Source organism: Solanum pennellii, chromosome 1 (assembly GCF_001406875.1).
Source record: "Solanum pennellii chromosome 1, SPENNV200".
NCBI classification, from domain to species: Eukaryota; Viridiplantae; Streptophyta; class Magnoliopsida; order Solanales; family Solanaceae; genus Solanum; species Solanum pennellii.
Genome location: NC_028637.1, coordinates 73,436,336 through 73,508,424, shown reverse-complemented (window position 1 = coordinate 73,508,424; position 72,089 = coordinate 73,436,336). Strand labels below are relative to the sequence as shown.

General features: G+C 34.2%; 1 pseudogene; it reads right to left on the bottom strand.

Annotated features, from left to right (window-relative positions):
* Positions 1–34,450: 34,450 nt before the first annotated feature.
* LOC114075439 lies at positions 34,451–42,812 on the bottom strand (annotated as a pseudogene).
* Positions 42,813–72,089: the final 29,277 nt, after the last annotated feature.

Below are 72,089 nucleotides of genomic sequence, written 5' to 3'. Positions count from 1 at the left end.
TAGATTACTTTTTTACAGGTCTTAAAGTAGATGTAGGGCGTGAGTAAGAACTAGTACAATAATATGATAGCCTTACATTACATACCTAAAATAATAAGGTTCTTGAAAAATCATGAAGAAGAACTTGATTAAAATCCTTAAAACCATAGTTTTACGGTAAACGATTTAGAAAACCCTTCTTGAGATTCTTGAATTAGTTTCTTGAAATTCGAATGGCCAAGAATTGTGATTTTCATTAGTTATTATTAACTATATGAAGGAATTTTAGTTTAAAAGATTGGAATTCTTGGAGAAAAACATTCCTTGAAGAAAATTTTGAAAGAATCTTAAAAAAGATTGAAAGAATCTTGAATGGAGTCTTCTACTTTGATTTTTCCTTAGGGTTTTGTGTTAGAGTTTGAGAGAGAAGAGAATGATGGATTAAAATATGAAAATCTGATTGCTTTGACCCTTTTATTGGTCTAAAATTTTTTTACGGTGTTCTTGGAGGTAAAAAACAAAAACAACACTTTTTAATGTTTTTCCATCGGCTAATTGGTAACAGTTTTATATAAGTTACTAAAATAGTCATAATTTTTTACTCAGAAATTGGATTGATGCAAAATTGGTGGCATTGAAAGTAGATTCAAATACCTTTAATCCATAGGTTATGACTTATGTAACTCTTTATATTATAAGAGATGGTTGTTTGAAGTTGACAAGAATAGAATCTTACATCAAAACTTAATCGATAAGGAAACTTTAAGATTATGCAGAACTTATTATGAAATTAAATTTCTCATATTCATGGATAGATTCAAAAAATAAACTCATGATCGGCATGTGGGGAATGAACCCAATACTAAAGAAGGTTACATAGATCTTAGGGATCATACCCGTGGAGAAAATCCGCAACAAAACTCAAAAACCTCGATGAACGCCTTGATCCTTTTCTCTTTTTTCTTTTTTTCTCGTCAAATATTTTTCATTAGTTTTATCTTTAGTCTATAATGATGGTTTATGTTGTCTAGAATGATAAATCAATTGAAATATTTTATTAAAGTAGTAAACACTGTAAAAGTGATGGATCAAAGAAAACTCCCTTACACTCATTTATTTTATTTTATATTTTCATCTTTGTCAAGTTTAGTGCATATACAATTTACATCAACATTAACTCTATGACATAATGAATCTCTATAATATGAGTTTATCTAATATTTATTGTCTTTATTAGTATATACGATATTCCAAAAGGGATTGTGCTTGAATTTTTAACTCGATACAAGTATGTAACAAAATAGAGTATCTTATTTTTTTTTAATTCTGGAGAGCATAAGCACCAAATACAAGTATGTAATGCACCCAAAACAATGACATCAAGTGAATAATTTTCTAGATTCCAATTTTTCAGGCTTAAATTTCATATAAACTAATTTAATAAATTAGTATTTTGACCTAAGACTAACCCCTAGTCGTAACTTGGTACTTAGAGCTACAAATGACCCTAAGCTAAACCATGATTTGACATGACACTAAGAAACGCAAAAGTAACAATAGAAAATGAATGTGGATTCTAAACTGAATTAGTCTATTAAAGATCACACATCTTCAAGACGACAAGTATCTAAATAAACATTAGCTGAAGCTAAACTGACTACCTGATAGCCTCTACTAGATTAAGTTTCTAGGACAATCCCCTAGGTAACTATAATTGTCTAAAAACATAAAATGTTATATTGTAATGCAGATAGAGGTCATCATCGAATGATGAGGACTCACCAAAAGTTCTACCGAGCATATAACTACGACCTAGATACTGAACGTCCGAATCTATTTCATCAAATAATATGGGAAAAAAACTAAGCGGTCAGTATTGATACTATCTTCTCAATCTAATCNTTGACCTAAGACTAACCCCTAGTCGTAACTTGGTACTTAGAGCTACAAATGACCCTAAGCTAAATCATGATTTGACATGACACTAAGAAACGCAAAAGTAACAATAGAAAATGAATGTGGATTCTAAACTGAATTAGTCTATTAAAGATCACACATCTTCAAGACGACAAGTATCTAAATAAACATTAGTTGAAGCTAAACTGACTACCTGATAGCCTCTACTAGATTAAGTTTCTAGGACAAGCCCCTAGGTAACTATAATTGTCTAAAAACATAAAATGTTATATTGTAATGAAGATAGAGGTCATCATCGAATGATGAGGACTCACCAAAAGTTCTACCGAGCATATAACTACAACCTAGATACTGAACGTCCGAATCTATTTCATCAAATAATATGGGAAAAAAACTAAGCGGTCAGTATTGATACTATCTTCTCAATCTAATCTCCTCCTTGTAAATGTTGCCTTTCCTTTGCTCCTGAAACTACCCCTACCTGTACCTCTTCCTATGCCCCCGTCACGTCCTCTCACTACGGGCTCAGTTATATGCTATGTCACTCGAGCTTCTATCCTTGTGCCATTACATTGAGTGTAAACCATTTGCATAGAAAAGAGTGGAAGAGTTAGATAACAATTTGAATGGCCAAATACTAATTAGAATCATTTTATGGCGTGAAGTAAGAAATAAATAGTTTTTCCTAAATGCAAATACCAGGTGCTCTCATGAAACCATAAAACACATACTTGGTCATTAGAAATCCAAACTATTAGTATACCAGTGTGGTATCTCAGACATTCATAATTAGTGTACCAGCTTGGTACCTAATCCATCCATAGTTTGTGTACCATTGTGGTATTCAAGCCATCCAAAATTAGTATACCAGCGTGGTACCTGAGCAACCGCCCAATCATGCAATATCACAAGCACAATGAACGATACCATTTAAAAACCACAAGTCAGAATAACAAGTCCATTGCATGAGATTATCAATATTATGTCATTTTTTATGCCTCTTTATATATGTATTTTCTTCCACGCATATCATCAATGATAAAGAATGTAATAGACATGCATACACACATAAAACAGAAACATAAAACCATCACCTACTCCGAATCAAGTCTCTGGAAAACTCTAAAGGATCAGAGCTATCCCCTTTTGAAGTGTGTCAACTTGTTCTTCGTCTAAAACAAATAATAATAGAAACAATCAATCGCCAATGGCTTAGTAATTACCATATTATCAACGAATTCTATCCCTCGGCCAAAATGTGATCATTTTTCCTAATTTACGACTTTTTCCAATCATGTAATCATGTAAAAACTTCTCTCCAATGGAAATAACCTAGATTCTAAGGCTTAAGAATCAATGGACAAGGTTAGGAAGTGAAAATCTTATCATTATCGATCAATTACGTGGAAAAGCAAGTGCAAACTACCCAAAAATAGGGATCTTGGGGCTTCTTTTTACCTAAAATCTCGCTTCGCCTTTCTATGGAGGGCTCAACCCGCTATAACAAAACTTACCTTGATATAGAGGTATGCAAGTAACCATAGCAGGGTGCCTCCCCTATAGTGGGAGAGGTTAAAATTTAGAAACTCATAAATCCGAGAAATGTCACTTTTTTACAAACCAACCTGTTTCCTTGACATCCCAACATATCATTTCCATGCCAAGTTCAACATCGGAAGTTATAGTTAACCGAATTATATATTTTAAAGTTCTATGGACTTGTTAATGTCTTGACTATAGGAATATATTAACCAAGACTCGATGTTACACCTCACCCATTCTCAGATGGTCCTAGACCTCACATAATAAAAATTACGTTTGAGGTTTGCCAAGTAAAAAAACATTTAAATCACTATCCAAAAACGTTTTCTAGCCCATTTTTTTTAACAATTGGCCTACTCATAACGACTAGATTGGGGCATTACATCTAGTCTCATAAACTGATAAAGGATATGTAAATGTTGACAATTTGGTTCAGTATAGTCTCATTGTAATGACAATTTCTATCAATGCTAAGAGTTATTTCTAATAATATACATTTCATCATGATTTATTTGTTTAAGTCTGTCATAGATATTTTATACACCAGCAAAATGATGAATTTTACTTTTTGAGCTTACACTTTTCTATTTCATTTTTATTTCTATGTACTAGTGCATTGAAGAACTATTTTGAGTGTTTGGCCTAATTTGAGTTTAACTAATCTAAGATCAGTGCCTCTCTTTTATTCGATGTGCTTTAGACTATGAGTTCCTTGGGTGAATTATTGTTGAGTGAAATTTGGTTTGTTATGAAAAATGCTTAAATTTCCTTAATTAAATCAAGAACTGTGTTGAATTAATTTTTCTTTGCTCACTTGCTAATTTTCTTTTATTTTGTTTGCTTTGAAATACCCATCTTTGAGTCCCCCAAAAATTTTGTCTCCTTTGTTTGCATTTTAATGTTGTACCTCCAAAGCCCAAATTTATCTTACTCAAGTTCTAAAATGTAAGTTTATTAAAGAGAAAGGAAAGCCGATATATAGGTCTTAGATGTAAAAAATGGGTTGTATACACTTCATAAATTTCCAATATACAAGAGATACATGGTGATATACATCAGTATACAATGAACGTATACATTGTATATACAGGATTGGGCCAAAAGCCCAAAATGTAGGTGACCAAAAAACATAGACTATGGACAAAAACTAAGTATTGGGGCAAATATCTCAAAATTTATTTAAATTTTGGGCAGAAAACCTAAGTTTATAATTTTGTATTTTGGGTAGCATAATTTCTTTGTTTTATTAGTTAGTTGTTTCTAAATGTAGTTTAGACTAATTTAATTAAGTCCCTATATATGAACTATTTCTTTTAGGAAAAATTAGTAATTAAGTCATAATATCTAATATAATTAGTAAATAATAACACTTTAAATATTTATTTGAAATAGAAGAATGACAATATTTTTAAAAAACAATATGTATTCAAATTTTACCATTTAAAATTAATTTTATTTATGGAAAGAGTTCTACATTGGACCCAATTATATTACCAATAACCATTTAAAGGAAAAAAAATTAAACCAATGCACATTAACCTTTTTTGAACTCCGTGGATTTTTCTTCTCACTTTTTATGTTTCTTCCCCACCTTTCACGTTTCAAATTTATCTTTCTTCAAGGTGATAGCTGTTCTTCAAGAAATCTTCTTTATCGTCAAACAAAATTTATTTATTAATTCAAGGACATTTCTCGATTGGTAAGGTAATTTACATTATCCATTTTGATTTGATGTTTAAATCACAGATTCTATATATTACAAATTTCCAGCCAAAATTTCAATTTTTTATGTGATTTTGTTTAGCTATTCACCAAATAGTCATGATTTTCATTTTTTTTTTGTGATTTTCTATTAACTTTTCAGTTTTTGTAGAATCTAGAAATTCATTGTATGTTTGTTTTATTTGATATTTAATACATCCTATTTTTTGATAATTTTGAAATGCAAATTATCAAAAATTTTATTTTCATATTTGAGATTTAGTACATTGTAGTAACCTACATTAGCACACATACATAATATATTGTTTGATTTTTTCTTATATATTCATATTTAATAATTTTGAATTTTGGTTATAGGGTTACAAATGCATAAGTAAATACGGATACAAATTTGGTTTTGATGATAAAAAATAGGAAAAAAAAAGTAGTGAAGAAGAATAAGAAGAAAGACAAAGTCAAAGAAGAAGGTTGCGAAATTGTTTTCATACAATAATTGTCTTCATATCAATTTTTATTTGTCAATTGATTTACTTTTACTCATCATTTATATTTTTATTTGAAAACTTTGTATTTCCTTTTTTAGTTATTAGTAATTCAAATAGTTATATAATGTGTTTGTCACAATTCTATATATTATGATTGAATACATAATATAAGAAGGGAAATGAAAAATTATTGGTATTCATTTTTATTTTGAAATACAAAATCATACTGAGATATACAATCTGATATTTGAAATACAAACTTAGTAAGACATATTTTATATTTTATTTGACTAAAGCAATATAATTTTATGAATACATAATATATAAAATTGTGACGAATACTATCACAAGAAGGGGAATACAAAATTACTGGTACTTATTCTGTGTTTGATATTCAAAATGATATTGAAATACAACCTGATATTTAAAGTACATATTGATCCAAAAAATACTTTCTGCAAATTTAAAGTGAAATAATAATATAACAAAAGTGGATGTTGAAATATAAATACAATATTCTTTGTATTATGTATTCATCGCAACTCATTTTTCAATATCATTTCGATTTACAACTAATTTGTATTAATATTTTGGTATATACTTCACAATTGTATTTATTTTTGTACTTGAACTAGAATGCCAAAGAGTTGTATTCATCAAAACGACACCAATAATTTTTGTATTTTAAATTAGTTATACATATCATTAGGTATTCAATTACATTTCGGATGAACACATATTTCAAAGAAGTTCAAACATTTAAATATCCAAAACAGAGAGCATTAGAAATTTTACAACATTTCCACTCATATAAGATAGTATAAAATACACAATCACTGTTTTCAAAAAAAAATTGAAATTCATAAGAACAAAGAAAAAAATGCTAGAAAGAAAAATGACAACATATGCTCTTTCAAAACGTAACTGATGTTAAATTTTAAAAAAATATTTACCTTTTTTGAAATTTTCTGTTCCATGATTTTCTCTATTCTTATTAATTATTTGTATTATTTCAAAGTAATTAAAATAAAATAAATACATAACTCAAACCTTAACAAATTAAAATATTGACATTTTAAATAAATATTAAAATTATTGCTAAGGAGTCCCATAAAAAGCTAAAATATTGCCTTGACATAAATGTGTCTTTGATAGATTGTACTTATATGATTATATGTGTTGGCTTAGGTAGGTTATATATTTTTTTCCTTGTGTCCTTAAGGTGATGCATTGCACCAAGTATCACTAAAGGGTTACTTGGGAAGTTAATGAACAAAATAGAAGATGATTCACTGTTAAGGGAAAAAGAACTTACTGTGATGTGCCTTAAAAATTCAATAAATTCTATATGTGATCTTATGTGATGTATGGTCTTTGAATATGTTTATATGAAGTATATGAATGATATAGATGCTATGGTATAAAGGTTTTCTAAAGATTTACTCAAAAAGGCATGAATTGTGGTTTCAAGAAAATGTCCCTTTTAAATGCATGTTTTTGCATGGTTGTCATACTTAGTGCATTCTTGTACTAATCACATTCTTCTCTACTTTTTACACAAAGTGTAGGTTATGGATGCTTAAAGGATGTCTTCGATTGAGGAGCTTGATATATGATTCCCAAGCTCAAGGAAAGGGGTTCTTAAGTTTCAAGGATTCCCTACTCATGTCTTAATGTAAAATGTTTAAAGATTGTATTGTTATGTCTTATATTTTAAAGGTCATGTCCCTAATGCATTCTAAAGTTGTTGAGTCTAAGATGGCAAAGAGATTTAGGGTCTAAATATGTATTATGATTTATATTTTATATATTTAGGAAGTGATGTTTCTAGCATATGATGTGCTATGAAAAGTTTTAAATTTTCCACTAAATTTACTATGTCGATGCGATGAATGATAAATATGGACTTGTATAAGACATACAAGAGGTCAAGTACGCCATGTTACTTCTAGGGGGTGTTTTCCGATTTTTACAAACGTGGTATCAGAGCACAAGGTTTTTAAATGTGGTTTAGGGTCCAAGAAGCCTCATATTGCCACGTCTAGTAGAGTCTTGTATCATTGGTAGTGAGTCGTGACTCATCAAATGGTACGACAAGCTATAGGACGATAGAGTTTCCCTAGTCCATCATTCTCATATCGTTCTATATAAGTTAACTCTGTAAGATCTCTCTCTTAAGTGTTCTTGTCCGGTTGTCTTTTAGATATGATTGCTTGGATGAGATTGTTTTTTATGCTTGAGGGAGAAAATGTGAGTTAAATGCTTATCTTGTTTTATGGTTTGAACGAGTATGTGTGAAGGTGAATTTTGGCATATTTTGATGATGTGATGCCAATACTGGCTATATATGAAGTTTATGTGAATATAGCATGTTATGTTGAAAAATGTATGTCATGATATAGTTAAAGCATGCTAGAAGTTATTATGATTGATATGAGTTTCTTTTAGAATATTGTGTTACTATATGGTTTTGCATGATGGTAGTCTTATGATATGATTTGAACTTGAAAATCTTAGTGACTACATATGTAAGCATGCTACCCTAAGATTTTGGTACTTAAAGGTGTTCAATGTTTACTTTTGTATACATGTGGTCCTTGATAAGTTGCCTAGTATTGATTGTAGTCTTTTATATTGACTTGATCCTAGGTGTGATGATAGTATGCTTGCCTTGGTAAAGTTGTATCTCATATTGTCATGCTTTTCCCATCAATTGCCTAAATGTTGCATTATAGTAAGCTGCCTAGAATTGAGTGTAGTACTCTTATCTATGTAGGGTGATGATGTGGGTTTAATTGACCTAGAAGTTACCTTACTGTAATGTTGAAAGAAAAGAAAGAGTCCTTATGACTAAGTATGCTTGTTGTTTCCCCTAAGGATGTATGACTTTGGTATCTATAGTATTGTATGAAAACCTTATGTAGTTAAATGGTATGACCTAACTTGATAAATGGAGATAAATTGCCTAGATGATAAGGTTTAGAATACCTTGGTGTTCGTATGATAACTTCATGTAATTCCTTTTAAAGTGGTAATCACTTGTAAGTGATGAAAAAAGAAGGTTGTTAAGTTAAGAACCTCTTAATGTTGGGTTAAGTTGCTATTAATTGGGTTTACCCTAAGTGGGGGATGGTGATGGAGTAGTAAGAATGTAGATATTTTCTACCTTGTCCTTCTATTCTTACTTGAACTTGAATCTATTGATTTTTTAGTAAGCTTGTTCATGAATAAGAATTTTGAATAAAGTATGAATTACTTGACCTTATATGTTTGATATGCATTGATTGACATTACCTTAAAGATATTGTACAGATTCCAAAGTGCATGAATGAAAATTTTTGATAAAATCCATGATTTCTTATGTTAAATTGCATCTTGATATGCTAGTTGTGCATTTGATTTCATGAGATAAGATAAGAAACATGGTAATAGTCACTTGTGAGGTGAATGTTTAGTCTTATAATGAAAAGTTGAGTCTCTTTAAAAATGAAATATGTTGAGTCTCTTGAAAAATATGTGACTTTTATGATTTGGAATGCATAATTGTAGGCTCATTCTTGAAAAGTGAAAGCATGTTTAGCTAAGTGCTCATGTGTGTGCCTATGATTTGTGTAATTCTTCCCAAATGAAGCTTACTGTGAAGGTGAGTACTATGTTAGAAATTGAAATTTTGTTAAATTACTTCCTAATTTATTGTGATGTACTTGGTGTGACTTACCACTTAGACTTCACTATGAAGGAAACATGAGCATGCCTTGGTTTAAAAGTTGAGAATTTCTCATTTTTAGAGGAAATTGACCTTGTACTTTGCTTAGGTGTGAACTCATGATACATGTAAGTGTGTTGAGGAGAAGGAAATTCCTCCATGGACACCACTAAGCATGGTATGGTTGAGTATGACCTTCATGGCACTAGGTCTAACTAATAATGATCTTTGTTGATTCAATTAACTCAAGTCTATGTGCATTGAAGTATGAGTGCCTAAGTTGCTTCTTGAGTGTTGTTGAAATCTTCCTAAGTGTGACTTAAAGAATAGTTGCAAAATGATCTCTTTATGAATTGAAGTGTAATGACCATGTTATGATTAGGAGAAGCATGTTCCTCCTATGAATATGATAAGAGCCTATATGTTTGATGAATTAAAGAGTGAGTGAGTAATGGTTTTGCTTGCTTGTGTGCATTGAGTGCTAAAATGATTTGATGATGTTATAAATGTTATGAACTGCTCTATGATTCATTGAAATCCTTGTTGTGATTAAAGAGCCCTAAGTGTCTTTCGAGGACGAATATTCCCAAATGGGGGATATTGTAAGACCCCAAAATGAGTTAGGGTTTCTAGATCCTAACATGGTTTTCTTCAGGTTATAAGGTCCTAAAATGACTTATAATATGGTTTAGAGGCAGTGTGTAAAGTTTAAGGTGATTTGGCAGTCGAACTTCAAGGGATGACTAAAACGTTCGACGACTAGTCACCTATGTACCTCATATGTCTATACGTGTTTATATATTGTATTTGATGAGATCAATAAGTTTTTAAATGAGTTATAATGATTTTTAAAGATTGTATATGGAGTTTCGATAAGTTTGGAGGTCAAACGACCAAGAACGTCCAAGGCGTTCGAAAGATAGCCCTTAAGACGCTCAATGTGTGTTTTGATGGGGCCAAGCCTGTTTGGACTAGTTGCAGGTGTTTTTTTTTGTTGAAAATTATGTGGAAGGTCTAAAAGTATTTAAGGTTCGTATTTACATTGGAAACGTACGGGTATGACTTCTAAAGGGCCCCACAAGAAGGACCCTAGGCTGGTCGAGACACTGCCGTGGCAGTGTCAATCGACGAACCAAACGACGACCAGCTAGTCAACCAACGGCCCGTTGGTGAGGTATCTTCGATGGAAAATTATCTGGGGCAGGTATCAACCAAAAATTTGGCTAAGGACCAATCGACGGAAGCCAAAGGACGGCCAGTCAATTAACCAACGGCCAGTCGATGGGTCCGTTGATGGTGGCCTGTAGCTACTGTCTAGCGGACTGTTTTATTTAAGGTCCACGTCATAACCTGACTACAATAGGTTTATTTAGATACTTTTGGGTGTATATAAGTCATCAAACACGTGAAGAACCCATTCAAAATCTTTTCGCACGAATTGAACCTTTCCCTCCAAAAATATTCTCCCTAGAAACCACCATTGTTGGTAAAGCTCAAAAACTGTTTAATCCTTGGATTTCCATGGATGAATCATCAAGTTTTAGTGGTTTTCAACTAGAAAAAGGTATGGTTATCCTTCATCTCTAAGTAAACTTTCACTTGGAGGGTTAATCTCAATGTTTTCACAGAAAGTTTCATGATCAAACCTCTTCTTCTTCAATCTAGCCATGGGTTCTTTGTAAAAATGTTTCTAATGGATAAATCATAAGGAATTGATGTTAATGTATTGGTTTGAACGTGATTTTACTCCAATTGCATGATGAACCCATGCTCATTCCTTAAATTGATTTAGCCGTGCATGGGCTTTGTGATCATGGCTTGTTAATGGTTGAATAGTGATTTTCTTACGTTGAATTGTCTACATATACTGTAATTTACATTAATTGATTGTGTATTGATGAGGAAGGATCCATGAGGATCAATGTATGAAGAATTCAACATGACTAGTATATGATCTATGTATTCACTATAAGGTTGGTTTTATGTCGATTGTTGTAAGAACTTGGATTACGTTAGGTTGCTTGTAGCCACTGTTTTAGGTTACATAATGATTGAATTATAAATAGGAATCTCGTATGATCAAAGTAAAGAATGATTTGGCATGAATTTATCTAGTTCTTTTAGTCTATGAATTGATAATGATATGTAGGTGATGTGATCTATGCTCTAATATGAATAAAGTATGAATAAGACTTGATTTCCTATCTTGTTAGCTACTGCCTAGCATGTACTTTATTTGTAAAATATTATTCATGATTAATACTTTGGGAAAATTAGTATGATGGCCTATTCTCTCTACTCTACATTAAATTGATAGTTTAATGCCAACGATAGTAGCTTGATCTTGAAGTGCTTTAAGCATGATTTCGTTATGACTAAGTGTATGATATCTACTGCCTTCGATTGATATTATTGATGAAATATGATGTATAATCCATGTAAGTGAAACTGGTTGATGGTCTATGTCCTTCTACATTCTAGCATGTTACTGATATGTTGTACTAGTTTGTAGCATGGCCTTTTGGTAGCTTATGCTTAACTTCATGTATGATTATTGTACCTTAAGATACTTCCCTATACTTGATTTATTGATAAAATAGTAGTAATGGTCCATGATAACCAAAGGCTAAAGGATTGGTAAGAATTCCTCTACTCTTCTGCTTCTCTATTTCTTTATAGTAATGTTGATGAAGCCTTGTATGGCATTGTGTGGTAAGGTCCACTTATGGTGGCGGTGTTTACTTTATTGTCATTAAATATGTGTTGATTAAGGCCTTGAAGGCAAATTGATGAATATATGAACATGTGCTTTTGATGATACTATGAAAAGATTATGCCTACTTTCCTATTCTAGTTGTGATTTAGGTTGCATGGCTATTGTATAAGCATGAGTATATCCATTTTAGGGTAAAGTAAAGGTGCTTCCATTGATGAGTTAAAATGGTTAATGATCCCTTACATATGTACCCCTATGTGAATGCATGAATAACACAAGTTAGGAGTCTTAAGTGTAATATAAAGTTGACTTGTCCCCTATGCTTTTGTATGTCATGTGGCTTATGCTTGAAAGAGTATTATGGTCTAAGAGGGTGGCTGCCTCAATGTTTTTTTGATAGCCATAATGATCATGCTGACCAATGTACACACACACTCACTTTACATGCATCTTACAAGTAGTATAAGCCATGGTGTCTACATTAAAGGTAGTTCTCATATTCACTAGTGTCTACTACTATGCATGCTAAGATGATGTCTATGATGTGAAGTATATGATATCATGAAGTATGAATGTGCAAAGTGTCTGATATGAAAAGATTGCTCATATAGGTACACATATAGACTTATGCATTGATATATGAACATGTGTGGCTTTATATGTCATGTGAAAGGTTTGCTCACATATAAATACACACACACACATAGTGATGATCTAGTTATAGAGGTACATTGAAAGGTATTCCCAAGAATACTCTAAACTAGATAGGTGCTTGGATATGCTATAAGCATATGAGGAATGAATATTCTAAGCCTATGTTTTATAAAAAAATATAATAAAGGCTTTTCAATAAAGGGAACTTAGCTTAGCACCGAGTGAAATTGACATTGAGAGGTGTTGATTTCCCTTGGAGGAAGATTCACCATTTGTTCTTTATAGAGTGTTGACTTCCCTTAGAGGAACACTCACCTATGGATCCACATGAAGTTATGATTTCTCTTTGAGGAAGACTCACCCATGTTTTCTCATTAGAGGAAGCCCCAATTGCCCAATGGCATGTAGAGGTATTATACCTATCTCTTAGTTCCATAACCATGCGTGCCACATAGGATCTGGAAAAGTGAATTCACTTAGGATGCTAGGATGTATGTTAATGTTATACTTTGGCTCAGTAGGAACACCTTCCATTGGTTTAAGGCTTTACAACACCGAAATCCATGTTTAGCACCCATGGTCTTAGTGTCAGTTAAGACGATATTTTTCCTAAGGTAAAATGGACAATGGAAGTAAATGAATAGGATCTTAACTATGAGGACTTAAGGTAAGTTACTTAGTATAGTTGGAAGTAATGAACCCATCTAGACATTGCACAAGTAGCTCCTTAGAAAGTCCTAGAAAGGTGACATAATGTTTATGATTATGTTTATGTCCATATGCATGACTTTATAGTATTGGCCTACTTGTTATGAAGATGTGCATGTTATGAATCTACATGATGTGATCTTATCCTTATATGCACTATGCTAGTCTAAATGACTATTTGATGAAGGTCTTGTATTAACATTTACTTGTTGATGTATGAATTGAATGTTAAGGTTTGTGGTCCCATTACGGGTTTACTAAGAATGTTTGGGGTTATGGGGATCTATATGTTCATTTCAGTAGTAGACTAAGATTATGCTCATGAACAAGGTCTAATAATGATGAATATGCAAAGAAGTAAATATATGTGTGGTTGATGTAGCTTACTGTAATGTTCCCAAACCTTTGACCTAAATGTGTCTTTGATAGATTGTACTTATATGATGATATGTGGTGGCTTAGGTAGGTTATATCTATGTTTCCTTGTGTCCTTAAGGTGATTCATTGCACCAAGTACCACCAAAGGGTTAATTGGGAAGTTAATGAACAAAAGAGAAGATGGTTCACTGTTAAGGGAAAAAGAACTTACTATAATGTGCGTTAAAAAAGCAATAAATTCTGTATGTGATCTTATGTGATGTTTGACCTTTGAATATGTTTATATGAAGTATGTACATGATATAAATGCTATGGTATAAAGGTTTTATAAAGTTTTACTCAATAAGGCATGAAGTGTGATTTTAAGAAAATGTCTCTTGCATGATTGTCATACTTAGTGCATTCTTGTACTAATCCCATTCTTCTCTACTTTTTACACAAAGTGTAGGTTATGGATGCTTAAAGTATTTCTATGATTCAGGTGCTTGATATGTGATTACCAATCTCATGGTAAGGGGTGCTTAAGTTCCAAGGATTCCTTATTCATGTCTTAATGTAAAATGTTTAAAGATTGTATAGTTATGACTTATGTTTTAAGGGTCGTGTCCCTAATTTATTCTAAAGTTGTTGAGTCTAGGATGGAAAATATACTTAGGGTCTAAAAATGTATCATGACTTATATTTCATGTATATACGAAGTGATGTTTCTATCATATGATGTGCTATGAAAAGTTTTAAATTTTCCACTAAATTTACTATGTCGATGCAATGAATGATAACTATGAGCTTGTATAAGACCTCCGAGAGTTCAAGTACGTCATGTTACCTCTAGGGGGTGCTACCCGGTTCTGACACATGTACAAGGTTCACATTATAAGAAAGTAATTAAAAACACGACAAAATACTTGACAAAATAGACTCACAAAATAAAAATAATAAATAAAGAATGTGTCTTCCCTTTCTCTCTTTTTTGTTATTTGATTCACATAGAATTTAACAAAAAAAGAATATTGACCCACTTTCTAAGTATTGATATGATAAGTGAATCTCACTTAAGTTCCTTTTCCAGCAATCTGTGATGTCACGACCCAGATCTTTGTAATTGGCGCCCACACTAGCTCCGGTGGGAGAACCACCACTACAACTCAGACTAAGAACCTAAACCAAAACTAAGACAATTAAGTTACAGAAGCAAGTTAATTAACTACATAGATACAGAAATTAAATACCTAGAATCTGAAAGTTAATGTAACAAAACATCTAAAAATATCCATATATTTAACAAGAAGGGATACATCCCAAAACTAATAAACTATTCAACTATCTAGAACAAATGTCTAAGTCCAGAAATGGACATAGACGAAAGAGAATCCCATGGCAGCCCAAAAGAATCCGCTCACCTTTGAATTCGAAACAACGATCATTGATCTTCTAAGTGAGGTCTGTCAATAGTCGCGTAAAGATGCCCTGTACTCTACAAAAATAAGAGCAAGTATAGTATCACTACACAACCACAGTGTAATGGTAGGATCACGCAGATATCCCATTAGTTTAACACAAACAAGTCAAACTACATTATAATCACATTCATGTATTTCAACACATACAACAATATCAACATGAAGAATCAACAACACGTTTCACATTTATCATGACTTCATTAGTCCTCTCACGATATCCAAACCCAAAAAATTAGCTTGTCAAAATGTGGCAATCCGATCCTATATTTATGTTGGAACGTGGCAATCTTATCCAATATTATTCTGGAACGTGGTAATCCAATCCAAAGTTGTATCAGAATGTGACAATTTGATCCCATTCACACACCACAATCGCAAACACAAGTACATCATCAACATCATACATTTAAGTCATGATTTCATGGAAATGATATTTCATCTATCTCACTTAATACAAAGGTGATCAATATTGCAATATTCATATCTATACAAGTATCATAATGAAACAAGAATAAGCATACATCACACAAACATGGAATCACAACCATCACCTACCTCAAAATTAACTTGAGACCCTAAGAAACTTAATCCTTACCACTTTATTTGGTCTACAAACAATTAATATAAAAGGAGAATCAATAAAAAATTGCTAATTATCCAAAACTATGACAATTCTATGAACTCAAGATCAAAACCATGATCTCAACCAACTAATTTAGGGTTTTCTCCACGATAGAATCCATAACAAAACCCTTCCTAATCAATATTGACCCATTTCACTACATTCTATGGATCGAAAAATGGATTCAAGGAATGAAAAGCTTGCCTTTAGCCTCAAGAAAGGTGAAAACGAGTAGAAAACGCATAGGGGTCGTTACCTATCTAAAAAGGTCAAAAAGTTCATAATGAGGCCATTTACGGATTTATTAACGAATTTAATTCGCGTCTTGCCTACCGCAGTGACACCCATCCTTCCAAAGACACAAAACACGGTGTCATAGCGGGATTTCCAAAATAGTGAGCAAATTAAAGGATTCCCAAATCCCCATTTTATAACACACCTCTGACCCACGACGCATAGAAAATACCCCTTAAGCTAAGATCCATTCCCATAGTTCTAGACGTCTGAGTTTGATTCCATAAAGTCTTTCCGATTCCTTAGAGAGTTATCTTACTATTCATGGAATCAATAAGATAAATGGTTCACCCGATTTCTACCAGGTTTATCTACACTCTGAGGACTCTGATTTCATACAAATCTGGGATAGGTTTGGAAATTCCAAGATACTACAAAAAAGTTTTCCGGCCTAAAATTTTCCCCCGTTGGCTTTTCTATAACGACAGAAATCGATCATTACAATAGACATCAATTTACCCATCACTCATCCCCGAGTGATAAACTTTGGAAAAATATGCTAAGAGAAGAAAGATGTACTACGTGCTTCAATGAACAATTGAGGATAAATAGCTTTCTCAACTGGAAGATGCTTCCATTTAATTTTCACGATCTTAATATCTTTGGTCCTCAAATTACATACATCACGATCAAGAATAGCATCGGTTCTTCCTCATATAAAGGTCACTGTCTAGAATAATTGAGTCTCACTTGACGATATAATCTTCGTCACCATGATATCTCTTAACCATAGACACATTTAATACTAGATGAACATTAGCGGGTAGAGCCAATCTATATGCGACCGGTACCTACACATTCAATAACCTCAAAGGGACCAATATATTGCGTACTTAACTTACCCTTCTTAGAAAATCCCATCAGCCTTTCATGAGTGATACCTTAAGAAGAAAGTTCTCTCTAGTCTAAAATTCCATGTCCCTTACCTTATGATCCACATACTTCATTTGTCTACTCTAGGCTGCTAAAAGCTTAGATTGAATACCCCTAAACTTATCTTGAGCATCCTTCACTAAATCAACCTCCAAAGTTTTCACATTTCCAGCCTTGAACCAACCATTGGGTGATCTACATACCCTCCAATACAATGCCTCAAATGGTGTCATATCAATGTTGGAGTGATAACAATTATTATAAGAGAATTCAGACAAGGGTAAGAAGTTATTCCAATATCCTCCAAAATCAATCACACATGCTCTAAACATGTCTTCTAACACTTGAATAGTCCTCCTAGATTGTCCATTCGTCTTTGGATGAAAAGTTGTATTAAAAGTGAGTTGGGTGCCCAATTCATGCAATTTTCTCCAAAACTTCGAAGTAAATTAGGTACCACGATGTGAAATGATAGAAAGGGTCACTCCATACAGCCTCACTGTATATTTCACATACACCTTAGCGAATTGTTCAGCACAGTCACAACCGGCAAACAATCCTTAGATGTAACCGGTGTCTTCTTCCTTGAAAAGGACTTAGACTAGCCCTTAACATACACCTTAGCTAATTGTTAAGCACAGCCACATACACCTTTGCTTCGACTTCTCATTTATATCATACAAAGTTTACATTATTTCTGGTTTAGAAACACAGTCAAATCCATTAAAGTAGTCTAATATTGTCTCACACATAACCATCTACTAGAGAGTTACGAAATTTGGGACATAGACCATACACTACTACAATATGCCTCATATAGGCTTACAACAAAGTCTTAAAAGAGAAGGAAAGAACAATTGTATTATACATAGTTAATGCTAATAAATCGAGAAAAGTGGCATCATCCTCGGACATGAGGACTCACCAACAACTTGGGAAAAGTATCCAAGTCTTCCTCGCAAATGCCCTTGAAAGCTCTTCAATGGCCCAAACCTACATAATTGTAGAAATATAAAAAATATGGGTTTGTACAAACCACTTGTATAAGTATGAAAACATATGCAATTAAAACCTTTGAAGACATGCACAAAAGGGACCTTTTCTCTAAAAACATGCTAAGTCATTTGGAAAGCCTTTATGCACATTCAAAAGAATATAAAAGTCAATGATCATAAAAATAATAAGACATGTTAATATTCATATACAATAACAAGATCATGATAAAGTCAAATCAACCTTTCATATTCGAGATTTCATATCATTAAAGCGTACAAGACCCTTACTCACAATCTCATCCCAAGCCTACAAGTGCAATGCTTATGTGAAGCCTCATAACCTCACATAATCGAGTAAACTAGAGAAGAAACCGTAAGTAAGGCCTTTACTTCATATAACATAACATCATGTGTAGTCATCATCATACTTAGCAATTTAGACTAATATCATGTTCATCAAATGAAGGCAACATCATATAAGAGAAACATCATATCAAACCAACATTATACATTTCATTATAACATAAGTGCATAAGAACTCTTCCTAGGAATCCCCTCAAGGACAAATTGTGCAATGCATAGGTAAAGTCCCATACCCTTACCTACACTAAGTAGTACCCTTTGAGTCACCCTAGTTACTGTCCATCTTTATTACTTTCATTCATTCATTTTACTTTCGGGAACATTGGCTATAACCGATAATAGACCATGTGAGTTAAACATGGAATCAGGTGTCATGAAACCCTACAGCGAAAGAAGGTATTCAACTTGACAAGGTAGAACCATACATTAATATAGCATTCTAGGTGGATCCACTGGATAGTCTTCCTATGGGGGCACATAGTTAACGAACTAGGAGATTTGGTAGAAACCCTTTTATGCACACTTGCAATGTAGTCTCCATCTCATGAGAACAATAGTGAACCTACCTTCCCTCTTGGGAAGGGACACCTCTCATGTCTAGTTCGCTTTGTGCTATGCTAAAGTCCCCTTTTGAAGTCTCTTTGGGTCTTTGTTAATCATCAATTTATTAATATAGGCCATATGATACTTACCCCTTGTATAATCATATCATTACCTCATTAGGTATACGATAAGAACATCCTTTCATCACTAAACCATCATATTGTGAGAAATACATCATATCATAATCAAATTAATAAGAAGCACAAGAGAATTCCTTTGAACCCTCCATAACCTTACTGCATCATGATCTCACACTCAACATAACCATATCCTAATCAAACTTTCATATATTTATCATTTACTCTTCAATTGAATAACAACAAACATGTTTCTTGCTTTACTTTCTTTCTACCATAGGTATAGAACCAATGACGAATTTGTATTGTCACACAGTATATTTGATCATGGCCACATCCTTTATTGGCAAGAATTACTTCTTTCTTTTTTCCCTTTCGGTAGTTCATAATAAAATATACTATAATATTGTATAAATGCACATGACCATCGACCGTTCATGTCAAATAAAATTCATTTATTTCTTTCAAACCTCCCGTAGAGATGAGATGTGGCATACATAATTTTTTTAAAAACCTTCCATAGAGGTGAGTTGTGGCATATATCCAACCCACAATGATTGTATCACATTTTGACCCATTCTCTTATAGAATGATCGAGCATTCACGATACTCATTACAAGTCACATTCTCTTCAAGGAATTGACTAATCATTTATATGTAATTCATAAATTTTAATTATAAGCACATTGTCATAGATTTTAATGTTACAACCCCAAAAAAATGGATATACTAAGTGATGCTTAATGTGTCAAGCATGCCTATGATTAGACTAGGGTTCACACAGATTGATGCGCGAGAATTAGACCCGGAACCCTTGCTACAGCCAAGCCAACTAACTTGGGGAGTTATTTGATCTTGGAAAGGTTGGGTCCAACCATGTAGGGCTCTCGAATACGAAGATTTACTCGAAGGAGTCTTTACGGACTTAAAAAAAGGAAACCTAAGGTTTGGAGGGTCTAGGGGTAAAATGGTCTTTTTCCAGGATAAGGGTAATATCGTAATTACCCTAAATATATAATTATTTAGTTAATTAATAAGGGCAATGAATTAATGTGATTTTTATTTAAGATATTAAATTAATGTAATTAATTAATAATTATTATTCCTTAGATGATTTAAAATAAAATAAAAAACAGATTTTTATTAAATAAATAAAACCCTATTGACTAAGTCCGAAAACTAGACTCCTAAACCTCCTGTAACTCAAACTTTCTCTCACGTTTATCTCTCCATTCACACGCTCAATCTTTCTTCCTCTTTCATAAAAAATTCTCTGACAAACTAAGATACAAAAGCAAAAAGATAAACCAAGTTGTTCACACTTGAAGAACTCACACGAAATCACAAGAAAACAAACGTTAATCGCACACTAGGCTAAGGGAGGTTGTCATTCGAGTGGTGTTGACATTGAGGAGGCTTAGACGTGTTCTTGGGAGGATTTTTTGGGCAGAAAGTCAAGGGTTTAACTTCAAAAATGTATGGGTTTTCTTATCTCTTGGTCCCTTCCCAAGGTTCATATTATTCATTCGAAAACTATGATTGTTTCCCCTTTTGTATGCCCCTGTCACTAGCTCCCAATGAATCATAAGTTGGGTATGATTGCTGGTAGGTTTAGATGTATGTTATGTTTTCGTGATGAATATGATTATGTTTGTGTACTTGAAATCGTATGAAATAAAACCATGCATTCGAAATTATGTGCAATTGTGTGTGTGTGTGTGTGCAAGTATGTTACTGTAAATGAGGTTCTTGGGTTAAGGCTTCAAATTTGATAATGTTTTGGTTGTCATTTTACGTGTATAAGATTATGCAAATCGTGATGTTCAGTAAAATGGAAGTGTGGCTGATTTGAGTATTAATATTTTGGCTAAAAGAATATATGGAAATGCACCCCAAAAAGTGTTAAATGATCTATGAACTTCCCTAAGATTTCAAGTGAAAATGTTGGTGAAAATAAGCTTAAAAAATGACTAAATCCAGAAACTTACAAGTTTGGTTTAGGCTAAATAATGATGAATAAATCTGGAAATTTATTTGAATTTAAAGGGATGAGGCCACCGGTACACTGTCTTAAAATCACAAAAAATCACAAAAAGGGAAATGGGGTCAAGGGGAATCAATATGAGGTATGCTGGCTGAAATGTAGAGTACAAAACTTAATAAAATAAAATGGGAGGCATGGGAATCGAACCCACGACCTCCATGCAGCAAGTGAAGTGAAAGAAAAGTAAAAGACAGGAAGTGTGAGGCGTGGGAATCGAACCCACGACCTCAAGGCTGGAAGGGAGAATGGGCGAAATAAATAGGAAAATAAAGTAAGACTGTGGGGGCTCGATCCCACAACCTCACATCCTACGCATAACTAAGGCATATTTTAAATAAAAATAAATTAAGTAGGCTGTGGGGGTTCGAACCCACGACCTCCCAAATTCCCAGCGAAATAAAGAGTAAAATAAAAAGTCTTTTGGGGGTTGCTCCCACAACCTTTTGGTCTAGGCAAATTGGAAAACACAATTTTAGAGGAAAAATAAAAAGGGTTGTGGGGGGTTTTGATCCGACAACCCTTCGGCCAAATAAGAGGAGAATCCAAGGAGAAAAATAAAGATAGAATGGTGATGTTGGGGCTCGATCTAGGGTCCCAATGTCATGAAGACTAAAAATAAATTCAAGAAAAAATGTAAGTATTGTCCAAAGTTTCGAACTTGGTTTCCCTTGCCCAAATTTCCGTATTGATACATAAATCATACGTGAATTTAATGTTCAAGAATAATGCCACCTACTTAGATCAGAATCGAGATCTTGGCATACATACAAGATATATAAGTCTTGTACTACATAAATTTAGGAAGATATGAGTCACTTAAAAAACTATGAATCAAGCCTCATGGCTTGTATGTATAGACCCATAAGTCTAGCATACGATTAAAAATAAGTGAACCTAAGATGTCTGTAATGAAATGATCTAGAAAGGTTAAGTACGAGTGTAAGATACACTAAATGGCCAAGTGCATTGTCATATGACGAAATGAACAATGAAATGATGAAATGAACAATGAAATGATGAAACCCTAGAAGGGCTAAGTAAGAGTGTGAAACACACTAATTGTCCAAGTGCATTGGCATATGATGAAATCAACATTCACGTAAGAAGGGGTGAGTAATTATGAAGAGAAAATGTGCTAATGTTAATGATTGTGGTGACAACATGATATGAGGCTAATGTAAAAGATGGGAGCAATCTCAAATGACCTAAGTAAATCTTACCAAAACGTACTCACCTATGAGAGTGTAAAGTTAATGAAGACACCAGTCTCTATGAACACTCTAATGAAAGTATTGAGATTAACATACTTAATCCTAATGATGAGATGAGAAATCATCCATTGAGATATGTTTTGCTCATATTAGAAGCCAGCTTCCATGATGTATGAGTTTAATGAAATGGAACTTTATACTGAGCAGCGATAGACTAACTATGAGCGGTGATACCTTCTTTCAGGAAGGGCGGAGGTTCACGTAACTCTCATGAGATGAGACTGTCCGGCATGCCGGGTATGGGTCTCCTTATATCTCCTAGTCTTTGAACCTATACTGCCAATATAGGGATCTAACAGGGTTCAATTCCCATGTACTCTAGCATGTTTTGAGTCACTTTTGCCGGTGATTCCACCTCTTTTCAGTGTGGGGGAGACCCTGGATTTCATGATGCTCACATGATCTATGTCGGTTAAAGTTTAAGTTCCCAATGGATAAATGAGGCCAGCCTCAAATGATGCGCATAATGAAATGAACGATACCAAAGGTGTTAGGATATGATAATCAAGAGGTGAGCCAGACTAAAGTAATGACACTAGGTTATTCTTGATCATTGCACAACAAACCCGATGAAAGTCTTAAGCTATATCTTAGGTATAGCTTGTATTCACACTAGCCTATGAACGAAATAAAATGAAGTACGTATGCATGAATGAAGCAGACTCTATGTTTGCTAATGAAGACTCCCTAGTTGAGGTCCCATATGTTGAGCCCTTATTTTGGAAAGTCTTAATGTCAAGTCCATAATTCCAAGGTATCATGGCATATGAATGAGTGTTATTAAAGATGTTATGTGCTATATGTTATATGATATGTGTTATCTGTAAGATGTTATGTGTTGTGTGAAATATGATAAATATGATGATGCATGTTACTCTAATGGCATGACTTTCCTAATCCAAATTTGGAAAGCTCACTGACTTTTCTAATCCAAATTTGGAAAGTTCACTAACTTTCCTAATTTCAATTTGGCAAGTCCATTGACTTGACTTTCCATAATCATGTTGTTAGGAAAGAGCTATCCTTTCTAATGCATGTTGTTGGTGTGTGCTTGCATATACCCATACTTAGTACAACTGTGTACTAATTCCATAAAAATCTATATTTTTAGGTGCAGGCACAGGTTAACGCTAGAGCTTACAGGTTGACGTAGCACGTATCTGTACATGGAGCTTTCATCTGGACATGGTACGCCCTCATGCTTTCGAGGCTGTCTACTGTTATTATCTAGCTTAGATGTAGGCTTTAGCTAGTGGAGCATGTTCCACTAGTGTTTCATTTCCCATTTCATTTCAGACTTTGTATTGGTGTCATTTTGGCAAGTACACATTTAATGTAGTTATGAACCATTTCTTTCATTTAATGATCTTAATGTTATATGTTTGATGATGAATAATTATACATGTAATAGAATGTTTAGTAAGCATGTTAGGAAACAAGAAATTTCAAATTGTCCGCTAAAATTAATCTAGAGTAAGGAAAAATGACGTATGTAGGCTTGTATGCGACCTCTGAGAGGTCAACGACGCCGGTCTGCTCTGGGGTCTGGACTCCGATCGTGACATTTAAATTCATCATATTTCCATGACACACCTCAACATCACTTTGAAATAAAAAATACACCACCACTTCATATACATTTATTTTGTTGGAGGATTTATTAAACTTATCAAATATTGGGTCGACAAGATTGCAAGCCCAATGACGTTTCATACCATTTTGATAATAAAAATTACCTTCAAATTTTGAAGGACTCTTTGGAGAACCCATAGTGTTCTTCATTTAGCCATATTGATGACTGTTATAATTTTTGTTCATCCACGCCCTTATTCATACATTCAATCACTTGTCATTTTTCAAACTTATTATTCACTGCAACCACATTCGTATGATAGAATGAAGAAGGTAGGCGAATTTCAAACTTATCATATACTGCTACCATATTCATTTTAGGGAATGGAGCAAATTCATAAGACGAATCTCAAGATTTTCATTAAAAATATATTATTTTTGCCTTAATCATCATTTTACCACCACTATGGCGCATTGAGACTCAAACTCAATGTCTTATCCGTACAAGGCACATTAGGCCATAATTCCATGGGACTTCAACCCAATACATTATTATCACGGTTCAAAACTCAAATTGATGTCTTACCCTCTCGGTGCGATAGATTTTGAATCTATCGTCTTATCCTCAAATATTTTTCATTATGTGCATCTAGACTTAACTTGATGTCTTACCCTTTTACTACGATGAAACTTGAATCCATCGTCTTACCCTTCTTCCATATAAGAAATTTTGTATAGCATGTCATATTCAACAAATAGTAGTATATGCCCGATTTTATGCATATAATACATTTATTCTCTTAACGAGATCAACCAAAACATGAGTTAAAGAAAAACTAAAACTCAATCTCAATTGGCTAGAGTCTCGTGCTGATAACGTGTTACAAAATCAAGCTCATAGCAATATAAGTATAAAGAGAAGAAGACAAGATCTAGAGATGAAGAATAGAATTTTTCTTCTATTCAAGTGTCGATTGAAAATGGTGAGTGATACCCTATTTATAGTGTTAAGTTCTCACTCACACAGGTCACCATAATAAATGACCAATTAATACGTACAAGTTATCTGCAAAGGTTCATGTCACCTTGGAAATGTAGATACATGATAAAATAAGTTCATGAAGATAACAAATGGAAAATACACTATTCAATGGTTTATAACAAACAGAATGTTTTAAATTTTTTTTTGAAGATAACATGCCACCAAAAAAAGGAAAAAAAAAAACATAGCGTAAAAATAAAACCAAAAGTAATTAAAAAAAGAGGATGTAAAAAAAAAAACAGAACTTATAAGAAAAAAGCATAAAAAATATATATGTAAAAAATAAAATTAGAAGAAAATAGAACAGAAAAATATAAAATATAAAATATAAAATATATAAAATAAAAAGTGCAAAGAAAGGATAAGGAAAAAAAACGTGCAGAAAAAGAGAAAAAAAAATCTTTCTAATAATTGTCCTAATCTACTTAGAATTTCTTGCTAATATTTATATTAAATTAACATAAAAACTTATCTCCTATTTTTGATCTAATTAAAAAAACAATTCTAAAACTACCCAAACTTTACAATACAGATTTTCAGTTTTCAATTAATGGACACACACAAAAAAAATGAAGACAATTTTAAATACATTAAAAATGAAAAAGAAATTTTAAATAGGTTTAAATTAAATGAGAGAATAAAAGTCAATAGCATTTTTTATTATTAAGTTAAATAATAGAATATCCAAAAATTAAGTCAAGTCATACTAAAGTCAATAGCGACAGTGTTAGAATCATGTGACTCGAGGGGTGCCTAACATCTTCTCCTAGGTCAACAAAATTTCTACTTTCAAATTTCTAGTTCGCAGAACAATAAAAATATAGTCAAATTTCCTTTTGATTAGGAATCTAAATATGGTGACTTGGAACACCAAAATTAAATTTCAAGTGGTGACTCTGAATGATAAAATTATCTCTTTTAAAAATGTTTCTTTAATTGGAAAAACTATTTTTCTTTCTATACATTTAATTAAAATCTTTGAAGAAATATAGGGGCGTGACATAATTGTTTAATTTTAGATGGATAAATCAATTTAATTTCTTAACTATTTTGAAATGAAATCATATCATCCTAACAAGGATGAAATTGTCACGACTCAAACATTCGTGAGTGGCACAAACACTAATCAACCTTTTGGGAGAACCAAAGACTAACCCGAACCAATAAACATTGTTTTGAATAAAACCAACTCTTAGCATAAAAATATACAAAACCGTTAAGTCACTAGAGAATTGAATCCTCATAAACTAAATTAGATAATTAAAACAATTGTGACGCGGAAATTAGCCCAAGAACTCAAAATCATCATACCAAAACTCTAAAGAGTTAAACTTGAGATGCAACCTCCAAACTAAACATCAACTAAAACCTGTATTTCTATGCCTGAATAAATGGATAAGAAGATGTAGAAGAATCCATGGTAGCCTGAGAGATGAAGCTCACCCTTGGACTAGAAATTAGATATCTCTCAACAGAGGTCTCGAAATAACCGTTGGAAGAGGTCTTGTATTCAACATGAAAAAAACATGGATACAGTATACAGATGATAGAGTACTAGTGGGATCACATGGACTGACCAATTTATGGATGTAAATGGTCACTACAATATAGTAACATAGAACAATGTATAACATAACAATAATTATCAACCACATAAACTCTGAGTCACTGTCATGAAACAACAACACTTGGGGTCAAATAACGTATAAATGCATGTCGCACATGATCACAATGCAAATATCGGGTCCTATCAAGGAACTAAAAATCACATACATGGAACTCTCATGGAACCCGAACTCTGGTTGTTAGTGTACCGACATGGTACACGAGCATACATAGTTAATTTACCAATATGGTAACCGAGTCATTCCTAGTTAGTGTACCAATGTTGTTCCCAAGTCAACCAGTAAACACAAACATTCATTAACAACCACATAACATAATGAACAAGGCCAATTGAAAACCACAACTTTATTAAATGAGGTTATAACCTATATGATGTCATTTCATATGTCTCCCTACCATGAATTAAAAAAACAATAATAATAAATAGACGACATGCATTCATACATAGTTAGAAACATTGTGATGAACCAAAAGATGTGTTTGATGACATTCTTTTTGTCCCAACAAGACAAGAAAACCAAAAACCAAAGATAACGATAAAAAATGGAAGTATCGAAAGAATAAAGTATATCACCCTAATGTAATGTAAGAATCATAATAAACTAAACTAAACTATAAAACCTTAGACTGAACAATAGGAAAATAGTGTATCTCACAGCAGGACATATACCGTGAATAAGACCATGACGCATCACCTTCATTGTGGCTCACACCGAACAACAAGATGGAGGACCACGAACCCTACAAGGTCCATGGAAATCCACACGAGCTGTCAGGTTGGCACTGAAAACAAATAAAACAGCCCAAGGACTTGTGAGCAACCACAGACCACTAGACTATCCGTAAAACCCCACGAGGGACATTAAGTTGCCTTTGAAAAATGACCCAGTACCACCCCAACTATTATGAGGAACCACGGTTTCCCATATGACTTCTGGTTCTTCATAAAGTTTGTGAATGGGCCCGTGAAAGAGGACTATAATCTTTTAAGTCAGGGTCATTTTTTTCTTTTCCCTCATAAGTTATGCGGCTAAACTGTGTTATTTTATGCCTAAATTACATTTGTTTAATCACTTTAAGCCTTATAATCTTGTTAAAAATAACCTAGAACCCTCATTTTCCTAATATCATCTAACTTAAAAAAAAAAGGTTACAAAGAGACGATAATTTCTGCCAAGAACAAGCGAGGTTTTCCTCAATTTCAGCCCCAAAATCCAAAGAATTTATGTGTAGTTTTCATGAGCAGGTACGTTGGATTTCACTTTTGGGTTTCTTTGACTTATAAGGTCCCTAGAACTAAGTTAGTTATTTCATTTCTTATAAACTTTTGAGACCTACGGTTTCCATATTTCGAAGATTTGTATTAATTTTAGCTGATATAGTTTCCATTACCCAGATAAAATGTTTGTTGGGTGAATTAGTATAGTTACATGAATAGACTCCAGAACCCTAGCTTGTGTAAATTTATCAAACATCATGAATTGTACTTTAAAGGAAAATAAGACAAATCTTTCCTTTAAATTCGAATGCCAAATCTTTAGTATATATGTTGCATTCTCAGTTCCAATATTAGTACTTCGAGATACTCATTATTTCACTCCATTTTAGCTTCTCGTATTCAATTAGGAATAGACTTAAAATCGAGTTGGATTAGGGTTCAAGTACCCTTTATTCTCAAAACTACGTGCCGACGTAGGTTCATAAGTTGTATCTTTTGGGCATTAGTTTAAGTGATCATGCCATAGTCAACCCTATACCCCTAACAAGGTATATTGGGATCTCTCAATTGGGCGTCTAGATTAAAATCGAAATTTACCTCACATGGTTTATATTGGTTAACCAGACCTCCCACAGTCAGACTGTTATTGCATTTACATATTTTTAGCATTTACATAATTATACATTTTAGCATGTTATCTTTATGATTAGTACTTGGTCGTTGCATCTAGCTTAGTTTAATTTTGCTTCAAAAGAATTTATTTCTTTGTCCAGATCACTCTTACTCCAACTCCCAATTTGAATTCATCAAATTTAGTGATGATTTCTCATACTTCAAGGAAAATAGACATTTTTTACTTTTCAGTCTATATTTTATTTTTCAGTCTTGCTACTGTTAGCTAGGGGCATGTCCTAGAAACTCAATTCATTTAGATGCTTTTGAGAGAGTGGTAGTAGATTGAACTTGAGTTGGTAAGTGTTGTCTTTGTCATAACAAATATATTACGATATCTTATATAGTTAAACTAGTCGGGTTTTCCCCATTCAAAATTTCCACTATTTTTAGCTTCCGCATAGTATATGATTTACTTACATATTTTTTTAGTATGTCTTTTATCTGCCAGACTCAAGGTTAGCTTAGGGTCACTCATAATCACAGGTCCTGTTTTACATCGAAAGGGTAGCCGTGGGATGTGGCAAACTTCGTATGTGAGAATCAGGTTCAACAGTCTTAGGGTGTGTGAGGTACGCATTAATCACAACTTATTGCATGGGTGTGTAGCGCACCACAACAATAAGAAAGAGGTTACTCGGTGTTGTAAGAATATTTCTCTTCTTTTTAGATTATGACTCCTCGTAGAACTAATACATAATATGCTAACGCAGTTCGTCCAGTCCTGAACCATGAAATTACAAATGCAGAATTCTAGGATGCGATCTATATTTGGTCTCAAACGTAGCCAACAAAAACAATTAGTAGACATTAGTTTCAAGAAATCCTACTGGTTGATTAGCTACAACCATAGTTTGAGAGTTTGTGCTTATGAATCCTCCTAAATTTCTAGGGTCGCAGGTAGGAAGAACCACATAACTTTATTAATGAGGTCAAGAAGATTCTTTTTGTAATGTAAGTGACATGTACTGATAGGGTGGATTTGGCATCCTACCATCTTAAGGATTGGCTCATATCTTTTTCACATAATGGAAAGATAACTAGGGTACTGATGCAGCTCCTGTGACATAAGACTGCTTTGCTTGAGCTTTTTTTGATAGGTTCTTCCCGAGAGTGTTTAGAGAGGATAAGTACCAATAAGGCTAGGACGGGTAACTATGAGTACTCTTAACAGAGACCGGGTAGTGGAAATTGCTCAAAATTTCAGCAGAGGTCTACAACTTGAACACATTCATAATCTAGAACTCTGTCTCACATGTTTAAACATGATCTAAAAGGGGGGAAAGGAGAATATTAGACTCTAAGTCACAACGGAGTGCTTCGCGTAACCAAACTTTCCCAAATTGTCAAAAGTAGAGTAAGAATCATCCAAGAGCGAGTCATGCAGGCAGAGATGGGTTCTTTAGGTATGGTTAGTCAGGTCATAGGTTGAAGGATTTCTCTTCTTCAAGTCAAAGACATGGAGGTAACATGTCTCTGTCTACAACTTCAGCAGCTTCAACGGGTCGCCCTAGTCAGCAAGGTGCTTAATTTAGTAGAGATGGTGTTTAGTTCCATAACATATTGTATGCTCTTAAAGCTTGCGAGGAAAGAGATGATTCTCCTAATGTTATCACTGGTTTGTTGCAAGTTATCCATTTAGAAAATTTTATGCACTGTTACATCCACATGCTACACTTTACTTTTTAACTCCTTATATAGAATTAAAATTTTATGTCAGTCCAGAAACTATCTCAGAATCCTTCTCAGTCTCTACTCTAGGTTGTGACCCTGTTATAGCTAGACAGGTTTACAAAAATTGCACTGTCATGTTTCATAGAAAGTCACCTCATAAAAACCTTGTAGAGAACTAGGATTTCAATTTTAGATTCTGAATGAGACAGTCGATTATAGAACTAGGATTTCAATTTTAGATTCTGAATGAGACAGTCTAAGAAAGGAAGGATAGTAAATAATTTCCTGTAGGTCATGTTATCTATTACCTTAATGTTATGAAAATGATTTCTAATGGGTATATCTATTATCTTATTAATGTTATGGTTTAATACTTTGAAACCCTAACTCTTGAGTCAGCCGTAGGCATAAATGATTTCCAGAAGTGTTTCCAGAAGTGTTTTCAAATGATCTTCTCGGTGTCCCGAAAGGGTAATCAACATTAAAATAGATCTCTTTCCGTATACCAAGCCTATTTTGATACCTCCATACAGAATGGATCAATCTAAGCTAAATAAATTGAAAGAATAGTATAAATAATTTTTATATAAGGCCTTCATCAGACCCATCATCTCTCCAAGTGGTGCTCTAATATTGTTCGTAAAAAATAAAAGAACGATTCTCTCAAAATGTGCATTGCTTATAGTCATACGAACAAAGTCAAGATGAATAAATAGTATCTCATCCTAGGGAGCTAGTTTATTTTCTAATATAGACCTCAGATTCGGCTATAATCATAGAGTCTGAGATAATAAAATCCTAAAGACAACCTTCAGTCCACGATATGGTCAATATGAGTTTGTATTTATGTCTTTACGACTAATTAATGCTCTGCACGCAACTTTCATAGACTTAATGAATAGGGTGTTCAAACACTATTTGGACTTTTTCATCATCGTCTCTATCAATGATATCCCCATTTATTATTGGAGTAAGGAAGATCATGTGACTTATCTAAGAGTTGTTCAACAAATTCTCAAAGATTGCCAACTATTTTCTAAGTTTATCAAATGTGAATTTTGATAATAGTTTGTATCCTTCCTTGGTCATGTGGTATCTTGCAAAGGGATCCGAGTGGGTTCTCACAAAAATGAGGCAGTACGACATTATATCAGACCCACTACTCCGACTAATATTAGAAGTTTCTGGGATTTGGCTGGTTAATACTAGAGGTTTGTTGAAGGATTTTCATCCATAGCTTCCCCATTAACAAAGTTGAATTAGAAGAAGGTGAAGTTTTAGTGGTCAAATGAGCATGAGAAAAACTTCTCATAATTGAAGATCATGTTGACTACAAGTATTTTCTTGAATCTACAAAATAGGTTAAACGCGATTATGGTTTCTTGTGATGCACTAAGGTCGGCTAGGTTATTTGTTGATGTTGTAAGGTAAGGTCATAGCTTATTCTGGAGAACTTAAGGTCTACAAGAATAAAAACCCAACTCATGACTTGAACTTGAAGCAATATTGTTATCCCCAATCATTTGGACACACTACTTGTTTGGTGTTAATGTTGATATGTTAACATATCATAAGACCCTCCAGTATTTGTTCACCTAGAAACGTTTTATCTTCATCAGAGGAGATGTACTGAATTCCTCAAAGACTATGACATGTATAAGTTCTATCATTCGAGTAAGTATAACATAATGGTTGACAACCTCAGCAAACTATCAATGGGTAGTCTAGCGCATATTGAGGAAGAGAAGAAAGAACTAGGCAAAGATGTTCACTCGTGTGATAGTTCAAAATGTATCAAAATATTCATTGGTACAGGAGGTTAAGTTAAAACTGAATATTGATCCTATATTACTTTAGTTGAAAGGTTCAGTTTATCAGCAAAGAGTTATGGTTTTCTCGAAAGGGGAGATTGTGTGCTTTGTTACTAAGGTCACTTATTTGTTCCTAATGTGGGTGATTTGAGGAAGAAAATCCTTACAGAAGCACATAACTCCACGTATTATATTTATCAAAGTTACATTAAGATGTATTATAATCACTAAGAAGTCTTTTGATGCAACAACATAAAGAGAAACATCATAAGTTTTATGGTTAAGTGCCCTAACTGTCAAAAAGTCCAAGTAGAACATAAAAAGCGAGTAGGTGTAACACAAGATATTAACATTCCTACATCAAAGAGGGAAGTGATAAACATGGATTTTGTTATGGGTTCACCTCGTACTCGCAAAAATATGACTCGACTTTTGTGATAGTGGACAAAGTCATTAGCTCAACTCACTTCTTGGTTGTCAAGACTATAGATTCATCTGAGGATTTTACCAGACTTTAAATCAGCGAGATGCTAAGGTTGCATGGGGTTCGCTTTTCTATCATCTCATATAGGGGGTCCTCCATTTACCTCTCCTTTCTGGAAATCGCTTCAAAAAAGTCTTGGTAGTCAAGTAAATCTCAGTACAACATTTCAACCCCAGATGGATGATCAAGCGTAATGTACCATACAGACCTTAGATGACATGTCGAGAGTATTCATTTTAGATTAAAGAGAATTCGGGATGATCACCTACCTCTTAGAGAATTCACCTTTTATAATAACTTTTATTCCAGTAGTCAAATGCACAATTATGAGGCATTGAATGGGCGTAGATACAAGTCCTTTGTTTGTTCATTCAAAGTAGGAGAAACAACTTTATTAAGGCCACATTTGGACATGAGGATATGGAGAATGTTCATCTTATCAAAGATAGACTAAAGCCAAGTCAGAGTCATCAGAAGTGCTATACACATATAAGGAGAAGGGACTTAGTTTTAAATCGATGATTGGTTTTCTAAAATTTTCACCCTTGAAGAGAGGTAATGATATTTTGTAAGAAACGGAAGACCAGTCCCAAGTATGTAGGTCCTTAGCGAATCATGAAAAGGGTTGGTAATGTTTCTTATGAGTTATAGCTACCAGCAAAATTAGCAGTTTTTCACCCACTCTTTCACATTCCCTTATTGAAGGACCGCGTGGGTGATCCAGCTTCGATAATACCTTTGGGTTGTGTGGGTGATCCAACTTCGATAATACCTTTAGAGAGTGTTGTTGTGAAGGATAGTCTCACCTTTGAAGAGGTTCTAGTTGAAATTATTGGACATCTGGTTCGTAGGTTTAAAAATAAGGAAGTCACTTCTATAAAGTTTTGTGGAAGAGTCAATCCATAGAGAGATACTTGGGAAGCTGAAGTAGCCATGATTGAAAGTATTTATAACATCTACGAAAAATGATAGGTTAAACTAGAGCTTAACTGTATGACTAAAAATCATAAAAAAATGACTCCTTGAATGTTAATAAGTCATTTAGTGTTGATAAGGGGTCAAAGTGAGGCTAAGACAAAAGGCAAGTGCCAAGGCAAAGGGGTCAAGCCAAGGCAAAAGGCCAAGAGTTCCACTAGCAAAGAGCACAGTGCCTCACCTTGTCACGACCCGAGAGTACCGGCGAGTCGTAACTAGGTGTACTTGACCAGGAAGCTGTTTCATTTAAGCCTCTCAACATTCATTCATCACATAGTCAATAAAAATAGAGAGAAATTTAAACTTTCCTCAGTAAATTGAATAATAGAAAACTCTTTTATAAAACGAAGAAATACTACGTCTCACCATAGCCATCTTAGACACCAAATCAATTTCACGAGGACACGACCCTTTACAATTGAAATAAACTACTAAGAGTCTATTACATAAAATATAAACATAAGAATTTATTTTCCTTCGAATCCATGAGGACGTATCACGTCTTGGAGAATGGAGATGTAAGTTTTCAAATAGAGAATCCACCTAGAACTTTCTACTTACACTTTGTAGTAAAAACATGAAGAATATGGTATTAGCCCATACTACCTCTTCATTTCACACCTAAGTGTTCCTCAAGGCTACGTTTAGAAAAAAAACATTTCTTTTTCAACTAACATGTTAAGTAACTCAGTTCATCAATATAGGAGAAACATACATCTCATTACAGACTCAATAAGTCGATATTCATTATTAGCTTTATTTAGAGGACCTTCACATTAGTCATGAAGACTAAGGGAAATCACTCAAGAACCTTCAAAACCTACTCGTGCCATGTGTAGATAACATCCAATACTACTACCTACACGTTGTACTACCTATCAAGTAACTAGCTCATATATGGAAGCAGGAAAGAGCTGTCTCACTCTTGAATCTAGTCTCGATCAAAGATCCCTTTGATAAGGTTTGTCAGTAAACGCCTAAAGATGCCCTGTATTGAACATAAAAAGAGCAAGTGCAGTATCATTACACGAAACGATGGTGTGCTAGAATGATCACGCGGCTACTCCTGTATCATAATACAATAAAGTCATTACAACACAATAACCCCATACATAATTTTTTAATTAAATCATCATCTTAGGAGAAACATACAATTCCCCAACAACCACGGGCAAATATATATGTAATAATCACAAGTGGTTATTGCATGGAACCCACACCCAAAAGGAACATGACATCCGATCCAATAAACATGTGTCGAAATGTGACACTCAGTCCAATATATGTGGGAAAATGTGAAACCCAATTAAAAATATGTGTTTGAACATGACACCCATCAAATATATGTGTCCAAATGTGACACCCGGTCTAATCAGAACAACCATATTCACAATCACATTAATATGAGAAGTTCACATAGTCACTGTCAAAGAATAGGCTCATGGCATATAATTAATCACACATAATCATTTCATATGATTTGATTTTTATTTCCCTATTTACATACATGCATGCTACAATAATACGATGAACAATCATATATAACACAACAAGAAGTCCAACCATAACCTACCTCAAAATCAAGCCTGATTACTGCTAAGACACTTGAGTCTTCCTTTTCCAAAATCATTCAGCTTGTTCTTGGTCTATTAACAAGTAATAAACTTAAGAATCAGTAAAATGGGCCTAATTTACCTGTATTATAAATGTATCAACCCAAGCCTAAAACCATGATCCTAATATTCAAATAAGAATTTTATCACCATTAATCATAAGGCCAAAATCCTCCGCAAATTATAATTAACGAGGATTAGGAGAGTAATTAACTTACCTTTAGCAAGAGAAATTGTGAAAATATAAGAAGAAATATCTTGGATTGTCCCCTAGCTCTCAAGATTTTTTTTTCATAAAATAACAACTTTGGGGGTTTCATTAATTTAATTCGTGACTAGCCCGCCAAGGTGGGCTCTATCCCACCATAGCGGCCAAACCCTGGTGACATTAATCCCTCCTCATGAGTGGATTTATACATAACCTCACGATTTCAATTCCAAGATCTCATTTCACAACACACCTTCAAAGCAGGAAGTTCTATAACTACCCAGTCACGCCAAGATCAGTTTCAGAAATTTTAGTCGCCCAAATTTTATTATGTAAAGCCGTAAAGTCTCCTTACCGCCTTAGATATGAACTCACGTGATTAAACTCCCAATTAAATCCCTCTTCCATTACTAGATTGTTCTAGACCTCACTTGACTCACATTTGATCAAAGTCTGTCCTAGGCTAGAAATTTCTAAGTTAATACTCAAAATTTTTCTATCAAAAGTATCTTCCCCATTGACTTTTCCATAACGACAGGAATGGGTCATGACACACATAAGAAATAAACTGACCTCTAGTCATAGAATACCCTACCCACCTTCAATTCTAGTTATTCATCCAATATCAACAACATTAATGAAAACATGTCATAATAATCAATCTAAACAAATAAGTATTTTAGCATGTAGAATTGTGTGACTCTAAATTAAAATGGATAGTCTATTTTTCTTAAACAATTATCTTGATATCGAACCATTGGTGTTTAATTAATAACTCAACAAGGCCATTTTACGTTTGTACATGAGCTACAACGTATTCAATTTTTATCTATTTAATAGGGAATAATCTTTTAAACATGGGATGAAAGCTTCACAACGTTATCGAGGCTAATAAAGTATATTTTATTGCAAGACTATACTTATAATCTTCATATTTATCCCAATAATATTTCAAGAGATACACTGCAATATGACAATAGCCATACATGCGACCATCTAGGAGAAGCACCAATTAAGATCATAAAGTGTTTAAATGATCTACAACGTGGATAAATAAGTCCGCAAAAGACCGCATGTACATTATAAAAATGTAGGGGGCTCAATCACAACTATTATTGGTGATATTCTCAAAATTAACTTGTGCTGTTAACAAATAAGAAAATTCAAAATTTCAAAGAATCTTCACGTTATGAATGTCCAATTGATTTTCTTATAATCCATCTCAATATTTTAAATTAAGGATGTCATACACAATAATTCCAAACTACAAAAGTATTGGGATTAGTAAATATTTTATTTAATATAAAATGTGCCTCAGTTACACTAATATTTGTACAATACAAGCTAGAAGCTAAAGAAAGGGACTTATATATAAAACGTGCTTTCTCATATACATTCATGGAGATACGAAAATAGCAAGATTCATTTCTTCCATTTTCTTGATATAATAATCATTTTTATGAATATCATTGAAAAATAATAAGTTTCTCCGAAACATTGGAGAAAATATAATATTATCTATGATGACTTTATCTCTCCTAGGCAAAAACAAAATAGTTTTTCTGAATACCTCTATCATATTACTAAAATATCAAAAATTATGGTACGCTGATAATTTGTTATTAAAGAATAAGAGGAAGAAGAAGAGGAAAAAGAGGAGGAAGAAAAGGAGGAGAAAGAAGTTCAATCAAAATTTAAACAAATTTTATTATCTTTTATTGTGCTAATATGAACAATACTATTAGGACCAAAATAGTATAATGAGCTTTTTGACACCAATTCTTATTCGTAAAAATGGTAACATCAAACTTTAAATATAATGCATATTACAAAGTCTGAATTCAATAGTTTTCATAAATAACCTAAGAAAGATATCTTTCAAAAATATTTAGTTTAATAACTAACATAATAATAATTATTCTAGGAAAGATTTCATTGTGTGCCTCGGGTATGAGCTCAAAATCCCAAAGGTAAAGAAAAGATTGTATTGGAGGACTTAATGTAGGATCTCCTGAGTTGACAAGTGTTATATCATCTCCCAAGATCACTTGTTGATGCCCATATAAATTTTCATTTCCTCTTTTTCTCATTTTTCTGGCCATAAAAAGATTATAAAATAATAAAACAAAATCAAAGATAATGAGCGTGAAAACAACAACAATAATACCAATATATATAGTAATAACTTACCAATATTGGAAGGGATGTCACATTGATATAAGTAGTTAGCTTCTCTCTAATTCTTAATGTATACCCCATTATAAGATTTAGTACAAATTCCAACTACATAATTTTTTACAATTTTCGCGCACAAGTGATTTACGTCTTGGTGTCACCTGCAAATTAAATCATTAATGATAGTGTAGAAAAGAGTCAATATCATTATGTATTCTAATATAATAATTTTGAGCTAACCTGAGATGTTTCTTCATTTTCTCTTGATTTCTTTGCTATTTCAGGAACTTTCCCATATACAACAAATTTATACACTTCTATCAAAGATCGAAACTTTTTATTTGTCTCCAAATGAAGGTAGACCTGTTGGTCAATAATTATTAAATGCTTATCAGAAACACATCAAAGAAAATATGCATAATCATTTTTGTTGGCAGGGAATCATGCAAATTGTTCAAACGGAAACTTACATAATCTGTTATAAAGCCACCTGGAGGAGAAATATTATTGATGATTCAATTTTGCCTTCTTTGTTCAAATGTATGAGTATGCATGTAGTGCATATTTTTTGGTACAATATCATTCTGCAATCAAAACAATATGTATGGAATTTATCCAATATCAAATTATTCAATATAAATTCTCAAAAGGTAATTATGTATACAAAGTGGGGAGTATCAAAATTTTGTGATCAAGTGGTACACAAGATATTGGAGCATCAGTATTTGATATTCTAAAAGATCAACACAATACGATGAAGTGTGTTTATTCTACTTCTATCTAAAAGGATAGCTCGCACACACACACACACACACACACACACACACACACACACACACACACACACACACACATATATATATATATATATATGTATGTACATATCTATATACATGCATATATATATACATCTATACATCCATATATATATTCTCTAGTAGAAAATATGAAATTAATTAAAGTTGTAATAGAATATCAAAGATAAAGAAATAGTTATTTTTCCATAAGTCTTATGATTTCACTAACAAGTGCAATGAATTTCTGGAAAAGCTCAAATTTCATAGAAACTTTTGTAGCATCTTCACATAAAATTTTCTTTAATTTTCTATTCTTGTAAAGTTATTACTGTTTCAATGTTCACACAAACTAATTTATATTTTAATATATTTATCTATAACATATTTTAGGAGAGTAATAATAGTAAGTCAAGTGCTCTATGTTAGTTCAAAGTTTGTTCAATTTTCATCAGATTTACCATGTTTAGCTAGTAAGAGTTTAGACATGCGATTTTCTCTTGTAATTTTAAATCATTAGATCAAAATAAACATTTGGATAAGTGATTTCATCTTGTGATTTTAAATTATGGGATGAAATCGCAAATCCTCCAAAAAACTCTATTTGAGGATTTTAGATTATTCAAATACAAATATTGACCCACAAATTTATATTTCATATATATAAAAAATAATGATACAACTAAAGAATTTTTTGCGAGGATACAAATGGACTAATGAAATATTTTCAAAACGTGAACATAATGATATTTTTACTAATTATATTGACCACGGTCAATTTTATTAAAGAGTACTTGAACAAAATTAAGTTTTACTACAACTCATTTTTAATGTTACCTCTTCGTTGAACAAAATTAAACTTTGAACAATAAATATTGTATTTTTTTAGAATAACTTTTTTATAGTGTATTGTTCTTTTATGTTTTGTCCTGAACTTTTGCTTATTTGGTATGATTGTAAAAATAAAGAATTGGGATACATTTGACAATTTTCGTAACATAAGAAAGTTTTATATTTATGAGCCAAAAAATACAATTTAAAAACCAAATTTCATGTAGAGACAAAGCTTGAACTTGATTTCATATCATCATTTCATCTCACATGGTTGTTTATTAATCTAATATTTATTGTATGGGTATAAAGGGGTCAAAAGACTTCCATATTTGGTGAGTTTAATTAAGGATATATGTTTTATTTCCTTCGTAACCACACGGATTTTGAACCGAGATCATAAAATAGTAATTTTTTTAAGTAATATATGGTTTGAATTTGAAAAAAAATATTTTTATAATTTTGATATTTGAAAACAAATTCAATCTCAAAAATTTAACATTCTTCATGCATCATAGACATTAATTCTATAATAAATGTTCATTGTGTTATGAATTTTTTCTTGGTATATTTTAGGATACTCATAATCCCTTTTGGTTTAGAAAACCTATTGTCCAAATAGATTTGGAACTGAATATATTTTCCTTCTTGGATTTGGAGAACCTTTTCCTTATAGGTTTAGGACAACTAGAATTTATATATAGAGATACACTTGGGGATTATAAAGCATGATACACGACACAATGTAGTCCTAAAAGCTTGAGAAAATTGTAAGGAAACATTTCTTCTTTTCTTTCATAGTGGAAAACTCATTTGCTTTCTTCTTAGAGGATTAGGCCTGGTTGAACTTTATTAAATCCTTATATTATTTTTTGTTCTCTGTTATTTGTTTGTGATTGTGTGCTAGTTGTCCTCGATATTCTCATAAAAATAATTAATGTTATATGGATTAAGATTATCTTGAAAAACTTATCATTGTTTACATAAATTTAGGACATAACTAAGAAATGACACAATTGGAGAATAGAACTTAGGCTTATTAAATAACCTTAAAAAGTATTATTTAAAATATTATTAGTCATATACTAGACGAGTCCGTAAATGTGATTCATCTAGTTCCTTATTTTAATGAAAATAGTGTCCTCGATTGTTTATTTTATCTTGATATCTTATAGAACACCTAAGTTTCACGTATTTGTGAATTTGGTAGAAGCATGGACACTTGGGCGCAAAATGGAAGAAAAACGGAGAAAAAGAGTTGAAGATGCAAAGGTTTGCACGCTTTGTGATTGTCGAATAGCAAAGTTTCACCTTATGTTACAACAAGTGAGCCCTTAAGGAAGTAGATCAAAAGGAGGAAAAAGAGAAATTGGGGATTTGCTTATCAGTTCCGCGAAGCAGAAGATTATCGACTATCGATTATGAACACAAAGACAAGGACGACATCGTTCAACCGGCGATGAACTGAACGAAAGGCGATTCGCCGAATCATTCGAAGAATCACGACTAACTACGCTGAAAAGATTCGCAAGCACAATTATGAAGTCTATAAATACTGAACTCTTTTATTATTTAGATAAAGAAAATTAGAGTGTAAAACAATTTTTCACTTGATAGTTAATTTTAGAAATTTTGTCTTATGTTTTCTCTCAAGTATGGAGAGGGTTTTGTGGAAGCTTGAGAACAGAAGTTCTTCTTTAAATTTTGGAAGTGGGTCTTCTCCATTTACCTTTATTTTCTACTTTTAATGTTAAATCAATTATACCCACTTGATTTCTTTATTGTTTTAAGTATATTTGATTATTGCTTGAAGTGTTTCTAAAAAACCCCATTCTTGGGGTGTCATTTAGTAATTATGGGTTGATTAATTTATTGGGTCCTTCTTGCTTGTAGCATAGATTGCATTTTAATGGTGATTTCACCTAGTGGTTGTCATTTAACCTAATGGGTTTGTAATTACAAAACCACCCATGTATTTTTGGCTTACTCGATAGAGAGGTCGTGAAACTAAGACCAGTAGACTGATGACCAAAGTAGTGGGTCGACATGAGGTTCAGCGCGAGACGGTGAACCCTAGTCCCATATTCAAGCACTCCCGTCGAAAGAGAGAGGGTGGATTAGGCGTAGGCTAGATAGTTTAGACGAGTAGGTATCCGAGAGGAACCCACTTGATATGGAGTAAGTTTTCCGAGAGGGAACTTGTTTTCACTTAAAGCTTAGCCTAGTCACCATTGTCTTGCTAAATTAGCTACCGAAAGAATACACCTACAACTTTTATCTTCACATATAGCAATCACACCCCAAGATCTCTATCCCATACTTTATTTTCCATTAATTTTTTGCTATTCCACTACTTGTGACAAAACCCCTAATCAATATTTTACAGTTTGGTGTCACAAATTAGATTTGTTTGTTTTAGTATTCCAAAATGTCTTAATTTATCATTATTTAGAAAGGAACTCTAAGTAGCTACTACTTTCACTACCACTCCATTGGGACACTACTCTAACCCTTGGTTGGGTTACTATACTAGTTTCAATTCGTAGACACTTAGACTATATCCTAGTGTCATTGATCACGAGCTAAAGATAAAAGTAAAAATAAATCATCAAAGAATCAATTCTCAATGTGTTGCATTTTATATGGAATACTTTGTTAAATCGGTTTAAAAAGTTAATATATGTCCTGAATTTGCAAATGTTTAATTAGACTATTTACCGTTTACCATGTTGGTTTACCTTATTTGGCAAAATATTCATAAATGTACTATTATATTTAAAACTTCATATTTTTTAGGATGATTTTGAAACATAAATATTAAAACCTTCCCATATTTGTTTTTAGTGAAACTAGATCACATAAATTGAAACGAAAAGAGTACATATTTAACATATTGTTAGATGTATGACTTATTTAAATAATGTTGTTGGAATACAAGTCATATGTTTTAGATATAGAAAAGAATATTGTTCTTTATTTCATCACACAATTAACATTAAAAGTTACTCAAGAATCCATCAAAATATTTTTGTACATGACTTTAAAGAAAATAAACTAAAAACTATATAATTGGAGAAACTTTTAAAAAGCTTACCTCTAAAACATCGACTATTGATTCATCATGTGTGATAAAATATATTGGATATTCCATTAATATTGCATCCTTATCATCACCATCTTTACGTTGCTTATCCATATTCTAAAAGACAATTTGAAAAAATTAGTTAGATATTTAGTAAAACAAAAAACTGTGTAAAATAATGAAAGGTTTTCTAAAAGAGATAAAAATTGCTCACTTGCTACTCATTTGTGTGGATATATCAAGTAACATTTTAAGAAGATAATCTAATTAAGATATAGAACACCTAATATATAAAATAAAAAGATGAATTTTCATCAATTTTATCCACTTTGTAAGAAGATACGTGATGATCGTGGTCATGCATGTCTTAAGATTACTAAAATAGTGATGAATAGTTTCATCCTATTGGAACATGTACCTCGTCTGCTGCTTTGGCTACAATTCCTAATCTACCTAGTAATCCTAAGGAAAGGGCTAGCTTACTTAGTCTAGAGTTCATCAAAATATTTTTGTGCAAATGTGAAAAGGACCAAAACTAACACCTTGTAATTGATTTTCTAAAGCTCACCTCAACAACATCAACTTGTGATTTTTGAGGTTCAAGTAAAGATATGGGAACTTCCATCATGTTGCATCATGATCACCAACTTTGTCCTTCTTATCAGTATCCAAGTTGCAAATATGAAAAAGTTAGTTAAAACCTTTGTAAATTAAAACTAGTATGAAGTGATGAAGAAGGTTTTAAAAATAGATGTGAACTACTCACTTACTATGTTTCTCACAATATTTTAAGAACGTAATCAAAGTGATACAATACTGGAAAAAAAAAGCTTAAGAAAAAGGGTGTATTCATCAATAGTATATATTATGTAACAAGATCAATGATGATTTTGATCATTTGAGATAGTTTTGGTCATGTCATAGGTTGAGATTATGGAAAATAGAGGTATTAAATATATAACGAAGAAGGTTTTCTATGAGAACTTATCATTTTTGACATAATGCATATTTAATTGATGATATTGCACAACACAGAAAAATATGTATATATGTGATAACTACTAGTTAGTATAAATATTTATGTCTCATATGTTTGCATTAATAAAGATATAACATTAATCCTTCATATATAAACTATTAAATCTTAATGTTTTTAGGTTTGAACCTAAATAATTAAGTACTTTTTTTTATGATGCAACAATTTATTGGGTCTTGATAACTATAAATGATTAGAAAACAAAATCTCATATAATTAACATGTCTATTAAAAAAAATCTAAAAATAATATAGATCATTAATTCAATTCATTCACTACTAACGCCATACTCCATCTTTATCAATCATCATCATCATTGTCCATTCCCAACTATTACCATCAATACCCCACAACTACCATCATCAATTACCACCACTTTCAATCACTACAATCAACAAAAAAACTTAACATCAAATATTTAACTTCTTTTAATTTGTATGAGTATCTATATATTTTTGTCGTGGAATGATTAAATTATTTTAGCTCTAGAGAAGAACATTCTTTTTCTTTCATAACACAACTAGGTAATTTGTCCACGCTTCGCGCAGTCATAAATAATAATTGTATTAAACTTGCAAATATTTTTTTTTTACTAATATCACATAACCCAAGAGCTCTAATGCATGAATTATTCACGAAATAATAAATTATTGGTTCTTTACTCAACATTAAAAGGAAAATAAAGAAGAAAAATAAGAATGTATATACAAAGGTATTTCGTGATAAAATGAAATATTTAAATTGCATAGATTATACAATTGTGACATATATCATAGAATAAAATTTAAAAAATTATTAACATATTAAAAAGACAAATTATGCTTGAACATGAAAACAATTATAACTTTTGAACTTGCATAATGAGTTTCTTCAATTGATAAGTGAGAAATTTCATATCTATGTAAAAATAGATAATAGGTAAGATTAAACATAGTAATTTCAAGTTAGTGAATTTAATATAGAATATAAAAACATGTATTCTTGGAACTGAGTACAATAATATTTTTTGCACAACAAATTTACATATTGTATGTGTATATGTTCAAAATAATCGGAGACAATAACTTTGCAGAAATATAAAAAAATAGAGTTTAAAACATGTAATCAAAAACAATAATTGATATCATATGCATACATTAATGATGTCAAAAAAATATACCAAGATATTAAATATAGAATGACATAGAAAGGAAAATCGTGTCCACTGAATACACAGTGTCCCCTTAAGAAAACTATTCCCCTCCAAATATCAGAAGTTTAAAGAATTACATCTTCTCGGGATGGAATGATTTTATTCACCGACTTATTGATACAAAACCAGAGGTGTCAGTAAGTCACTCAAGAGAAGCAAAACACACAAATATTTAATTTTAGAGAAGTAGAAGAAGATAAGAATTTTTGTTGTTTTAAAATGATAGGAAATCCCTCTATTTATGGGCAACATAAGGTAGTGCGAATAAATGTTTATTGTCCCTTATCAAAGATGTTAGAACTACTTGAAAAAGTTACAACCCTTCAGAAAGTTCACAACCTTTCTAAAAGTCACAACTTTTCATAAAGTTGCAACTCTTCAATAAAGTCGCAACTTTTCATAAGAATCACAACTTTTGAAAGAAGTCGCAACTTTTGAATGAAGTCGCACCTCTCATTAAAGTCACAACTCTGCATAAAAGTCACAATTTTTTATTCGCAACACTTCATTAAAGTCACAACTTTTCATAAAAGTAACATATTTTCATGAAAGTGAAAGGATAGTTTTGGAAATAAATAAATATAAAAGAAAATTCTTGCTTGTGGTGGCGCCACGTAGGCTGGTCTAGGGTTCTCTTTTATATACATATATGATTATCATAAAAAAGTTTTTTAAATATCAATCAAAAAATATTGTATATTGCTTTTAAGGAAAAATTAAGGACCTATAAGTAGACATGTTTTTTCAAAAGCTTACCTATAAATCATCCATTAACATTGCATCTTCGTCCCCACAAACTTTGTGTTGGTTATTCATATTCTAGTAGAAAATTAATAACAAGTAAAAAGATATTCTGTAAGATGGAAATAGAAAAGGGTTTTCTAAAAGAAAAAAGATAAAAACTTCAAGCGTGCTAGTAAATGATATTTATGTGTCAAGTAATATCCTAAGAACTTAATCAAAGTGCTAGAATACCCACACATAAAAGTCAAAATAAAAGATGCTTGTCCATATATTAATATATTCAGTAAAAAGAATACTTATTGTTGTGGTCATGAAGCTCAAACAATTTACCAAGTACATTGGATGTGTGATGAAAAAAAATAGATTTAATCAAACTTTCTTTCGAAAAACATATGGACTATTGGTGTTCCCATGAGACTCAGTTGGTATTTTTCATGATAATCTAGTGATTTTTTGTGCATGATGACCATGATACGAATTATTGATGATTTGATACTTGTTATTAATGAACTCAAACTGTTGGACTGTGATTATGGAAACCTATGAATTATCCTTGTAAAACTGTTAAGTTATACTAATTTCAGTGCAAGTTTTAGTTGAGGAGGTTAAGTTGGGATGAAATGACAACTCGTATTCTAGCTTAGTTTTACCTTGTTTAGTAGGTTGGTTGTTGAGTAATATGTTGTATGGTAGTCACTCGTTTATTCTACACTTTTGCAGGTTCCGATCCTAAACCACTGTGCTCTTCTTCTTCATCTATTTTCAAGGCTTTCAATGAATTTTGAGAGGTAATTGCTTCTCATCGCGGTATCCACTCTTGTTCCTAATTTTATGGTTTATTTTATTTGAGATACAAAGATATTCAAAATTAAAATAATCCTTCGATTTAATATTTTATACATTAGTGGCTTGTACACGTGACGATCAGGTTTTGGGGTTATACTGAAATGACTAAGATGTAGTTTCTAAAAGAAGATCTAAAAATTTTATTTTTGTTTGACGGGTATGACTCCTAATTTAAGAAGATTTAGGTGTTGCAATATATACTAAATTATTAATTTTTTTAGTTTACCTGCTAGTGGCATAAATAGAATGATATTTAAGAAGTGCCTGAGGAAATACAAATAGTGATTTCCATTCTAAAACTTTGGAGGTAATAATAGAGGTATACAATGATGTCTACATGAGGATTTTTCGTAAGTATACTACTTTAATGTGTAATTATTAAGTAAGTAATATTTTTATTTTTTTAGTGGGCATTCGTGCACTTCACATGTAATGACCGGGTTTCGTCGTAATTGAAAAATAAATGGTGGAAAATTTGAGCTGAAAAACTTTGTCATAGAATCTTGAAATTTCCAACCTACGGAAAAAATAGAAGTCCTCAAAGTGTAGAGAAATATGGTAGCAATTGGGTGAACCATTTATGATTTAAATTGCATTAGTAGTTAAATAACTCGCTTAGGAATTCGTACGACTATGTGAAATTGAATTTGAAAGTCTAGAACTTTGTGAATTGATTTGTTGTGAAATAATGATTGGGAAATCCTTTAATTTACTCATTGATTTCCTAAATTGGTTAGTTGGGCTCATTAGTGTGATCTAGGGTTCATAGAATTATTATAGTTTCAAGTAATTACCTATTATTTGTTGATTCATATATTATATTGATTGTTTGTAGAGAAAGAACAAGCAGAACGAATCCAAAAAGGGAAGAATCAAGTTTCTTAAGGTTTCAAGCTTGTTTCGAGATAGTAATGGTTATGATCCTATGCGTGTGTGATGTACGCTTGTTCTTTCTTCATTATGATACTTGTATAAGTATGAATGCTACAATATTGATCACCTTTGTTATAATGAGATAGATGAACTATCATTTCCATGAAATCATAACTTAAATGTATGATCTTGATGATGTACTTGAATTTGTGATTGTGGTGTGTGAATGAGATCGGCCATGCTTCGACATAACTTTGGATAGGATTTCCACCTTTTGGCATAATATTTGATCAAATTGCCATGTTCTAGTATAAATATGGGATAGGATTGTTACGTTTCGACAAGTTAACTAGTTTTGTTTCGTTTCGCGATAGGACCAATGATGTAATGATAGATGGGAAATGTGTTGTTGATTCTTCATGTTACTATTTTTATATATCTTGAAATATATTCATATGATTTTAATGTTATTTGACTTGTTTATGTTACACTAGTGGGGTAGCCGCATAATTTTATCAGAACACTGTGGTTGTAGACTGATACTGCCCTTGCTCTTATTTTTGTTGAGTACAATGCATCTTCACGCGAATATTGACATACCTCGCACAGAAGATTAGTGATCGATGCTTCGAATTCAAGGGTGTCTTTCGGGCTGCCATGGGATTCTCGGTCGTCTATGTCCACAACTTTTGGATATAGACATTTGTTCTAAATAGTTGAATAGTTTGTTAGTTTGAGGAAATATCTCTTCTTGTTAGATTTATGGATCATGTTAGATGTTTTGGTACATTGACTTTCATATTCTAGGTAGTTACATTCCGCATTTGTTTAGCTAATTAACTTGTTTCCGTAACTTAATTGACTTAGTTTTGGTTTAATTGCTTAGTTTAAGTTGAAGTAGTAGTTCTCCCACCAGAGGGTTAGCGTGGGTACCGATTACGACGGTCTAGTTCGTGATAAATTTGGTATCACAGACTAAGTTTGTTGATATTAATGTACCAAAATAAGTCTAATAAAGTCTTGCGAAACTGTAGGAGAACACCTTTAATTTTCTTCGAGAAGCTATTGAACTTTAGGAAATCTCTATATTTTTCTCTTGTCTCTTTTCGTTCTATAACTTGGTTCGGTATTTAGGTGATACATATTAGTATCTAACCTCCTTCACTTTTCAGTCCACAGATGGTTAATTCATGGTTCAACGGTGTTCGTCCCGCAGTTCCTGTCAATGCTCTGGCTGAGGAACCTCTAGAGATAGACCGCAGTCGAGGCAGGGGTAGAGGAAGAGTTAGGGGTAGCGGCCGTGAGAGAGTGGAGACTACTGGGAATGAGGTACCAATTCAAAATATTCATATAAATGAGATCCCACCAGTGCATATTGTAGAAATAGAGGAGGATATTGAGGTTAAAGATGTTAAGAAGAATGGACAAGAGAAAAAGATGCTGATAGAGACTATGGTTGTTTCCCCCATCGATATGGTGTTAGCTTAACACATTATGGCATAGTTAAAAGGGTTGGCTGGTCTTGGAGTGATTCCACCAACTCAAGTTCAAGCTAATCCTCCTGTTGCTAGCACTGTACCTAAGACTGGTGGAAATGTAAGTTCTGATGCTTTCTTCTGTCCTTTATTGGGTTCCGTTATGATCAGTATGGAGCATGACATGTTGACTATGTTCTTGAAGCTTAAGCCTCCGATATTTTTGGGTTCTGAAACTGAAGATGCTTAAAAGTTTATCTTAGATTGTTATGAGAGGCTGCATAAATTAGATATTGTTCACTAACATGGGGTTGAATTTATGTCCTTCCAACTTCAGGGTGCAACCAAGAAACGGTGGAGAGCTTATATGGAGTGCAAATCTTCTACTTTACCTCCACTCACTTGGACCTAGTTTCATGATTTATTCTTGGAAAAATATGTACCAAGAACATTGAGGAATCGCAAGAAGGATGAGTTCATGGCCTTAGAGCAAGGTGGTATGTTTGTGGATTCATATGAGGCCAAGTTCCATCCTTTATCTAGATATGTTATACAAATGGTGACTACACAGGAAGAGAGGTTCCGATTGTTTATTTACGGATTGAATTTTAAGTTGCAATCATTATTTGTTCATATGAATTCTGTATGGAGGAGCTTCATTTAAGTGACTATGTTATGAAAGTACAGGGGTGAGACGAGATGGTCAGGATAAGAAAGCCAACAATTCTGAAAATTTAAAGGGCTCCTATTCTAAAGGATCTGGTAGGCCAACGTTTGCAGCCAAGATAATTCAGTTCTCTATACCCTCCTCTACAGATAACTATTTGGGAACCCCATTTCATAATTTTCAAGAGATCCAGTAGTCGTGCCTTCAACGAGTAAGAAACGACCCTTTGATCGTACTTGTTATAACTGTCGAGAACTTGGACATATTAGGAGAGATTACTCCAATCTGCGTGTGCTAGACTCCACAAAACATCCATCTAGAGCTATGGTGCCTGTGGGAATGGTAATAATAGTAGAGGACGGACACAAGGTGGGCAACGAGGTAATCAACGAGACCGTGGAGGTAGAGAAAATTGTGGTAGAGGCAGAGGTAACATGAAACCAGACAGGGAATTAGCTCATCAAGATGATAGGGATCATTTTTATGCTTAATGAATAAGGTAAAGGCATCTGACACGGTGATCACAGGTACTATTCTTGTATGTGACCTGATGACTGATGTGTTGTTTGATTCGAGTTCTACTTATTCTTATGCATCCATGAGATTTGCTTCCAAGTTTGATATGATTTGTGAAGTACTTGATGCCCCTATTCATTTTTCTACCCCAGTTGGAGAGTCAATCATAGTTACTCATATTTATTATGCTTTCCCTATTTTTTATGGGATATTAGAGACGTTGGTTGATTTGGTGATTTTGGATATGATTACCTTTGGCATAATCTTAGGCATTACTTGGTGTCTTTAACATTTTGAAAATCCAAGACTTTTCGTAGAGCCTAACATAGGTGTCTTGAGGTTTAGACATTGTTTTAGGACTATAATAATTAATAGAGGTCAGTTAGGAGTCATAGAAACCAAAACGTCCATGACTTTTTGAAATTTGGTTCAAGAATATACTAGCATGCCTTAACATATTTGACTAGCTTTTAGGAATCAGAAATTCATGAAATTAGATGGGAGGGTTTTCAACATGTGTTTAAGATGATTCGTGGTCAAAACGTCCAGGTAAGACTCCCCAAGGACCAACTAAGAACCCTTGAGGAGGACACTTGCAAGTTGGAGTCAACACTGCCTAGGCAGTGGGCAGCCACGAGAGGGCCATGCCTGTTCGTGTGTGGAACGACAGGGCGTTGATGCCAACCGTCGTCCCACACTTAGACAAAATATTGGAAGCCCTCAGATGAACAGTCTATGACCGAGACGATGATTGTATAGCACGGGAGGCACAGTGCCCGTCGACTCACAGACAGACCGTCGATTGGAGTACCGTCTGTGAGGGTCAAAAGTTCCTGCACATTTTTAATTAAGTTAATTAAAATAATTAAGGGGTATAGGGTTTTTTAGGGATTAAAGGAAGGTTAATTAACTAATTTAACCCCCCATATAAATACCCCAACTCTCATTGATCTAAACATAACTCACAAAATAAACTCTCTTCCTTCTCTCTTCTTTCTCTCTCTATTTGAAGACACCATTGAAGACAAGCTAGAGGGATTTTTTGGGGCTAGAAATGGATGATTTCACCATCAAATCTTCATCAAACGTTGAGGATATGATATCTAATTCACCTTTGAGACTCTTTCCTCAAAGGGTTTCTTCAAAATAGATTTCAAAAGTGGGGTTTTCAAGTGGGTTTCACTCAATTACGAATTTGATGTTATGAATTGATTTGTTTATGTTTTATTTAGGGTATAATGGATATATTAACATGTATTTTAACTTGATTATAGTAATTGGTTATGGTTTGACCTAAATTGAAGAGTACGATCCTTAACCTTTAACCCTAAGTTTGTGTTTGATGTAAATTTGGTTGTGATTTATTCAATTGTCTTGATTATGGGTTAAATCACTATAAGATGATGCCGTTACAATAATCATTAACAAATTGGAGTGAATTGTAGTCTTTCATGCTAGTCTTCACAAAATGATCTAAGTTAGAAGGTGAAATAACCTAGGCATCTTAATTTAAGCTATGATCTAGTATTGAATTGTGCAATAGTATTTGTTCTAGCCTTGTTATCATGTTGGATATTTAATTATGATGTTGAACATATAAACTGGATTGAATTGAGGTTTTATGGTAAGGCCTAAATGATGAACTATGAGGAAGACTTTGTAAGTCTTAGAATCTCTATCTTTACTTCCAATTGTGATTAATTGTGGTCAAGTCATGATGTTATATTGGAGTATGCCTTGTATTAGGAAATTGAAACGTCTTGACTATGTTGTGAGGTTTATTAAGGTGTATGTGATATAAGGATGGTGATGACTATCAATGTGCCTTATTATGCTATGAAATGCTAATGTGTTAACCTTACTCATATGAATTGTGATTAAAGGACATATACTAATACAATTCTTATTGAGCTATTGACGATGATGATTATACAAGGGGTAGATCCTATGACCTAAACTATGTTATGATTGATAATTAAAGGCGTAAAGACATTTCAAAAGGGTACTCTAGCTTAGCACTGAGTGAACTAGATTGAGGAGTCTCCCTTCCCACAGAGGGAAGATGAGATCACTAAAGTACTCTTGTGATTGGAGACTACAATGCATGGAGAATAAAGAGGGTCCCAACTATATCTCCTAGTTCTTGAACTATATTGCCCCCATAGGAATACTAGCTAGTGGATCCACGTAGTTGCTATGTTTATGTTTTGGTACTACCTTAGCAAGTTGACCGCCTTCTTTCGGTGTAGGGTTTTATGAATCGTATTCCACACTAGCTCATTTGGTCTATGTAGGTTAGGGAAAGATGTTCCCAAAAGGTAAAATGAATTAAAGAATTGAACTCTAACTAGGATAACCTAAGAGGTCTAGCTTAGTCTAGGTACGGCTATGAGACTCTACCTAAGCATTGCACTAGTTAGCCTTGAGAGGAGTCTTAGTAGGATATTCTAATATATGTTTATGTTATGATTATATATGATATGTATGTGATGAACTTGCATATTGTTGATACTATATGTTGATTACTTCATTTATGAGTATGCGATGGATTATATTGTTAAAGTAAGATGAAATATATATATATAAATATTATATTATGTGAACATGGACATTGGTTATTGTTTCTTGTTGAGGTTACTTGATTGAGTAAGGTTATGGGTATTTGTTTGGTCATTGCACTTGTTGGCTTGATAAGGATTCATGAGTAGATGTCTCGCTTATTATGATATGATTAACTCTTATTCATGGTTGTGATGTTATTCCTTGATGATTGGGCTGTAGTAAATCTTGGGTTCAAGTATGTTGGGATACATATTACTTTTTTGAGTTAGTAAGCGTGTTCATCGATTGGTATGACTTGTTTGATTATGCATGAGACGTTTAAAAGGGTAAAATGGAATGTTTTGACTAAATGTCCCTTTAAAGCATGTTTTGTTCTTATATGTGCATATGGTCTCATACTTAGTACGTGCGGAGTACTAACTCCATTTTTTGTCCTTTTCCCAAACATTTTAGGTTCTGGACATTGAAGGCTCATTTGACATGACTTAAAGAAGGCTTGGATATTCTCTATTATCCAAGTGGGCAGGTCCTCACTTTTCGAGGGCGATGCCAATATCTTGCTTGTGAAGTTGCTTGTTTTCTAAGACTTTTATGTTCATTCCACTTTCGTTTGAGTACGACTTGTATAAGCCTATATGAAGCTTCTTTACATTTGATGTAGGCTATTCCCAAATTGTTGTGATCGTTTAGATGGAATGAGATGAACAATCTTTGAGACTATATTTTTATCATATATATATCTATGTGCAATAAAAGTAAAAGGCTATGTAACCTTTATGAAGGGTCTATGTATACTCGATACGACTATATTACATGTAGGTAGAGGTCTATGTAAACCTCCAAGTAGATGTAATGGAAAGTTTTAATTTTCCCGCAAATTTCAACTTATGAATTTAATGATATGAGACTAAGAGACTAGTCTTAGTCCTTAAAGAGGACGACAATGCCGGTTACGTCTACGGTATCCGAGCATGAGGTTGAATATCATTTATTTATGTATCTCTATCTACCACGTATATAATTGTGAAGCGCGCCACACTTATGAATAGGAACCTATGTGATGCCTAGGAATTGCTCTCTTTCTTGGAAATCCTATATCATGCCATTAGAGTATACTTATGGTGTGCCTTTTCATTTAATCCTATTGTTGTGGTTATAGGAAAAATGAACACCTGAAGGAATGCGGCTCGGAGACTTGAAGAGGAAATTGCCAATGCGGGAGCTCCTCCCCGTGGCAGACAAATTCCTCCACTTGAAAAAAAATGCTAATATAGAGCAAGCACCAGCTATCCTCCTTCTTTGACGGATGAAAATATAAGGACCGCTCTTATTCAAATGGCCCAAGCTATCACCACTAAAGCACAAGAGGCCACGTCTCAAGGCCAAGCTGTGACGGCCCAAGCAAATCGGGAGGTTGTACCCCGTCCTCATCAACAAGCCACTACTATGTCTTCCCGTCTAAGGGACTTCACTCGAATGAACCCTCCTACTTTCTACGGGTCTAAGGTTGAGGAAGACCCCCAAGAATTCATCGATGAGGTATATAAGATACTTTTGGCTATGAGATTTTCCACAAGTGTAAAGGCCGAGTTGGCCACTTATCATCTTAAGGACGTGGCTCAAGCATGGTTTGTGCAATGGAGATATAATAGGTCTTTTAGAGGTGGTCCATTGACTTGGGTGATTTTCAACATAGTTTTTCTAGATCGGTTCTTTTCTAGGGAGATGAAGGAGGCTAAAGTGATGGAGTTCATCAACCTTCGCCAAGGAGGTATGAGTGTTCATTAATACTCTTTCAAATTCACTAAGTTGTCTAAATATTCTCCTTATTTGGTTTCCAATCGTAGAGATGCAATGTTCCACGTTGTGACGGGAGTGTCGAATGATTTGCATTAGGAGTGTCATTTGGCTATGCTACACGACAACATGAACATTTCTCGTCTTATAGTTCATGCCAAGTATGTAGAAGAGGCGAGGGCTAGGAGGAAGAATAATGATGCTAAGAGGGCAAGATCTTTTGGTGGAGGTTCTTCAAAGAATAGGCTTAAGATACAAGACAAGCCTAGATTTAAGAAGCGAGTTTCAAGTCAAGTCCCTTCCAAGTTCCCAAAAGCTGGTGGTGATAGGGTGTCTAACCCTAAATTCAAGAAGGGAAAAGGAACTAATTCACCAACTGAGAAGCCAACTTGTGGAAAGTGTGGCAAGAAGCACTATGGTGATTGCCTTAAGGGGACAGATAATTGTTTTTGTTGTGGTAAGAGTGGGCACAAGGTTAGGGATTGCCCTAATGTGAGAAGTCAAGACAGGGGTAGTGGTCAAGCTCAAGCAAGTGGTTCTAAAGAGGCACCAAAGAAGAACCACTTCTATGCTCTCCGCTCTAGGGGTGAGCAAGAGACTTCTCCGGTGACTGATAAGTTGGAAGTCTTCTCTATTGATGTATATGCCTTACCTGACTCGACGCTACTTTATCCTTTGTTACTCCTCTAATATCCAAAAAGTTTGATATTTTACCCGATATTTTGCATGAACCTTTTATAGTATCTACTCAGGTGGGTGAGCCGGTTGTTGCAAAAAGAGTATATAAAAATTGTCCTATAATGTTGCCGAATAGAGTTTCTTATGTTGAACTAGTAGAACTTGATATGCTTTATTTTGATGTTATATTAGGTATGGATTGGTTGCATGCTTGCTTTGCTTCTATTGATTGTAGGACAAGGGTGGTGAAGTTTAATTTTCCAAATGAACACGTTGTAGAGTGGAAGGGGGGAAACTCTATTCCTAGAGGTCGTATCATCTCTTGTTTAAAATCATGAAAAATAATCTCTAAAGGTTGTTTATACCATATTATAAGAGTCCAAGATCTAGACTCCGAAATTCCTCCCATTGAGTCAGTCCCCGAAGTGAGTGAATTTCCGAAGATTTTTCCTAATGACCTTCCCGGTATTCCTCCCAAACGGGAAATTGATTTTGGTATCAATTTGCTACTGGACACAAATTCCATTTCAATTCCTCCTTATCGGATTGCTCCGGCCTAATTGAAAGAGTTGAAGGCCTAACTCAAAAATTACTAAACAAAGGCTTCATGTGACCTAGTATTTCCCCATGGGGTGCTCTAGTTTTGTTTGTGAAGAATAAGGATGGGTCCTTAAGAATGTGTATTGACTACCACCAACTCAATAAAGTCACCATTAAGAATAAGTATCCTCTTCCTCGGATTGATGACTTGGTCGATAACTCCAAGGGGCGAGCTACTTTTGAAAAATTGACTTGAGATCGGGGTATCACCAACTTAGGGTAAGAGGAGAGGATGTAGAAAAGACGGCCTTTCAAACTAGATATGGGCACTATGAGTTCTTGGTAATGTCTTTCAGTCTCACTAATGCTCTGGCAGCATTTATGGACCTAATGAATAGAGTGTTTCGAAATTACTTAGATTCACTTATCATTGTCTTCATTGACGATATCTTGGTATATTCGAAGAATGAGGGTGATTATATGGTTTATTTGAGGGTGGTATCGCAAACCCTTAGAGAACATCAATTATTTTCCAAATATAGCAAGTGTGAGTTTTGGTTGAGGTCGTGACATTTCTTGGTCATATCATCTCTAGTGAAGGAGTTGAGATTGATCAAAGAAAAATGAAGGGGGTCAAAAATTGGCCTAGAACTTTGACTCCAACAGATATTAGGCATTTCTTGGGTTTAACAGGTGATTATCGAAGGTTCGTGGATGTTTTTGCGTCCATTGCGTCTCCTTTAACTACTTTGACCCAAAAGAGTAAGAAATTTGAGTGGTTGGAGGCATGTGAGAAAAGTTTCCAATTGTTGAAGGATAGACTTACTTTCGCTCCTCTGTTGACCTTACCGGAGGGTACAAAGGGGTTTGTTGTGTATTGTGATGCATGATGTGTGAGTTTAGGGTGTGTTCTTATGCAACATGGGAAGGTGATAGACTATGCTTCTAGGAAACTTAAGGTACATGAGAGAAACTATCCCACTCATGACCTTGAGTTAGTGACCGTGGTGTTTGCCTTGAAGATATGGAGCCATTATTTGTACAGTGTGCATGTTGACGTCTTTACCAACCATAAGAGTCTCCAATACATGTTTACCCAAAAGGAGTTGAATCTCCTGCAAAGAAGGTGGTTAGAGTTGTTGAAAGATTATGACATAAGTGTCCTCTATCACACCGGTAAGGCTAATGCGGTTGCGGATTCTCTAAGTCGTATGAATATGGATAGTGTATCCCACATTGATGAAGCCAAGAAAGACTTGTGAGGGATGTACATAGGTTGGCTAGGTTGGGGGTAAGATTAGAAGATTCTTCGGATGGTGGTTTCTTGGTCCATGATAACTCCGAGTCATTGGTCGTTGAGGTGGAGTCCAAGAAACGCCTTGACAAATCATTAATGGAGTTTAAGTAAACAGTCCTCGGTAAGATTAATGAGGCATTTTCCCTAGGGGGATGGTATTTTAAGGTGCCAAGGGAGATTACGTGTTCCCAAGGTAGATGGGTTAAGGGACCGGATCCTTGAAGAATCCCATTGGTCCCGCTAATCAATACATCTGGGTTCGACAAAAATGTACAATGACCTTAGGGAAATTTATTGGTGGGAAGGTATGAATAAGGACATAGCGGAGTTTGTCTCTAAGTTTCCAAATTGCCAACAAGTAAAAGCCGAACATCAAAAGTCGGGTGGCTTACAACAAGAGATCCAAATTCCTACTTTGAAGTGGGAAGATATTAATATGGATTTTGTAGTGGGTTTACCTCGGACTCAAAGGTCATATAATCCTATATGGGTGGTTGTGGATAGGTTGACTAAGTCCTCTCGCTTTATTCCCATCAAGTCTACTTATTCGGCGCAAGATAATACTAGGATCTTCATAGATGAGATTGTGTGTCGGCATGGTATTCTGTTATCCATCATATTGGATTGGGGTACACAATTCACATCTAGGTTTTGGAGGTCATTCCGAAAACGGTTGGGTACTAAGGTGAAGTTGAGTATCGATTTTCATCCCCAAACGGATGGTCAAGCGGAACGCACTATCAAAACCCTTGAGGATATGCTTAGGGATTGCATTATTGATTTTTAAGGGAATTGGGATAAACATTTTCCTGGTGGAGTTTGCTTAAAAATATAGTTTTAATTCATCTATTTCCATGGCTCCCTATGAATCCTTGTATGGTAGTAGGTGTAGGTCTCCTATTGGATGGTTTGAAGTGGGTGAGCCTTCGCTTTTTGGTCTCGATTTGGTTTATAAGACTTTAAAAAGGTTCATATCATAAGGAGACGGTTGCAAACGGCCAATAGTCGGCAAAAGTCTTATGCCGATTATAGGAGAAGGGATTTGGAGTTTGAAAAAGGTGATAAGGTGTACTTGAAAATTTCACCAATGTAAGGGGTGGTAGATTTTGCAAGAAAGAGAAGATGATTCCTCGTTATCTGGGTCCTATGAAATTTTGCAAAGGGTTGGTAAGGTTGCCTATGAATTGAAACTTCCTAGTGAATTGACTTCGGTTCATCTGGTTTTCCATGTGTCTATGTTGAAAAAGTGTATTGGTGATCCTGAGTCAATTCTTCCTATTGAGGGCCTTGGTTTCAAGGATAACCTCTCTTATGAGGAAGTTCCGGTTCAAATTCTTGATAGGCAAGTCAAGAAGTTAAGAAATAAAGAAGTGATTTCCGTAAAGGTGTTATGGAGGAATCACCTAGTTGAGAGTGCATCATCGGAGGCCGAGGCCGACATGAAGTCCCGTTACCCTCATCTTTTTTATAATTAAGGTTACTAATTCTTTTTAATAACATAAATATGACTAGGAATTAAAGTTTCATGATTTTTGGTGAAGTTTTGCAAAAATGTGCATTTTGAGTTGCATTACAGTGGAGTAGTACATTGGAACTTGAATTTTTTTTTGGTTTGTTTGAGTTATGTTGTGGATTTTGACATGGTGAGTCTTAGCGAAAAGTTATGTGACCTATTGATAAGTTGAACTTTGTTCTCATGTAATGTATATTGAGCTCATGTATGTTGTGAGGACAAAATGTCTCATGATGACGTATTTGAGCCTTATGTGTGGTAATAGGAGTTTTGAAATAGACTTGTAGAAATGATATGATTTATGTTGATTTGATATTGTTGATTGGTTGGGCTACTAGTCTTGAATCTTTTCATTCCTTCAAAGGAATTTAGTGTCATTCAAAGACAAATATTCCTAAGGGGGGGGGGGATAATGTAACATTTTGAAAATCAAAGACTTGTCGTAGAGCCTAACATAGGTGTCTTGAGGTCTAGAAACTGTTTTAGGACTATAATAATGAATATAGGTCATTTAGGAGGATAAGAAACCAAAACGCCCAAAAACGTCCATGACGTTTGGAAATATGGTTCAAGGACATAATAGCGTGCCTCAACTTCTTTGACTAGCTCTTGGAGTCAAAAATTCATGAAATTAGGTGGGACGGTGTTCAACATGTGTTTAAGATGATTCGTGGTCGAAATGTTCGGGTACGACTCCCCTAGGATCAACCAAGGGCCCTTCTGGAGGACCCTTGCACGTTGGTGTCAACACTGCCTAGGCAATGTGCAACCACGAGAGGACAACGACGGTCCGTATGCGGAACGATGGCGAATCGATGCCAATCGTCATCCCACACTTATCCAAAATGTGTCAAAACCTCAGATGCACAGTCTCTGACAGAGACGAGGGTTGTGCAGCACGGAAGGCACAGTGCCCGTCGACTCACAGACGGACCGTCGATCGGGGTTCCGTTTGTGAGGGTCAAAAGTTCCTGCACGTTTTAAATTAAGTTCATTACAATATTAAGGGATCTAGGGGTTATTTAGGGATTAAAGGAAGGTTAATTAACTAATTTAACCCCTCATATAAAGACCCCAACCCCCATTAATCTAAAAATAACTCACAAAATAAACTCTATTCCTTCTCTCTTCTTTCTCTCTCTATTTAAAGACACCATTGAAGACAAGCTAGGGGGAGGTTTCGGGGGCTGTAAAGGGAAAATTTCACAATCAAATATTCATCAAACGTTGAGGTATGAGATCAAATTTACATTTGAGACTCTTTCCTCAAAAGGTTCCTTCAAAATGAATTTCAACAGTTGGGTATTCAAGTGGGTTTCACTCAATTTCGAATTTGATGTTATGAACTGACTTTTTTATGTTTCCTTTAGGGTATAATGGATATATTAACATGTATTTTAACTTTATTATGTTAATTGGTGATGGTTTGACCTAAATTGAAGAGTGTGATCCTTAACCTTTAACCCTAAGTTTGATCTTGATGTAAATTGGATTGTGATTGATTCAATTGTCTTGATTATGGGTTAAATCACCATTTAATGATGCCGTTACAACAATCATTTACAACTTAGAGTGAATTGTAGTCTTTAATGCTAGTCTTGAGAAGATGATCTAGGTTAGAAGGTGAATTGACCTAGGCATCTTATTTTAAACTACGATCTAGTATTAAATTGTGCTATAGTGTTTATTCTAGTCTTGTTATCATGTTGTATATTGAATTATGATGTTGAACATTGGATTAAATTGAGGTTTTATGGTGAGGCCTAGAGGATGAACTATGAGGAAGACTTGGTAAGTCTTAGAATCTCTATCTTTAATTCCAATTGTGATTAATTGTGTTAAGTCATGATGTTATATTGGAGTATGCCTTGTATTACGATTGATAGGATGGTACGATGTTGAATTCAAATGTCTTGACTATGTTGCGAGATTGATTAAGGTGTATGTGATATAAGGATGGTGATGACTATCAATGTGCCTTATTATGCTATGAAATGCTAATGTGTAACCTAACTCATATGAATTGTGATGAAAGGACTTATACTCATACAATTCGTACTGATTATATTGATGATGATAATACCTATGACCTAAACTACGTTATGATTGATAATTAAAGGCTTAAAGATATTTCAAAAGGAGACTCTAGCTTAGCACCAAGTGAACTAGATTTAGGAGTGTCTCTTCCCACATAGGGAAGCTAGGAGCACTAAAGTACTCTTGAGATTGGAGACTACAATGCGTGGAGCATAAAGAGGTTGCCAACTATATCTCCTAGTTCTTGAACTATGTTGCCCCCATAGGAATACTAGATAGTCGATCCATGTAGTTGCAATGTTTTATGTTTTGGCGCTACCTTAGCAAGTTGAACGCCTTCTTTTGGTGTAGGGTTTTATGGCACCAGATTCCACACTAGCTCATGTGGTCTATGTCGGTTAGGGCAAGATTTTCCCAAAAGGTAAAATAAATTAAAGAATTGAATTCTAACTAGGATAACCTAAGGGGTCTAGCTTAGTCTAGGTAGGGGTATGGGACTCTACCTATGCATTGCACTAGTTAGCCTTGAAGGGCGTCGTTGGAGGATGTTCTTAAATATTTTTATGTTATGATTATATATGATATGTAAATGATGAACTTGCATATTGTTAATACTGTATTTTTATTACTTCACTTATGAGTATGTGATGGATTATATTGTTAAAGTAAGATGAGATATATATCTAAATGTTATATTATGTGGAGTTGGACATTGGTTATTGTTTCTTGTTGAGGTTACTTGATTGAGTAAGGTTATGGGGATTTGCTTGGTCATTGCACTTGTTGACTTGATAAGGTTTCATGAGTATATTTCTCACTTATTATGATATGATTAACTCTTATTCATACGTGTGATGTTATTCCTTGATGATAGGGTTGTGGTAAATCATGGGTTCAAGTATGTTGGGATAAATATTACTTGTTTGAGTTACTAAGCATGTTTGGTTGATTGGTATGACTTGTTTGGTATTATGCATGAGACTTTTAAAAGGGTAAAATGGCATGTTTTGACTGAATGTCCCTTTTATAGCATGTTTTGTTCTTATATGTGCATATGGTCTCATACTTAGTACGTGTGGAGTACTAACCCCATTTTTTTCCCTTTTCCCAAACATGTTAGGTTCTGGTCGTTGAAGGCTCATTTGTGATGACTTGAAGAAGGCTTGGATATTCTCTATCATCCAAGTGCGTAGGTCCTCACTTTCCGAGGGCGATGCCAATATCTTTCTTATGAAGTTGCTTTGTTTTTCTAAGACTTTTCTATTCATTCCACTTTCATTTGAGGACTTATATAAGCCTATATGAGGCTTCCTTACATTTGATGTAGGGCTATGCCCAAATTGGTATGATCGTTTAGATGGTATGAATTGAGACTATCTTTCTATCTTATATATATGTATGTGCAATAAGAGTAGAAGGCTATGTAACCTTCCTATACGAAGGATTTATGTATACTCCATACGGCTGTATTACGTGTATGTAGAGGTCTATGTAAACCTCCAAGTTGATGTAATGAAAAGTTTTAATTTTTCCGCAAATTTCAACCTATGAATGTAATGACATGAGAGTAAGAGGCTAGTCTTAGTCCTTTAAGAGGACGCCAACGCCGGTTACATCTAGGGGGTAAACCCTTATGTGACATTGTCCCCCTATTATGTTATGCTTCGTCGTATTACTAATTTATAACTTAAGAAATTCTGGGAAGGTAAAAATTAGAGTGTGACGGGGTGTACAAGACTAAGAAAGCTAAAACTATATCCTCTATTTGGGCTGGTAAATTAATAGAGCAGGGTTGTTTAGCCTATTTGTCTCATATTAGAGATGCTGAGATTGAGGCTCAATCTATTGAGTCAATTCATGTGGTGTCCAAATTAACTGAAGTGTTTCCTAATGACAATCTTGGTATACCTCCGGATAGAGATATAATTTTTTGCATATATTTAGAGCTGGGTAGGCGCCCATCTCTATTCCTCCATATCACATGGCTCTGGCAAAATTAAGAGAACTTAAGGCTCAAATCCAAAAGCTTCTTAATAAGATACTTATTCGCCCTAATGCTTCCCAATGGGGTGCTCTAGTTTTGTTTGTTAAGAAAAAGGATGGTAACATGAGAATGTGAATAGATTAGCGGCAATTAAATAGTGGTACTATTTGGAACAGGTATTCCTTGCTCCAAATGAATGACCCCTTTGACCAATTGGAAGGGGCAACATTTTTCTCTAAGATATATCTAAGATTTGGTTACCATCAATTGTCAATTAGGCCTGAGGATGTGCCCCAGATGGCGTTTAGAACTCTTTATGGGCATTATGAGTTTTTTTTATGTCGTTTGGAATGACTAATATACCTACATCATCATGACTTTGATGCATGGGGTGTTCAAACCATTTTTTGATTCATTGGTGATAGTATTTATTGATGATATTTTGTTATAAGAAGTGAAAAAGAGTATGCCAACCATCTTCATACTTATTTGGGTGTTCTTGTGAAGCAAAAGTTGTATGCTAAATTTTCTAAGTTTGAATTTTGATTGAAATCGGTTGCAATTTTGGAAAATGTAGTTTCAAGGGAAGGTGTAATGGTATATCCTCAAAATATTGAGGCGCTTAAGAATTGGGTTCGGCCTAGTTTTGTGACAGAAGTTAGGACTTTTGTGAGCCTCGCTAGCTATAATCGTCGATTTGTTAAGAATTTTGCCTCCATTTTTACTCACTTGACTAATTTTACTAAGAAGAAGATGTCATTTCAATGCAGTGAAAATTGTGTTGAGAGATTTGAAAAGCTCAAGATTTTGTTGACCACCACACTCATTTTAGCATTACCAGTTGAAGGTATATATTTTATCGTTTACTGTGATGCTTCATATTCTAGTTTAGGTGTTGTGTTTATGCAGAGTAAGAATGTTATAGCTTATGAATCGCGTCAATTGAAGGTGCATGATAAGAATTACACAACACATGATTTATACTGGCAGCGTTAGTTTTTGCTCTTAAGATTTGGCAACATTACCTCTCTGCTTTAAGTGTGAAGTGCTTACCGGTCATCGTACTTTGCAACATGTGATCACTAAAAAGGATCTGAATTTGAGATAGAGAATATGAATGGAGTTAACAAGTATTATGATGTGACCATCCAATACCATTGGGGTAAGGCCAATATGGTGGCAGATGCCTTGAGTCAAAAAATGGTAAGTATAGGTATCTTTGCTTATTTGAGTGCAACCAATGGACCTTTTGCCAAAGAAATTCGCACCTTAGAGTCCAACTACATGCAGTTGTGCATCTATGAAACAGGCAAAGTGTTAGCTAGTATTTAATTTAAGGGTTCCATATTCATTGAGGAGATCAAGGACAAATAATTTGAGGATGAAAATTTGAACGAACTCAAAGAGAAGCTGGGAATAGTAAGACACAAGAGGCCCCTCTTGATGCAGATGGTGTACTTAGTCTAAAAGGGAGAATTTTTGTTCCTCAAGTTGATAACTTATTTCAAAAATTGTGGGAAGAATCTCATAGTTCACGATATTCTATTCATCCGGGTGTGACAAAGATATATAGAGATCTGAAGAAATTTTATTGGTGGTCAGGTATGAAAAAAGACATTGTGGAGTTTGTCGCTAAGTGTCAAATTTGCCAACAATTGAATATCAGCTTCAAAGGCTGCTAGTTTTCTTCAAAGAATGTTAAATCCGGAATAGAAGTGGGAAATAGTAGCCATGGACTTTGTTGTTGGTGTTCGTCAATCTTTGGGGAAGTTTGATTCTAATTGGGTAGTGATTGATAGATTGACTAAGTTAGTCAATTTTATTCCGGCAAGGATTGACTATAGTACTTGTTACACTCCGAAAGTTTTATGGCTTAGTGTAGAGCCTTACCTGAAAAAATAATCCTTAAAAAGTGTTTCTAAGATTAAAAAGGTAATAAACTCAATTAGGAAGGGTAAGAGTCAAAACATCAATAAACAACCACGACGTCCGAAGACTAGTGAAACTGAGATAGTGTGCCTTGGTGTGTTTCAAGGGGTTTAAAGAGTCGGATTGAAGTCAAAATTCGTGAAAGATTTGAAATACATGTTATAGTGTGTTTAGGGTCGAAACTTCCGGTAGTGAATCCCCAAGGACCACCCTAAGGGTCCTTGAGGAGGACCCTACATTTGACCCTTAAAAATGCCTTTTGGCAATGTGCTGCAACCACGAGGACAAACGATGAGCCGTCGTTTGAACAATGCTCTATCGTTTGGTGTCGTTGGTTGATACTTAGTCTCAACACCAAAAGGCTCCCAAAATAAACATTGAACTAAACAAAGTTGACAAGTATGGTCCGTGGTTTGGTCTATGCGCGGTAGACAGGGTTACGTCGTTTATAACCCTACTTCACTGCCCAAATTCGATTAAGCTAAGTGAAATTAGTGAATTAATTAATTAGTGATTAAGAGGTGGTAAATAGTTAGTTGCATACTATAAAAGGATTATAACGTCTTAAACTAACCTAACACCTTATAATTTCTCAAACCCAATTAGCTCTCAGTTTTCTCTACTTTCTCTCTCTATCCCTAAGACCCCCCATTGAAGACCAAAGTTTCATTAGAGATTCAAGATAAAAGTTTTATTCAACTATCCTTCAAGGATTAACAAGGTAGGGAAGCTATTCACTCTTGTGATCCCTTTCCCAAGAGGCTCTTCAAAGATTTGATTTCAAAGATGTCTAAAATTATGGTTTTCATCCAATTTCGTGGGTTGTCTTTAAAATTGGTTTAATATGATATTGAATTGAATAATATTGATATATTATGATTTTTTATTGTAGATTGTTTTAGTTCTTTATTCTTTGACCTAGTTTCTCTAAAGTGTCATGAATGACCCTTTTTCCCTAACCCTAACTATGAATTAGGTTAATAGATGATTAGAGATGTTGGAATTGAATGTGTTATTGATTAAATAACTATTATATGATGACGATGATTGGATTATTAGATAAATGTTGCGGAATTGAGGGTAAGATCTTGAAGGAGATTCTTGGAAACCATAGGTAAGACTTCAAAGATCATGACTATCCTATTATGTTGGTGTTGGCCTATACTTGATGTTGTTATTCAATTGAAGAGTAAATGATGATGCTATGAATGTATGATTAGGCTATGATTATGTTGAGTGTGAGATCATGATTAAGTAAGGTTATGGAGGGTTGAAAGGAATTCTTTTCTACTTCTTATTAATGTGATTATGATATGATGTATTTCTCACATTGTGATGGTTTAGTGATGAAAAGATGTTCTTATCCTAGAACTAATGAGATAATGATTTGATTATACAAGGGGTTAGTCTCCTATTACCTATATTAAGAATTGATGATTGACAAAGACTTAAAGAGACTTCAAAAAAGCACTTAAGCTTAGAACTGAACAAACTAGATATGAGAGGTGTCCCTTCCAAAGATCTGAAGAGGGAAGGTAGGTTCACTATTGTTCTCATGACATGGAGACTACAGTGCAAGTGTGCATAAAAGGGTTTCTTGCAAATCTACTAGTTACTTAACCATGTGCTTCCATAGGAAGAGTAGCTAACGGATCCACCTAAAATACTATGTTCATGTATGGTTCACGATATATCGGTGTATGGTTTCATGACACTAGATTTAATGTTAATATCACATGGCCTATTGTTGGTTATGACGAATGTTTCCAAAAGTAAAATGAATGAATGAAATTAATAAATATGGACACAAACTAGGGAGACTCAAAGCATACTTCTTAGTGTAGGTAAGGGTATGAGACTTTACCTATGCATTGCACAAGTTGGCCTTGAGGGGAGTCCTAGTAGGAGTTCGTGTTCACTTATGTTATAATGAAATGTATAATGTTGCTCTTATATGATGTTGGTTTCATTTGATGATCATGATATTGGTCTAAATTGCTAGGTTTAATTATGACTGCACATAATGTTGTGTTATATGAAGTAAAGGAATTACTTATGGTTTCTTCTCTAGTTTACTTGATTCTATGGGGTTATGGAGCTTCACATGAGCATTGCACTTGTAGGCTTGGTATGGGATTGTGAGTAAGGGTCGCGTATGCTTTAATGATATGAACTTTAGAATATGAAAGGTTGATATGACTTTATGATGATATTGTTCTTGTATATGAATATGAACATGTCTTACTGTTGTTATGATCATTGGCTTGTATATGCTTATGAATTTTCATAATGGCTTACCAAATGACTTAGAATGTTTTTAAAGAAAAGGTCCCTTTTGTGCATGTTTTTAAAGGTTTCAATTGTATATGTTTCCATACTTGGTACAAATGGTTTGTACTAACCCATATTCTTTATACTTCTACAGTTATGTAGATTCGGGCCATTGAAGAGCTTTCAAGGCCATTTACATTTACAAGGAAGACTTGGGATACTTTTCCCAAGTTATTGGTGATTCCTCAAGTCCGAGGATGATGCCACTTTTCTAGCTTTATTTGTATTGACTATGTCTAAGACAATTGTTCTTTCCCTATATTTTAAGACATTGTTGTAAGCCTATTTGAGGCATATTATAATAGTGTAAGGGCTATGTCCCAATCTTTATAATTCTCTAGTAAATGGTTATATGTGAGACAATATTAGACTACTTTAATGGATTTGACTATGTTACTAAACGAGCAATCTATGTAAACTTCATATGAGATAAATGGGATGTCTAAGTATACTTCTTATGCAAAAGTTTTTAGTTTTCCGCATTTTCTCTCCTATGATATGCCATGATGTATGCTAAGGGTTAGTCTAAGTCTTCTTCGAAGATGAAGACGCCGATTACATCTAGGGGGTTCTCCCCGGTCGTGATAAACTTTGTATTAGAGCATGAGATTGAGTAACCTTAGGATTGATGTCTCACTAGGCCACGTCTATGTAGACTCTTGTTCATAATTGTGAAGTGTGCTACACTTATGAATGAGAAGATATGTGATGCTTAGGAACTTCAAATAATCTTGGTATTCCTATGTCATGCCTCAAAAGTCTTAACTCTATGTGTCCTTTTCATTTAACCATTTTATTGAAGTTATAGGCTATGACTACTATAAGGGTAGGTGCAAGAAGGGTTGAAGAAGATATTGCTAATGCGAGAGCTCCTCCCCAAGACAACCAAGATCCTCCACAAGGCAATCAAGCTCCTTTTCAAGAATAATTTTATTGAAAAGTGACCAAGCTTCGGTCAATCATCCAGCTATGACAGATGGAGAGATAAATTAGGCTTTTCGAAGTTTGATTAAGCTATGACTACTCAAGATCAAGCCGTAACCACTCAAGTTTAAGCCATGGTGGCTCAAGAAAACCTTGAAGTTGGATCCCGTGTGAACTAAAATGCTAGTATTATAGCTTTTCACTTGAGGGACTTGACTAGGATGAATCCTCCAATGTTCTTTGGGTCTTAGGTTAAGAAAGACCCCCAAGACTTTCTTGATTAGGTCTACAAGATCTTGTATGCTATGGGGGTGAGTTAAAATGAGAATGTCGAGCTACCCGCTTATTAACTCAAGGATGTGGCTCAAACTTAGCATACTCAATGGAGGGACAGTAGGGCTTTGCGTGCAGGTCCCGTGTTGGGAGGTTTTCAGGAGCGCATTTATTGATAGTTTCTTTCCAGGGGAAAAAAGAGAGAGTAAAGTGGAAGAGTTCATCAACCTTCATCAAGGAGGTCTTATTGTACTAGAGTACTTTTTAAAATTCCTTAAGTTATCTAAGTATGCCTCTTCTTTGGAGTCAAATTCGAGAGATGAAATGAACGGTTTTGTGATGGGAGTGTTTAATGATCTAGTGGAGGAGTGTCGTTTGGCGATGCTTCATGACAACATGGACATTTATTTTTTGATGGTGCATGCTCAGCAGGTTGAAGAGTGTAGGCTTAAGAGGAAGATTAGGGATACTAGGAAGACAAAGTCTTATGAAGGAGGTACTTCTAAGGGAAGGTTGGAAATTCAAGACAAACCTATTTTCAAGAAGTGGTTCATAAACCAAGTTCCTATTAATTTCACCAAGGCTCGTAATGATTGGGTGTCTAATCCTAGACCCCAAAGGGGAAGAGGTGGTGATTCACCAAGTGAGAAACCTACTTCTATCAAATGTGGTAGAAAGCATGTGGGTGAATGTCTAGTTGGAAAGGATAATTTCTTTGGTTGTGGAAAGAGTGGCCATAAGGTGAGGGATTGTCCTATGGTAAAAGGTAAAGTAAATGAAAATATCCAAGATCAAGCAAACGGTCCTAGTTCTAATGCTTCTAAGAATAACCGCTTTTATGCTCTCCTCTCTAGGGGTAATTGAGAGGATTCTCCCGGTGTTGTCACCGGTATGTTACGAGTCTTTTCCATTAATGTCTATGCAGTATTAGATACCGGTGCAAATTTATCTTTTGTAACTCCTTTAATAGCCGTGAAGTTTGATGTTTTACCCGATGTTTCGATTGAACCTTTTTTGGTTACTACCCGGGTGACCAACTCCGTTATTTCTAAAAGAGTCTTTAGGAGTTGTCTTAAATTTTTGTCCAATAGAGTTACATTGTCGATTTGGTAGAGCTTTATATGTTGGATTTTGATGTCATATTGGGGATGGATTGGTTATATGCTTGTTTTGCTTCTATTTATTGTAGAACAAGGGTAGTCAAGTTCCAATTTTCTAATGAACCCGTCTTAGTATGGAAGGGGGAAACTCAATCCCTAGAGATCGAATCATTTCATGTCTAAAATCTTGTTGTAAGATTACTGATAAGGTATGTCTCTATCACATTGGAGGGTCAAGGACCTAGATTCCGAATCTCTTCCATTAGAGTCGGTCCCCATAGTGAACGATTTTTCCAGAAGTCTTTCTCGATGACTTGCCCGAAGTTCCTCCTGAACGGGAAATAGATTTCAGCATATATTCATATCATGATACGAAACCTATTTCAATTCCTCCTTATCGGATGGATCCGGCCGAGTTGAAAGAGTTGAATGTTCAACTCAAGGATTTGCTTGACAAGGGTTTTATTCAACCAAGCATATCCCTATTGGGCACTCCGGAATTATTTGTGAAAAATCAAGATGGGTATCTGAAAATGTGAATTTACTACCAACAATTGAACAAGGTTACAACAAAGAATAGGTATCCTCTCCTTAGTATCGATGATTTGTTTGATCAACTCCAAGAAGTGAGTTACTTTTCGTAAATCAATCTGAGGTCGGAATATCACCAACTTAGGGTGAGAGGTGAGGACATCCCTAAAATGGCTTTCCGAACTAGGTATGGCCATTATGAGTTCCTAGTCATGTCTTTTGGGTTAACAAATGCCCCGATGGCTTTTATGGACTTTCTGAATAGAGTGTTTTGGAATTACCTTGATTCTTTTTTAATTTTCTTCATTGATGGTATCTTGGTATATTCTGAGAGGGATGATGAGCATATGGGCCATTTGAGGGTAGTATTGCAAGTCCTCAAGGAACATCAACTCTTTTCTAAATATAGTAAGTGTGAATTTTGATTGAGATCGATATTTTTTCTTGGTCACATTATCTCAAGTGAGGGTATAAAGGCCGATCCGAAGAAAAAAAAAGTGGTTAAGAATTGGCCTAGACTTTTGACTCCAACAAATATTCAAAGTTTCTTGAGTTTATCCGGGTATTATAGGATATTTATTTATGGATTTGCATCTATTGCTTCTCCTTTGACAACACTAACTTAAAAGAAAGTTAAGTTTGAGTAGGCGGAGGCTTGTGAAAGAAGCTTCCAAGAGTTAAAAGATAAGCTTACCTCTGGTGTTGACCTTACCAGAGGGTACCAAAGGGTTTGCAATGTATTGCGACACTTCTAGAGTAGGTTTGGGTTGTGTCTTTATACAACATGGTAAGGTGATAGATTATGCCTCTAGAAAACTCAACGTGCATCCGAAGAACTATCGAACTCATGACCTTGAATTAGCGGTCGTAGTGTTTGCTTTAAAAATATGGAGGCATTATCTATACGTGGTACATGTGGATGTATTTATCGACCACAAGAGTGTTCAATATGTGTTCACTCAAAAATAGTTGAATCACCGGCAAAGAAGGTGGTTGGAACTTTTGAAGCATTACAGCATGAGTGTCCTTTACAACCTCGACAAGGCCAATGTGGTTGCGGATGTTTTAAGTGAAATGACTATGGATAGTGTGTCTCATGTTGAAGAGAGTAAGAAAGAGATAGTGAAATATGTTCATAGATTGGCCTGGTTAGGTTTTCAGTTTGAAAATTCTCCAGAAGGTGGTTTCATGGTTCATCATAACTCCGAGCCATATTTAGTTGTTAAGGTGAAGTCTAAGCATCATATTGATCCTCTATTGATGGAGTTGAAGGAATCGGTTCTTAGCAATCTCAATGAATCATTATCTCAGGGAGATGGGGTACTTACGTACCAAGGTAGGTTGTGTGTACCGAATGTGGATATGACTTAAGAAGATCAATTTTGGAAGAATCTCATGGTTCCCGATATTCTTTTCATCCGAGTGCCACCAAAAGGTATCGTGATCTTTAAGAGGTCTATTGATGGGACGGTTTGAAGAGGGATGTAGCTGAGTTTGTGGCTAGGTGTCCTAATTGTCAACAAGTCAAGTTTGAACATCAAAGACCGGGAGGTTTAACTCAAGTGATGGATGTCCCTACTTGGAACTGGGAAGAGATCAATCTATAATTCGTAGTGGATTTGCCTCGAACACGTAGGCAAAATGATTCCATGTGGATGATTGTTGATATAGTGACGAATATGCGCACTTTATCCTCGTCAAATCTACCTATTCGGTGGAGGAATATTGTTGATTGTACCTTAATGAGATTGTGAGTTTGCATGATATCCCTTTGTCCATCATCTTGGATAGAGGTGCCCCATTCACTTGTCATTTTTGGAGGTCTTTTCAAAAAGGGGCTAGGTACTCAAGTAAAATTTAGTACCACTTTTCATTCTAAAATGGATGGCCAAGCGGAACATACCATCCAAACCCTAAAATACATGTTAAGAGCTTGTGTTATTAACTTCAAGGGTAATTGGGACGATCACCTACCGTTGATAGAGTTCTCCTACAATAATAGCTATTATTAGAATATTTATATGGCACCTTTTGAATCACTATATGGTAGGAGATGTAGGTCTCTTGTTGGGTGCTTTGAGGTTGGTGGGTTTTCACTTTTTGGTAGAGAGATAGTCTATGAGGCTATAAAGAAAGTTCAAATGATAAGAAATAGGTTTAAAAGAGTCTATAGTCGGCAAAAATTTTATGCCGACAATAAAAGAAGAGACCTTGAGTTTGAAGTAGGTGATTGGGTCTACTTGAAGATTTCACCCATGAAAGGGGTGATTGGTAAAAAGGGGAAACTTAATTTACAATATGTGGGTCCTTATGAGATATTGCAATGGGTAGGGAAAGTTTCTTATGAGTTGAAATTACCAATTGAATTAGCTCCGGTTCATCCGATATTTCATACATTTATGCTCAAGAATTGTATAGGCGAGCCAGTGACCATTGTCCCTATTTAAGGGTCAGGGGTGAATGAGAATCTTTCTCATGAAGGAGGTTCCAATTGAGATACTAGATTTTCAAGTCAAAATGTTGAGGAACAAAGAGGTTGCCACCGTAAAAGTCCTATGGAGAAACCATCTAGTTGAGGGTGCAACATGGCAGGCCGGGCCCGACATGAAGTCCCGCTACCCTCATATCTTTCCTCTTACTTCTAGTCAAAATTGAGGTTAGTAGTTTCTCTTAAAATAAAAATATCATGAATAATGTGAATTTGACTTGTTTTTCTAAGTATGTGCATATCTGTGTAAAGGTTCATGCTAAAATGAGTCTTAATGGAAAAAGATTTTGTGTTATACTTGCATGTATATGAAATGTGTGTAATTGCCTTTTTGAGATTGTACTGACATACCTTGATATTGTCTTGAGAAAAAGAAATTGCATGGTAACTCTTGATGTTCATGTTGAGCTCATGTTGAAATTGAGAAGGTAGTTCCTCATTATATGATATGAAATGATAAGCTCTTATGTGTGATAAATTGTGAATTTAGGTTCTATGTGTGATGCTTTATTTATGGTGTTGAATGGAGTTAAGTAATCCTCCTATAACTTGTGACTCATAATAGTTAT